This window comes from Perissodus microlepis, chromosome 19 (assembly GCF_051167445.1).
Source record: "Perissodus microlepis isolate ML-2025 ecotype Zambia chromosome 19, ASM5116744v1, whole genome shotgun sequence".
In the NCBI taxonomy this organism is placed as follows: domain Eukaryota; kingdom Metazoa; phylum Chordata; class Actinopteri; order Cichliformes; family Cichlidae; genus Perissodus; species Perissodus microlepis.
This window is the reverse complement of record NC_140479.1, coordinates 10,331,556-10,403,644: the sequence shown is the minus strand read 5'-3', so window position 1 is coordinate 10,403,644 and position 72,089 is coordinate 10,331,556. Positions and strand designations below refer to the sequence as shown.

At 41.9% G+C, this 72,089-nt stretch overlaps 2 protein-coding genes across 2 annotated transcripts; both read right to left on the bottom strand.

Annotated features, from left to right (window-relative positions):
- Positions 1 to 32,146: 32,146 nt before the first annotated feature.
- bsdc1 (BSD domain containing 1) lies at positions 32,147 to 43,352 on the bottom strand. Its single transcript, XM_084915132.1, has 11 exons — positions 43,290 to 43,352; positions 42,712 to 42,766; positions 40,087 to 40,203; positions 39,807 to 39,974; positions 38,626 to 38,680; positions 37,723 to 37,838; positions 37,567 to 37,635; positions 34,576 to 34,660; positions 34,025 to 34,492; positions 33,759 to 33,862; positions 32,147 to 33,669 (listed from the first exon to the last, which is right to left on the bottom strand). The coding sequence occupies exons 1-11, from the start codon at positions 43,298 to 43,300 to the stop codon at positions 33,640 to 33,642; spliced, it is 1,278 nt and encodes a 425-aa protein (XP_084771258.1). The 5' UTR covers positions 43,301 to 43,352; the 3' UTR covers positions 32,147 to 33,639.
- Positions 43,353 to 50,138: 6,786 nt separating this feature from the next.
- olig4 (oligodendrocyte transcription factor 4) lies at positions 50,139 to 51,109 on the bottom strand. The gene has a single exon (XM_084915347.1). The coding sequence runs from the start codon at positions 50,913 to 50,915 to the stop codon at positions 50,139 to 50,141; it is 777 nt and encodes a 258-aa protein (XP_084771473.1). The 5' UTR covers positions 50,916 to 51,109.
- Positions 51,110 to 72,089: the final 20,980 nt, after the last annotated feature.

Genomic DNA, 72,089 nt, shown 5'->3' with positions numbered 1-72,089 from the left:
TTTTGTCTGCTGGACACGCTTTTTATCCCATCTCTCTTTAATCTGCTTGATAAGTGATGATGCACTGGCTCTGGTTTCATTTGCAGAACACCTTTAAGCTAGGGTATAGGCACTGAAAGCCAGAATGGAGTTAAACAACTGCACATTGTCATGGAAGATACGTGAAAGGTTCGTTTTACCATGCAGAGGTTGTGATGAACCTCGTTTTTGACAGTTGTAGTCATCTCTGGCTTTGCATGTTTCTCTTATTTGTACAGCAGCTTCTAATCTTACCGCAAAATAAAAAGTAGCTTTGGGGGCTAAAAAAGAGAAGCCCATTCAGAAATGCCTTAAAACTGCATTCTATTTAATGGCCACCAGGGCTGATACCTGTGGTTACAAAAAGATTTGCAATCCTATAGAAGTCAATGGAGAAATGGCCGTGTTATAAATTATGGTCTCAGTCACTCCTTTAAAGTCATAGTGAAAAAAAGTTGCAATTAGCTCACTGGCTAACAACTTGTGATTGCTGATGCTTCTAAGTGCTTTATTGTCACCATCTAGCAGTAAAGCAGGGATTATATTTCTGCGTTTGTGACTCCAGTATGGTCCACGCGGATGTCTCCTCGCCCATTTTTTTTGTGACCACGTGGAATCATTGGTGGAGAATTTACATCACAACACACCAGCTACACGTGTTCCAAGCCAGTGGACTTGAAGAGCGCAAGAACAGCAGAACAGTCATTGGGTCTTACGCTGTCCATGTTCGCAATGAGTATAACCCACGCTTCAGATGTGCAGCTGACGATAAAAGATGGAAGAGCATGTAATTAGACACAGGTTTTAAAAACTGATTATGTTTAGCCGTTGTCTTCCTTGCAGTGTTTATTTCAAACAAACATGTAAACAATATACAGGTACATTTAGTAAAGAAAATGAGAGTGAAAAAAATTTTCGGTTGTGAACAAGTCAACCCTCTGCTACGGTCGCTGGGTTTTTTGTTTTTGAAGTTTGGCTTTGAAGTTCGGATCCTTGTTTTGTCTTTATTTTGTGGTTGTTTTAGGTTATTATCATTCTTGCCTCTTCAGTGTGAGTTTTTTTTTGGTTATTTCTGTCCTCATTTGCTGTTTTTCTTACTAATAGATTGTCCTTACTTAGAGTTTTGTCTTGATTATGTTCAGCTGTGTCTTCTTCTCTTCCTGTGTCCAACCTCTGAACAAGTTTTGGAGGCTGGACACAGGTTGTTTCTCTTAAACATGAGTAACATGGTTAACTGTCACAAATCAGATGTATTTTATTCTGTTCTTTGGCCTGTCTTCACTGACTAGTGTTTTAGAAATGGTCTGCGTTTTTGTTTACGTTGTTGTGGCCTAGCTTAGCGCTGTCACAGGAGAATAGAGGATCCCAATGCAGACAAAACACAGTGTGGAAACAAACTTAATATTTACTCAAAGCGAGCTGTTTATTAAAGGCTGGTTTTAATTTTATAAAACAAGGGGCAAAGGTAAAACTAAACACTAACCTAAACTGGTTGAACTAAGGCTAAACACAAAAACGAAAACCCTGAATGTGAACATGAACACCTGAACGGTGAAGACTTGGCATAAGTACATGAAAATCCTGGACAACATAGCATGAGCATAGCAGATGATTGGACAAGGAATGAATGAAAACACAGACTAAAAGCACACAGGAGGTGATCAGGGGAAGTGGAAACACATGGGGAAACAGCTGATTAGAATGAACATAATGACCCGACAGGGGAAGTGAAACTAAACACAATGAACATGGGACACCAGACCTCTTCAAAATAAAACACGAAACAACGGGACACATGACTTGAGCAGGACAGGTTAAGACACGCAGACTCAACATGACGAACCGACAAGGGAGACTTAATTATAGGTGGTGATAACACAAAGAAGTATAACTGAGAAACGTAGGAGCTTAAGATGACTAAATAAACTTAAACATAAACATGAAACTATATTATAATTCAAAGCGCTGGGTCAAACGGCCCAGGATTGTGACAAGCACCGCTTATCGCTAGTGTCGTAAAACCTCCTTTCCATGGATGTCTGAAGACTCTGCATCATTGTAACAGCTCACTGTTTGTTTCCTTTTGGGAACTTTGCACCCAGAGAAGGCTAAAGCGTACTCACTGTTTACTAAAAGGGGAGAAAAATAATAATAATTAAAAAGCTGTTAAGGGAAATTCAATCCCAGCTCAGTGACTCACTGCTATATTTATTTCTAATATCAAAATTATTGCTGGTTATGTGCAGAGAGACATGGCTAACAAATTCTGCACCCTCGCAGTTGAGAGTTAATATTAGTCTCTATTTATATGTACTTGCACAGTGAATTCAGAGATGTTTCTTTGGAGATTTATTGCTGTTAAATTTAAGCACTCTTTACTCAAAATGTGATGGAATAAAAATTAAAATGTATACATTAAAATGTATGAGGTCCTATAGGTTTGATTTTAACAGGGCAGGATTAATGAGTTTGTCAGGCACACAGCCAGAAAAGGACAAAATAAACCACCTCCACTCACGCATGCATGTCCCTGCTGATGCTTAGAAATAAACCACACAGACCACCTTAAAACTGAGCTTTCAGTGTTTGTCCACCTTCTTCACCAAGGTGTGGCTGCCCCCCGTTTGCTCTGACTCCACCAACTCCACCTCATCCCCTAACCACAGCAAGCCACCTCACAGTGCATCAGCCGTCGCCATGGCCACTGATAAACCTCTGTCAGTGTTGCCATGGTTACCATGCTGGGTAGTTAAGCCCGCCGCTACACGTATGACTGCCATGAGAGAGAGATAGAGGGAAGAGCCATAGACGGCACCAAACAACAAAATGGCGGCAAGATTAAACAGACGATTCTGGGCTAAGCCACATTCATCAGGCCAGACAACAAAGGATGCTAGGAAAGCACAAACACACACATGGCTGGCCTCTCTCCATGTCTCCCTTTCCTTTTTTTCACTTGCTCTCCAGCTTTGTCACACATGCACATATGTGCATGCATGCATAAACATACAAACCTCAGGCACACACACACACACACACACACACACACACACACACACACACAACAGCAGCAGTTAATCCCGTTCCAGTAACCAGAGAGAACTGGTTCAGAGTCAGTAATCTCCAAAAAGCCTGGTTTTTGGAAGCTGCATGACATCCGGCTCCAAGTAGAACAATCCAGACAGCCAGCTCGTTCGCCATCGCTGCCCTGTTTTTATTCGATTTGTTCAAAAAGAACGAGATTAATTTTACAGTAACGCCAACACTTTCTGATGGCAGTACTGAAAAATGCACTTTTACTACATTGGTAGTTTCTCCTGTCTAACTTCTTACAGCTGGTGTACCGGGCCCAGGCCTTATCCATTAGAAAAACGTCACCAGTGGAGACTTTTAGGAGAGATATGCACCACTCAAGGAATTCTGAATTTAAAATCTGTGGTTGAAATATAACTACAGCTTTTTGTAAAAACTTTAGATTTGATGGGTAATTCTGTACATGCAGTTTTTATGTGCTGGTGACCAGTGGAAACCATTTAAGGTTATTTTGATAATGCATGAAAAAAATACCCCAAAAGGTTTTTTTCTGATTGATCAAAGTGGCAACACTTGCTTCTAGATGAACTGTGCAATCACTACATGACTCGAAATAGATGTAGCATTTTTTGTGCTCTACAGTTATTTAATAGAGCCCCTGTTTAGTGAATATACTTGCTGTTTTTTGCCAGTTTTCAAGTTCTCCTAAATGTCTCTTATCCTTCGAGCCCATTTTGGCCTCACACTTTAATTTTTAATTTGGAGGTTTTTCAGCTGCATGTGCCGAACAGTAGTCTAGAGTTTAACAAGTCAGTTCTGATTTAAAATGCCCTTTGAGATTGAAATCCTCATTTTGGAAACTGCGAGTCGACAGAAATGAATTAAGTGCGTGTTGTGTATGTATTCTAACATTTAAACTGACCCCAAATCATTCCCTTATTAAACTCCTCGTCTCTATTTTTTCTCTATCATGAACCAGTAGCGCCACCCCCACCACCACAGAGGTGGTGGAGGCCTCGTCCCCTCATCACCATAGTCTGGCTCGCTCCATAGACCGAATCATTCTGTCTACCCCCTGCACCACAGTTTCCACGGAAACCGTATGTGTGTGTGTGAGTGTGTATGTGTGAGTGTGTGTGTTGCTGCTGGGGGATTGGTTGCTGGGGGCTAGATGCTTTCCAATCAAACCTGTTACTGGGGTGTGCCGACCCCCCTCTATGAAAAACACAGAGACAGAGAGAGTGGAGGAGGGATGGTGCCGCCTGTTGGGGCAGACTGTTATCATGATACAGTGATGTTTGGACGGCGTAGCACACAGCATGCAGGCAGACATCACATCACCTTTACTTATATTGAATATGGATACTTGGCTTTCTGTGCGTGTCTGTGTGTTTGTGTTTGTTTTGGCCACACCAGCGTGCAGCATCGAACCAGCTTGGATATTGTGACACCATTCAGGACAAAACACAGTTACAGCATCATATTTAAGGGTGTATGAGTATACCAAAATGTAAGACTCCCATGCAGATGAAACCATCACGTTTTTTCCGAGGTTTTGGTTTTGTCTTCTCATGTTTCACGTTTCTTCTCTTGTTTTGTTTGCTTGGTTTTGTCAGTGTACCAAACCCTGATTTTACAGTGAACTCTCACCCGATCTCCCAAGTTGTGGATTTGAGTCCACACGAATGGTGCAAACCAATTTAAAGTTCTGCTTGTGCAGGTTAAAATAACCTAGCTCAAATTCATTTCTTACTTTCCTTTCCTTTTTCCTATTTGCTCATGTTCTGCTTTTTTTAGGGATCTGCTGTGAGCCCCCTTTCCTTAGTAAAACCTTGTTGAGCCTCCAGTCATCTGTCTTCATCCCCTCAGTTGGATAAGTGGTTAAGAAAACAGATACTATAGAACTGCAGATTAACCTTCAATTCAGTGTGAAGTCTCATATTTGTTGCAGATGTTGCTGAGGCGCTAACGTCTTCCAGGTTGCATGAGAGTTTGAGCTGATTTGAAATTCAGTTGAGTTGTACTTCCACTGTTTATAAGGACTGCTTTCGGCAGTGTGTCTTGTAGCTGCTTTGATTAAACCACCAGGTGTGTTATTGTTTTGCACTGTATTTATGGTTCTCACTTAGTGCTGAAATGTTTGTTCATTTGCAGTCGGCTCTCATGTCACGTTCTTCTGTCATAAACGTATTTTTTCAATTCCACACAAATTGAAAAGATACGTTTTCATCTTTTTAGATTAATTAGGCACAGTACCAATTTATTTTCTACTTTATTTTAACCAGCAAGTTCCACTGAGACCAAATGCAGACCTGCCTAAGGTAGCAGCAAACAATATTAAAAATGCTAAATATTGTAAAATACTAGATCTATAACACGGGGACCCTCAAGAAAAACATCCACACGCCTCCTTCACCACATTCCTTATGGTGCTTTTAATTTTAATAATACGTATAAGCACACTTAGGTCTTTCAGGACGGTAAACCCATGTCCAGCTCCATCAGATCCACCAAAACACTTAAAAGCAATGATCTGGAAGATCATAGCTGGTAATTATTGGGATAGAAAAGGGTAGGAAGGTAAACTGGAAGTTTATCCAGTAACATTTTACAGATGAAAACATCACAGGTGTTTTCTGCAAGTGGTAAAACTCTGTGAAACTGAGGAGGTGAGGATGACCGAGCAAAAAGTTGTGTTGTGTTGTGTTATTGGTGCTGTATAGTTTAACAGCCCAACTGTGTCTCAGGATGATGAAGATTCTCTCTGAGCCAGAAGGACTGTGCTGCACTGCGACTCGGTTCTCTACCTGTCCCTGCTGTCACAGACACACAGAACTGCGACAGAGTGACGGACGGACCCTGCAGGACGCCATGCTTCACGGGCCAGCTGGAGACAAGCTGCTCCAAACTGTGCAGGTTGAAGTATTGTGTTTTTCTAGTTTGGCTGCAGGTGGAGGAGAGAAGTCATGCTGGGAAAACTACTGCACCTGAACAAACCCAATGAGTGCTTTGTGCTGATTTGACAGCCATGTCATTCCTAACTGTAACTCATTATTTAGTCTGACAAGCACGTCACTGTAACCAGTCATTAACCAGCTGAATAAAAACAGTGATTTAAGCCGAGATGTTATTTGTATAGACTAAACCACAAACTGAGTTATGTACTGGGCTTGTTCAAGATTCTGCATTAGTGTGGTTGCATTTTAATTAGAAATTTTTCAGTGAAGGCGAATATTGAAGGCTGGAGGTTACTTTACTGAATATTTTTAAGACAACTTTACTGAAAACTGAAAAGAAGTAATAACTTTACACCAACTCCAGGGCTCAAGGGCCGCTGTCCTGCAGGTTTTAGATGTGTCCTTGATCCAACACAGCTGATTCAAATGGCTAAATTACCTCCTCAACATGTGTTGAAGTTCTCCAGAGGCCTGGTAATGAACTAATCATTTGATTCAGGTGTGCTGACCCAGGGTGATATCTTAAACCTGCAGGACACAAGTAACACTAATATAGGTGGGACAGGTAATCACAAACAAAGAAGAAAGTAAAAAAAAAAAAAAAGACAAAGAAAAGCAAAGGAAATCGCAAACAATTCAGAAATCAAGGATGCAATTGAGACCATGACGCATACCTTGAGTAGAAGTAACCATTTTCTCTTTATTTTAGATGAAATGCTAACCAAGTATGTTGGATAATATAAAAGACTATTTTAACCTGATAACAACCTGTTAACCTGGATTAGTTAATCCACATCCCTGGTGGGATCCAGGATCTCATGCACCCTGACAAAAGGTGCTTCGTTCCCAAAAGTCAGATCAGATATTAAACAAATCCACAGCAACCATTTGGTGTCAGGCTTTCAGCTTTCTGCACTCTCTAAACAAGCAGCACCTTCCTCTAATCCAAACAGACTATTTCCAGAAGTCAGAACGCTCCTGAAATTATTTCCTGATGTGTTCTGCATGTGAGACCGGACAACGGCAAACTCATTATCCTGATGTTTTCTGGAGTTCTGTTCCAAATTATTTTTTTTTTTCCACATTTTGGGTTTAATGGCACATTTTTCTCATTGTATAATAAGATAAACTTGGGGAAAAACAAAAAGGCTTCCAACCAGATGAAAGTAACTGATCCCAGCATGCGTTTTGTCTTTTCATATTAGCCTGCTTGATCCATACTCACTGTTGCCATCAGATTTAGTAAATTGGTGAATTAATTGCTAACTAATTAGTTTGGTGCTGTCATCATGAGGTCTTTCCAATCCATTTGAGACTGTAGAGTCTTTAATTTTCTGATCACCAGAGTGTCTTTAAGACTAAGAGGTCTGAATTGAGTTGCTCTGGTCTAACTGTGCTCCTGTGGTCCAACTACAAAGACTGTCTGTCTGAATCTATCGATGTGGGTGCCTGTCTCGTTTCTCGTGTCCCTCTTTCTTCTTTATCTGATCCACCTTTTCTTACTATACTAGGAGTTCTGCAGCCATCAATCTCTGCCGCTCTCTGTTTCTGTCTTTGTCCCTCATTCTCTTCTTTGTCTCTCAAGTGCTGTCTCTCCCAGGCCTGCTGCCTTTAGATACCCTATATCTTCTCTTAATCTACTTCTGAATTACAGCATAGCCAGCATCCCAGAGGAGTGCTTTAGACTGCTTGCAGAGGAGAATGGGATAAAGAGAGAAACTGAGAGAATGAGTATCAGATAAAGGGAGGAGATGCCATTTGCAACAAAAGATTTCTTAATGGGATGATTTATGTCGTACAGGAGAACAAAAAGACTATTGATTCTCCAGTTCAGTGGAGGAAAGCACACGGAATTATTAAACGACCCAAGAGCGAGAGAAGAAGAACGACAGAGGCGGGTAAATGAAATAACAGAACCGACTTTCCATTTATTCCCTTTAGAGGAGCAGCCATTGTCAAACTGATGGATGCATGATATGCAACATATGACTAACAGAGATGACGCACTGTAGGTAATTGCATTGTTTTTAGGCATGCAGTTTGTTCGCGCCGTCATAATGAGACACCCAGCGCCATCTCTCACTATCCTGACATTCAGGAAAATTCTGTTGCTAGGAGCCACCGCAGGAGGAAGGTGGGAGGTACGTGTCGTAGTGATGGTCTGACGTATCTCTGTAGCACCAAGACTTGCTATCACAGCCTAAAACATGTCTATATTTATAATACTCACCCTGGCACTCCTCTGAGTGATGATAGAATCAACAACTACTCACTGGATCGTCGTAGTAAAAACTGAGTCCAGCCCGTCCAGCAGCTACTTACAGCCCAGCAGTAGCGCTTGAAAAGCTTTAACAGCGAAATCTTTTTGCAGTCTCAGTGTAATGCATACAGTATACGTCTCAGAGTGGACTTTTCCCTCCAGCCCTGGGGTCAGGTGTAAAATATTCACTATGTGTGAGTCACAGTGTGTTAAACAGACACAACACTTGTTGTAGCAGGGCGCCCACGCAGATGACTGCAGCTATGGATAGCCTCAAATATTCGGCAAAGTGAGAGCGGCGATAACTACAGCAGGTTTGTCACAGTGGAAGTGGCAGCACTGATCGGCGTCAATCAAAAATGTCCCAGCGTGGCAGCAGAAGTGATCGCTGCAACCCTCAGAGAGTTGCAAAGTGTCACTATTGCTTTTCATTGTGTACTGCTGTGCCACCAAACAGATCTGATCCGGGGTGTTAACAGCACCCATCACGCTCTGCCTCACCTTTGCTTCTAAGTTGTGTCTTCTATGATTGGTCATTGTGCACAATGACCAGCTGGGCCATATGGCCCTGTGCTCTGGGCCAGGGAGTCAAGGAACAGCAAATGAATTCTACGTACTGAAGGATTAAACTGCTCAGGCTCCAAAGCCAGCGAAACTGTGTCGCTGTGTGACAGTTTCACAGGCGCACACAGCTGTCTCTGCACTACAAACACATGGACACTTCAGATACTGTGCGTACTGTACACGCAACCAAATGCACAAATCGTTATTAAGGAAATAATAGATTATTGTCATCTCATTGTGTTTAAAATGGTTTTGAATTTGCCACAAATAAAAACACGATTTAAACTGCTACCAATAAGTTTACAGTTACTCTGTCAAGTATGTTGATCAACTGCTGCTAAACAAAAGTGTCTCTATTAGCAACGGAAACCAGTGAATTCAGTTTTTGGCTGCAGGTTCTGGAGAAGACGAGACAAAAACCTGTTTGTACACAATATACGTGACTTACGTCATCAGAGCAGCTTCATCCTCAGGCAGTGTACACAGCAAGAGTGAAACCAGAGGTGTCTGTAAACAAAAAGGGAGGCCATGAGTGTTCACAAGAGGATCCAGTAATTGCCCTGGCTGCGGGCTTCACAATCACTCTTCTGATGGAATTAGGAGATCAAATAATGGGTTTAATATACACCAGGGACACACATTCACACTGTCAGACTGTCTGTTGATGTAAATATGATATAATAATTTAAATATTATCGAGGAGAACCAATATAGGAAAGCGACTATGCAAACAGACTCTTCAGCAGGGCTACTTAGAAAGATACACAGTTCAACAGATTTATTGACAACAGAGGTTTTTTGCACAGGGATGAATGTAAACAAACTGAACTCTTGCAGGAGACGTCCAAGCTCAGAGGTCAATGTTTCCGAAAAGAGAGGTTGAGTGTAATGGTTGGATGACAAAGAAGCAATTTCCAAAAAAAAAGTCTCAATGATGTGGGATAGTTTACTTGGAGCAGGAGGTGATGGAGCTTAGATCACTGGTTTGTTCTCCAAAAGAAGTCTGAAAGTTAAAGGAGGATGGGCAGACAGGCAGGGCGAAGTGGTACATCTCCTTGAAAGAATCCTCAGCAGGAGTGTACTAACGCAATAAAGATTGAGAAGAAGCAAATGTCTAGCAGAAAGGTGCTAGAACATGCACAGGAGCATAGTGATAAGTACATGGCATTACAGTGAGTGGCCAAGAGCAAGCCTGATTACCACGCTGAGATAGAAAACAATCTGGCAGAGACGTGATGTTAAATACCAGCTGTGGATGAGACCAAAGAGTCACAGGTGCCCAAGAAGAAAGAATTCAGGCTCCTCCGGCTCCCCAACCCATCTTAGACGAAATAATATAAACAATATAAATACAATTCAGTTTAATTTAACAGAAATCTGAACAACTTAAACCAGATCGTACTACAACAAGGTCAGATGTCACTGTTTTTAACACAACTTGAGGTATGGCAAGAAGTTAATCCCCTAAATCTCATCCCATACTGGCAGCTTTCATAATATAATATAGAGCACAGGAATAATTTCTCTTATATGTTGAACCCATTGGTGATATAACCCACCAATAATTCTATGAATAAAACCCAGATCTACAAATAAGTAATTTACATTTGAAAAGTTAAAAATTCTCACGAAGGAAAAATCATTTAAAGACTCTTTTGCCTGACAAAAAGACAAAAAAACAAACAGAAATTGAAGAATATTTTCTTTGATACACAACAGCAGTCAGTTATCCCGAGAAAAATAGCAGTCTGGCACAGAAGGCTTTCATTGTCAGTGTCAAACATGTTGAACACTCTGGTTTGTTGAAGGAATGTGTCATTTTGGCAGCAACGACTTAGTCACTGACACAAAAACTTCATTGACACAAATTTTTGTCTGAATTACAACACTTTGCAGGTTAAATGTGGTGTTTAGTGTATTCGAGGATCCATTCATCTACCCAAACTTCATCCCTGAATAGATCTTTGTGGCTCTCCTACTGCACTTCACTTCCTTTTACTCTCAAAATTATAGTGACAGGAAGATGTTGTCACAATGAAACTTAATAGGTGTAGTAAGCTGCTTACCATAACACCTTATATTGTCTTTTGCAATACATTTAGAAAGCAGCGAGATCCATCTTTTCCCTCTGTCCAAGAGGGACAGTGTGGATTATAAGGTCATAAACCTTTGATGTCCATTAAGAAAATAAGTCCTTTATAAGCCTCATGAATAGAGAGTAAGGTGAGATGGACTGCAAACCACTCTTGTGTGATTGGATTATGACCTTAAAGTGCCTCTTTCTGCTCATTTCCAGCTCAATGTTTGTATTCCTGGTCTCTTAGTAGAGTAACTTTGAATGATTAACAGTTCAGGATGCTCATTATCTACTTTATACTGTCCTTCATGCAACCATTGATCCACTGATGGAAATGGGTTGTTTTTACCTTCTGTCCCTTTGAAGGCCACCCTACCTGCCAATTTATTTTATTTATACCCACACGCCTCACCCGGAGTGTGAGGGTGGGGCAGCTGTGTTCACAGCTGGACATTTTAAGATGAAGATTTCTTAAACATATGTTGACCTCATCATTCAAATTTTTACATGTTGTAAAAATTTAATATTACACTACAATACTGTGCAAAGGTCTTAAGCCACCCTTAATATTCTTACTTGTAAACACAGTTTAAGGGGCAACAAGAAAATTTGTGCAATTCTGACATCCTTGAAAGTCAGTATTTGGCATTTACTATCTTTTCATAGTCTTCAGGAATGGTACTCCTGGCTCCTTTAAGGACAATCAAAGCTGTTTTTTGGATGTTGACTGCCTTCTGTTCCAATTTCTGTCAAAACAATCCCAGACTGCTTCAATAATACTGAGTTCTGGGTTGGGTGCATCAAAATCTGACACTTTTCTACGTTCATAATTTGATCAGTTTTGACAAGATCCCCAAAACCAGTGACTGAGATGCAGACCCGAACTCTCACAACTGGAGATAAATTATCTGAATTTCAGGAGCAGGACCACGCCTCCAAACACGCTTCTTCCGGGTGTTATCTGTATATGACCCCCCCAGGTTTTTCAAGCTGTTTCTCGGTTTCGTGCCCACCCTCCATCCATCAGTCCATCCGTCCATCCATCTTCTTCTGTTTATCCGGGGCCGGGTCGCTGGGGCAGCAGCCCAAGCAAAGAAGCCCAGACCTCCCTCTCACCCCTTGTCTGGGGGAACATCAAGGCGTTCCCAGGCCAGCCGAGAGATATAACCTCAACTTTTTTCAATTCTTTCACTTCTTCACTTCTCATTAGTACACGGGGATCTGCCAGTCCCCATCAAGGCTTTCCCCAAACCGCAGCTCAATTCCTGATTAAGTCATTCACCTTTGTCTAATAAAAACACTGCCAAACCTAAAAAGAGGATGTGGGCCCAGCTAGTGAAAGTCTCCACTGTGTTTTACAGATGACAATTGACACTTTGGATTCATCCATAAGGCCTGTTTCACTGATTTTCAGTCCAGTTCTTGCGTAATTTGGCATAAATCAGCCTTTCCCCCCTCGTTCCCTTGCTTAAGAATGGCTTCTTGGCAGCCAAACTTCCACTGAGACCATTTCTGATGATTCTTCAGTGAACAGTAGATGGATCAACTGTAGGGCCAGATCTATATTTCAGGTCCTGTCAGGTCTTTGCTAGATTTCTTTCCTATTTCTTGAGGACATGACTTTCAGATAGTGCTTATCTGCTGTAGATTTTTTTTTTTAAGGCCTGAAACATCTTCCTTTGTCCAATTTCCTGGACAACCACAGCGTGCACACCATCCCAAGATATAATCCAAGGTTTTGGCTGGTAGCTCATTGAGAATCAGCTTTTTGGTGATCATTTAACCAGTTTGTGTTTTTTCAGGCATGTTTTCATAACTTTAACAAAAGAAATTGAATAAATGATGTGTTTGTTAGAGGCTGCTGGTAACAAAGTGCCGAAAGATACAAGTCTGGATCCTTGGAAGCAAAACACGCAGCAAAGAGGGGTGCACAGCACAGTATGACAGAAAATAAGGAAAAGCATAACAGCATGAAAGCATAACAGATCCATTTAAATAGTATAATTTTTTACCATGTTTGAGAAGAAGAGTGTTTGCACTGCACTGGGCTTCGTTTCCACTGAACGTGAGGATGAGAGTAAATCTATAGGTGCAAGAATATCTAATATGGAATTAGTTCCTTTTCATCACAACCCCGCTGATACCAACGTCAAAGGACGCCAGCGTTTTACAATCCAATCAGGCCCGAGCAGCTCCAGTTTGTGTAATTTGATTGAGGGAAAAAGGGCAGCTCCAAATGGCTACCTCACAGCTGTTTGAGGCTTTAAAAACATAACACGGCTCATGTGAGTCCCTCGTTTCCAGTTCAGACAGTAATTCACAGCTTGAGCCCAACATCAGAGCCCGATCACAGGGGAAGCTCTCCAGAAGGTGCAGATGGTATTTCTTCTCCTCTGGCAGCCAGAACAGGTCAAAAATTTAATAACAAATTCTCAAAGATTTGGCCCCGGAGCACACACACCAGCCAATCAGTGTAATCCAAACCAGCAGACGGCTATAAGCAAGTGTTATTTGTTTCTCATTGCGTCGCATAATTACCCACCTCCTCCCCAAAGAGAGCTGGAGCCAAGGCAGCTGCGAATGGGAGGATGAGAGGTAAAGATAGAGATAGATAGATGGACAGATGTTCACTTTACATTCAGTGTTTAGAGATCAGGAACCGAGGGAGCTGGGGAAAAGGACGAGGAGGAATTACTCACGGTTGATAAAGCCATCCAAGTCACCTTACGCACTCCCCATCCCACCCATTCATCTCAACCATGTACAAGAGCCCACGAGCCAAGAGAGAGCCGGGGTGCGGTGGGCCTTTTGAGAATACACTAATACTAACAGGATGAGGCAGTTTGGCTTATCTCTCTGACACGTTTGTTTTTTCTGTGTCACTAAAACAGCCCTGAGTAAAATCATGTTAAATAAATACATTTAGTGTGGTGTGGGTGGATGAGCAGGGTCACTCTCATCATCTGGTTTGTAGAGCAAAAATCATGCATGCAGAGTGTTGCAGAGCCATGAATATGACTTGAGGATATCACTCAGTGCTGCTCCGCATTACTGGAAAACAAACTAAAGGTCAGTTGGAGCTAATCAGGCGCTGTATTCCTGCCATTTCGGTTCAGTAATGAGATCTTAGAGATTCCCTGCAGTTGAGGAGGAGGAGATAAAGAAGATGAAGAAGCACAGGGTCAAAGCAAGAAATACATGAACTGCTGGATAATTTCATTCAGGGAGAGGGTTATGAAGAAAGCATAAGCAGATAAATTTCTCATGCTTTTCATCACGGTGGATCTGGATGAACAGGTGGTGACCAAAGAAACCAAGAAAGACAGAAATTAAGTCAGTGGTTGTAATGCCAAAGATGGGATTACAGGGAATTTGGTCTTTACAGCTATCCCATCATTTTTTGGTACGGGTGTGAAAAAAAATTTTTTCACCCCGTCCCACATTCGATCCTGTGGCCTCGAGTGGCTCAAACCCCCAAACAGTTTTTCCCTGGATGTAAACACTTCCATATGTGTGTATGGAATGTTAAGGAGTGGACTTAATATGCAACCACAATTCTCTAAAGTGTGGACGTCCAACAAAACATCTGTGATGATTCATAATGCAAGTCCTCATCATGCATGCAGTGCTGTACACATGGGGTTGGATAGTTTGTAAGTGAGGAGATGAGGGGTGCAGTAAAAAAAGGGGGGGAGGGGGGGAGTACTGGAATGAAAAGTGTCTTGTCAACAAAAGTGAAATATCTGAGGCTTGGCGTGGGACCAGAGTTTGGGGTGGGGAGGTTTATTGTAATCCTCTGCTTTGGAACTCCAGAGCTCGCTCTTTACTCCGGACTGTGGAGTGGTCGAGGATGGGAGGCCCTGGGTACGAGGTTGTGGTGTTCAGAAAAGAACACTTTGATTTGACTGGGTGTGTTGTGGCTGCAGTGTAAAATGAGGAATGTGCTATGACAGAGGGCAGAGAAAGATTTATTTTATTTTACCAAGTGGATCATCATGGCCTTGCCATATTGGTCCATTTGATTGACCTTTATTATAATTATGAATTTATTTTATTTTCGGTTGCTACAAACGGGACAGACGTGACTGGGGGATAGGACAGGGAGAAAGAATGAAAGAAAGAGAGGGAGAGAAAGAAAACCAGAGGGGAGAAGAGACGGTGAGAAGGGGGGGAAGAAAGGAAAAAACAAACAAACAAACAAACAAAACACCTGGATCACCTGTATGGAGAAAAAAAACAGAAGAGAAAGCAAACAACAAAGAGCAACATAATAAAAACAGCACCATCACAATAAACTAGCTAGCAGTAGATAACAGTAGATACTAAATAATAAACGATATTGTGCAGCACGCAAGATAGACAGCGCACAATGTGCTTTGAGGCAGCAGCCAAGAAAGGTGTAGTCCGCGTCTGTGAACACCCGTGTGTACACCTGTGTGCATACCTGTGTGGATCAGCATGCTTGTATTCCAAAGGTTTCTCCATGTAACGATCTGCTAGGGAGTGTGGGGAGCCATAGCCCCGTCCACCAGGGTATGAAGCAGGTATGGAGGAGATCCAGGCCCCAGATATCCAGAGGCCCCAGAGTACAAGGACCCGAGGAGGACCACCAAAGGGGGGGGAACCGTGCCACCCTCCTGGGAAGAGCTGAGTAGAGCCCCAAAGGAGAGGTCACCCCGCAGCTACGGAGCAGAGGCCAGAGGGGGTCGCAGTGGCGTGCCCGCGGGCTCCGCCGGCAGCCAGCTGTGCCAGAGAGGACCGAGCTTCAGGCCCAGAGGCCAGAGGCCTGAGGGCATCCCACCCCCCGGAAGGAGCCCAGCCGGGCCACAGGCGCCCGGCCCCGCCAATCGGCCACCAGGAGTGAGCCGGTACATGCATGAGCGCCCAGCCCCAGACGACAAGGACCACCAACACACCAACGTCTGAGGGCATCAGCCACCGGCAGGGAGTGTGGTGAGGGGAGATAGGCCTTCGTACTTTAGAGGGCCTGAGATGTACCCAGAGAGGTACACCCTCTCTGTTTTGTGATATTATCCTATATCCTCGCATGCGATTGGTTTTGTTCAAAAAAGAATGACTTCATATAGGAAAAAAATAAATATCACATCTGCAGGACACCTTAAACTAGTTTTTAATTAAGCAGCAAAGCAGAACAAAGTTGGGCTGTATCAAGACACAAGGACTAAACCCCAATTCAACCAGACCCAGAACTGATCCGGAATTAAAACAGGACTACAGCAGTTCAAAATCAGGACTACTGAGGACTTAACCAAAACAGAACCAGAAACAAAACTAGATGATAGTAGCACTAAAAATCATCATAGACCTGCTCTACACTTATTTTTTAATTCTACCGAAGTCCACTATTTAGATTCAGAAAAGTTTATATAATTATTTAGCCTTCATAAGCCTGCATAACTTAATAAATATAGAATTTGAAAAGTAACAAATGGTATCTAAAAAGTTACACTAGGCACTAGATACATGTTCTGATGAGTTTTGGCAAACAACCATTTGACTAACATGTGTGTCTCACCTGCTCTTGTTCCATCTCTGTTCTGTCCTCATTCTCCATCTCCCTCTCTCTCCCCTTCTCTCTCCCTCTCTCTCCCTCTCTGTTCCTCTCTCTCCCTCTTTGTGCTGACAATCAAGCCAAACACCAACATCATCAAATATACAGTTGAAACCAGATATTTACATACTCTTCAGATAAAAACACAAACACTTTTTTTAATTGTAACATCAAATCAAACTTAAGCTCTCCTCTGTCTGCAGCAAACTCGCAGGCAGCAGCTTCTCCCCCCTCGCTCACATGGGTGCTGTGCTCAGTCGCCCAGTGCCTGAGCTCGGATCATACCAAAATTAGGGGGAATTTACGACGGTGCGCTCTGTGCTTTGTGTGTTGTTTTTGTTTTATACAGTTGTCAGTCAGGCATCTAACTAACAAATTACACTCCAAAAGACCCCATGCTTAAGCCCAGTAAGCCACCCCCCGCTCCGCTGATGGTTGACTCCAAATCTCCCGAACACTACGTCAATTTGAGAACGCAAGACCAAGACAGCGAGACCAAGACTGAGACCAAAGTCAGTCGAGGCCAAGACAAGACCAAGACCACGTAAAAGTCGAGACCAAGACCGGTCTCGAGACATCCAACTCTACTTTAAAGTGGGCTTTTTAAAAATAACTCAACTGTTTAAATTCTATTAAGGCTTAGATATTTTACAGAGTTAAAGGACTTACTTGTCTGCTAGTCTTAACCACTGCCAATCAAATGACTGAACTGGACCTCTTGACTGTGTTTGTGGTATGCTGGGTTTTGGAGCATTTATAAGAGCACTATTGAACAAAAAAAATATTATTTTTGTGGGATGTGTGATGGATTCTAGTTTTCTTAGTCTGTTACTTAGAACTAATGATCCTACTTCTTTGCAATAGACCTAATGATGCACCTGCTTGCTAACCAGGTCCTGCACCTGCTTGCTAACCAGGTCCTGCAGTACTGTAGTAATGCACAGAAAGTATGATGCCAGAATACAAAATATGTAGAAGTGATGGATATAAAGGCGCATGAATGTGGATTAATCTATTCTGCATGAGCTCCCTTGACTAGGACTCTTTATTAATATGCAGAATGACAGTGTAATGCTTTTGTCAGTGTTTCTTACTCGATGCCATGTGTTGGTTATTGGAACCAGACAAAAATAATCTGAGGGAGGAAAGCAGAGAAATTGGTGGATTTGATATTGATTTGGGTTTTTCTGGAGTCAGCAGTCATCAGAGGATTTTCCTCCTTAAAGCACTTCTCCACTGGCTCTCGTATTGAGCCTGCTGTTTGATGGGTGTGAATACAATTCCACTTCAGTTGTTTATCATTTATAAAACTCGCCAGTGAAACACTCATGCATCCACGAGGCAGGCTGAAGGAGTCGAAAAAGAATTATGCTGTTATTTAGCAAGTGATTGATGGGTTGGTCTGTGTTTTCATGTGTCAGTGTGTGATTCTGTAGTTTCGTATGTTGAGGAGAAGGAGAATTCACACATTTTTGGCTCCCTTCACTTTCCGTCTTTAACCCAAACTTCATCTTCTTCCATGAAATGTCACCACTTTGAGGATAGCATGAGCCTCTTTGAGGAAATACAATAAGTTGATGTGCACATCTGGAACCCAGGAATGCATCAAGTCTCTCCTTGCCCATGCCTCTAACGCAGCAGGAATCTAACGCCTAACTTATGACTTAGTCCATCTGCGATGTAATGTGATTTAATTTTAAGCTGCCAGAGGAAGGAAGTCGATCTCACTGCACACTCTTCACATACGGACACTTTGTTGGGACACGTTGGTGCCACAGAGTACCCATTTATTTGGTTTAACATTACAAATAGGCATATTCTAAACCTTTACAATATGGTCACTGCCTTGGTTGCATTGCACACCAGCCGTGGCATCACTACAGCCTCATCACTGCTTACAAATGGTGCTTGTAGGAGCGCCAGACTCCACCAGACTGGCAGAGTGCCGCCACTTGCAAATGTTTTCTCCAGAAAATCTTTTCAAGCTGTTCCAGCATCTCCATCTTTATATGCTGATAGTCTCTGAGATCCTATATCAATATATTATTAAAATGGCAGCAAACAGTGACACATTTCATCGGGCACACTTCACCTAGTGGCACGCACTAGGTTACAAAAATCAAAATGTTCATGACAAGCCACAATAACACGAAAGAACTGCATTTTAGTTTTATTTATAATGCCCAAGTTCACAACAGTCTTTACAGTATTCAGCTGGCTGAAGACCCTACAGTATCAGAGAGAAATGCCTGATGATCAGATAAGCAAGAACTCCTTCTTTACAGGAGGAGGCCTCTGGCAGACCCAGAATTCTGGGTGTGAGAAAGAAACACTTAGAAATAAGTCAATAGCTTTTAATAATAGTTTCTGTGATGAATGCAACTAGATTTTGTACATATGCTGCGGTCAGCTGACCTGTGCTATATGGCTGATTTCCCACTCCTCGACAGTGTAAAGCTGGTATAAAGGTGGAATTCACTGAGTCAATCTAATCAGCATCATCACATTAAATATAATGTGATATCTGCTACCCTTGAAGTAACCTCAAACTGACTATGAACACCACAGCTGCTGTGCACCAGTGCAGGATATTGCATTTGTCACAGTACTGTAAAAAACACTGAAATGAATGAGGTTTGTCACATGTCACCGAATAAACCTTACCTCTTGTCCACTCTCTTGCTTCTTTCTCCATCTGAGTTATCTCAAAAATATGCACAAATACACAGAAAAACTGTGTGTTTGCAGATATTTGTCAAGCTGTTTGAAATGTAGCATTTGAAATTAGCTGCCACTTACGCACTCATTTTCAGTGGCACTTGCTAGATGCTAAAATACTGCGACCGCAGCTAATAGACATCTTGATTTGATGTCTGAAGGCACGCAGTTACGTGAACTAATAACTCTCCTCAAATGTCTTACCTTAAAGTGACGAGCCTGTTTTAAAAAGTTAAGGAGTAGAAAGTGGAGTTGTAGATATTTGTGTTAAAATTTAGGGAGTAAAAGTAAAATTTGTCAGACTGATAAATACTGACGTAAAGTGCAGATAACAAAGTATTTGTATACTATATAAAAACAGTGGGTTCACAGCACATTCCAGCGAGCACATCAGACACGCTGGAGAGGTGTGCAGGTGGGTGGAGGAAGAGTGTGACAAAAAAAATGCAAAAAGAAAGGTCACATTTCACGCCTTCATCCATCATTTTTACGGTTGGGGTTGCAAACTTTGGGTTTTGCACGTTTTTGCAGTGTGGAGTGGGCGCGAGAGGCGGTAGAGGAGCCAGGCGAGCGTGTCAGTGGGGGAGTGTGCACTTTTAAGGTGAACTGGTCTGACGAAAGAGGAGCCCTCGGCCTTGCAGTGGCCCCCATCATCAATCTGGTGATGTCACCTGCAAGCGTCTGTGCCTGCAGTGCGTTGAAATGTAGTCTATTAAGTGACCCTGCAGTAAGGCCTTTGGGGAGAGAGGAGGGTGGTTATGGGTTGTCAGGCTGGAAGGATGATGCTTCTCAGCGCTCCTCGGTCTAAAGCACATTTATGTGTATATGTGTGTGTGTTTGTTGTAAGTGTATTAAAGCTCTACGCTAAGTTGCACTTTTTTAGAGACTCCACCCATGTTCAGCTGGAACCTGAAACCTCTCAGAACATGGCAGGACGAAAGGAGGGGAAAAGAAGAAAAATACTGAAGTAGACATTTAAAGCCCCAAAGTGCCAGAGGTATCATTACCTTTCCATTTCACTTGATGAAATCCATTTGGCTGGATTAGTTTCACACTCTCAATGGGACCCTGAGGTGAAGGGAGCCTCTGAACAGGATTAGTGAGCTGCAGAGGGCTGCAGATAGCGGGGTGATGAAGAAGAAGGAGAACCTCTGTGCACTGACTTTACCTTCCTCTACAACAGGGGTGGGCAACTCCAGGCCTCGAGGGCCGGTATCCCTGCAGGTTTTATATGTGTCCTTGAACCAACACAGCTGATTTAAATGGCCAAATTAGCTCCTCAACATGTAGTTGAAGTTCTCCAGAGGCCTGGTAACGAACTAATCATGTGATTCAGGTGTGTTGACCCAAGGTGAGATCTAAAACCTGCAGGACACCGGCCCTCGAGGCCTGGAATTGCCCACTCCTGCTCTACAACAAAGAGGCGCCACTTGTTTCAGTACTGGACTGGAGATGATTTATCTGAATTTCACGAGTGAGACCACACCTTCATACATGCCCCTTCCGGTTCTCTATCTATGTATGACCCCACCGGCTTTAAAGGCTGTTCGTTCTTGTTTTCATGCCCCAGCCTCTTTCCCCCTTTTCAGTTCATTCACTTCTCATTAGTTTAAGGGGATCTTTCCCCTCTGAGGCTTTCCTGAAACCGCTGCCTCAAATCGTGCTCAAGCCATCTGCCTTTACATGCTAGAAATGCGTCAAAACTAAAATGAGGATGCTCTCCCAGCGAGTGCAATGGAGACATGGCTTCATGCTTGGCAAGTGGCATACATTTGTGTACAGTGTGAGAAAGAGTATCTGCAGTGAGAGTCAGCCAAGTTGCCACTCTGAATGAGAATGACGGACAGTGATTGGAGCTGCCAAATTAGAGGGGATATTAAATCTAGGAAGCAAAAACCACTCGATAATGAGATTTTGTAGCAGCGTGTGACAGCGCAAGTATACGGCATATGCATATGTTTGTGCATAAGTATGAATGAGTGTTTGAGTGTTTGTGTTCACACCTGTGGGCTCTGTCATCTTTGCTCCTAATTATCTGCAGTATAAATCAACAGCGGGAGCGTTGCCATAGCAGCCAGACGTAGGCCGGGTGCCGATGATGGCAGTGGGAGACTGCCAGAGCTATTTCATTAACCTTTAAAGGACTTGGTATTTATTTTCGTAGCAGCACTATGAATATAAATTTGTCATTCCAAAAAGGGAAATGACCAGGTAATAAAACGTCTGAGGATCTGTCTCACTTCCTCCTTCTCTCTCTCTCACTCGTATCTCTTTCTTCTCCTCTTTCCTTCACTGCCAGTTCCAAGCCAGATATTCTCTATGAAAGGCAACGCTGGGGCAGTGAGTCTACTACTATAGCCCAGACTGAATTATGGCATATTACTATTGAATGGATTTTCAAAAATTCTGTACATTCATTTGTGGTATCCGCAGTAAATTTTGTACAGACTTAGTAAAAATATTTTAGCAACTACAGGCTGGGTAATGAGGAAAATTTCGTACAGATATTGATTGTATAAGATCGATGAGAAGCAATATTGATGAGAGAATAAATCCTCTGGACATAAACACTCTGGTGATTTCCATCTGCTGCCACATTTTTGTGAAATTTCTAACACACATCTATTTACTACTTTGATTAGTACAAAACAGTTATGCAGAAACACGCTGACACAGTATTAATCTGAATGTCAGGGACTTCTCTAGAAACGCAGTGAGCTTTCTGATAAAACTGTCAGTCTGTTGTTTAAACACACTTTAATATCGCACAAGACTTTTAATGCTTTGGCTTCTCGTGACATACCTGCAAAATGAAATACATTCTTCAAAAGCGTGTTTAATCTCCACTGACCTCCATGATAAAATATCCAAACTGAGACAAGCTGCCAGCCTCATACTGTTATGGTTCCACTGGCTTCCTGTGCTGGCTCCTTTTTTCTGTGCTCGCTTTCTCCCTCTTTCTTCACCTCCCCTCTAATGTGAGTGAGTGAGCAGTGCTGGGGGGGCGTGGCATCCTTCCACTGCCTGCTGTCGGTTGACTGGCACACCTGTTTCCCATCACTCATCAGACCTCCTTGTATTTAAGGATTGGGTCTACTGCCACTCATCTGCATGTCTCAGACTCCAACTTTCAGTATACTGCACAGCTGTAACAAACAGCTGTGCAGTAACGGTCTAGACTCAGTGCTCAAGTTTTCTCTGTTTCCAAGTCAGTGTTTCCAATACTTGCCTGCCATGTTTGCTGTCTTACATCCTGTTCACTACCTCCCCCAGTTTTACTTTACCTGGATCAGAACACCGGAGTAACTATTCCCCTGCTTGCTTGACCCCTTATCAAAAGTCTTTCCTACATAATTATTTGGATGAATCCACAGTTCTGGTACAAATATGATGACTTATATACAGTCATGTGAAAAAAGTCAGTTTTCCAAGGTTTCTAGTCAGTATTGTGAAAAAAATGCACTTTAATAACTGATCATCAGCAAGTATGAGTATCAAAACCTGATATGATAGCAGAAGCGTTGTCAGCTTGCTGTTCTTAAGCATTCAGGTGTGTGCTAATATAATGCCACAAAATTCCCAGGAGTGGACATTCCAGCAAATTCACCCCAAGGTCAGGCCATACAATGCTCCGGAATGGAAATTAGTTTATGCAACAGAACAATGATCCCAAGCACAGCAACAAATCTATAACAGCATGGCTGAAAAAGAAAAGACTCAGTGTGCAGCAATGGCCCATTTAAATGCTGTGGTGGAATCTAAGAGAGCTGTGCATAAACAAATGCCCAGAAACTTCACTGAACTGGGGCCCACAATTCCTTGACAACTATTCGAGAGACTGATAAAGTCATACAGAAAACAATTATTTCAAGTTACTGCTGCTGTAGGTGGTTCTGTAGACTATTGAATTATGGGGTGTACCTGGTGTTTTTTACAGGACTGCACAGAGTCTTCCTTTTCCACATGACTGTACATAATTTAAATGGTAAAGAAAACCAAAGTATACTTGAAAAAAAGGCGTTGATACTTTTCTCCTGACATGCAGACATCAGTTGTTAGTTATATGTACCAGCAGTCAGAGCTGCCTATGAAATCTTTATAGTGGATTCCTTTGGACTGAACATCTGCAGCTGTGGATCGAGGCCAGTCAGCAACCGCTACACCCTGTGCTGGAAAGAAAAAGGGGAATAGTCACAGAAAACACAGGCAGGGAGACAGCAGCCCTGTAAAACACACCTGAAATTTATAACTAAATGTGCAGATGTGAAAATGTATTATCAGAAAATATATAACACAAGCTGTAACCTATTTTCTGTGCCCTTTGCAGTGTTCTGTTATGCCTGTATTAAATTGCATGTATTAATTTGCAGTAGTGCCTCAGGGCCAACGAGGGCAACAGAGAAGGGTCCCTTTGTGTGCTGGGATCGTGGATGGTTTGGCGGCAATTGGCTGGTTAAAAGGAGCATTCTCCAGATGCCTCAGCAGTAATAGAGGCCTCTGTAAGCAGTGGTAATTCAATTGTGCCACATGATTTCTTGGTGAGTAATCTATAAATGGGCACTCAGAGAAAACAGCTTGGCATCCAGACCTAAAGAGCCAGAGGTAATGTAGTGGGGAGAGGGACCGGATGAAGGGGTGTGAAAGAAGAGTAAAAATGCGATGTACAGCAAGATAAAAGTCCAGAAAAATATGCAAAGCAGAACAAAAACATCATTCATGCCCGGGGAAGAAACCACAATAATAATAATAATAATAATAACAAAAAAACTTAGAGCATAAAACTTTTCCATTGTTTTTGTAATGTGATGCATAGCATTAGCTTTGCAAATCAGAGCGGTCTCACTCACTCACTCACCAGGCATAAGACATTAAAAAGGATGCGTGCACTCACACTGCTTTGCATTGCATTTGCATTGCTCTGACCCCGATCGTGTGTCGAGCCGTAGGGCTCCGACTGTGAGGGTTATGGTTGTGTGGATCTGGATTGTTCCAAGCAAAGTGAAGAAAGCTCGTTCTCAGGCAGCCAAAAAGCCTCCCACAACCCTCTTTCTCCAGGCACATTCAGAGTTTGACGAGGTTGTTCATTCATACAGCAAAGAGGAAAAACACAAACGTCGATTGTGGAATTCTTTGCAAGTGAGCTATGGTGATGGCTCTTTGGACTTCCTGCAAGGGGTCTCATAACTGGGACTGTAATACTGATTATGGAACAGGATTCTTTTTCCTACTAATTGAGGCTGGCATATCTAACAATGACAGTATATAACAACTATGGCAACACCAACAGGATTGCAGACTACAGGAGGATGGGTGGTGCTAATTTGCACCCAGTGTTAAACAAAAAGGTGCGACTCCAAATGGACCAGGGGAGAGGAAAGAAAGGCACAGTTTCTATAGTAACCATTTTCAGGCAAAGTGGTTGTCTTTGCTCGCTCTCAGTTGTCTCTTGATTTGTTTTCTTTTTTTCTCTCTCTCAGCGTCCATTTCTGGGGGAAATTAACCACCAACGACTTTAGCAAATAAACAGCACAAAGGTGGACTGCATTTATTAGAATTTAAAAACAGGAGACAAGAGGTTAAGGTGTGAATTTACACACACACACACACACACACACACACGTACACACACTACACGTACACACACACACACACACACACACTACACGTACACACACACACACACACACACACTACACGTACACACACACACACACACACACACTACACGTACACACACGTACACACACACACACGATGACACACAAAAGTACTGAAAGACTGAAGTGGAGACATGAATAAAAGTGTTTTAATAGCACCATCATGGACGTGGTACAACTAAATCTAGACATGCAGCAGCACAACTATTCCTGCCCTATATTTCATATTTAATCTGCTGTGCTGGCGGATTTCTTGGCCCAGTGCACTGTGTAATCTTGTCGAAGGGCAGATGGCACTCTCACAGTGTCTGTCAGATCCCCTGGACTGGGATTGGGACAGAGGAGGAGGAAGAGGGTCCTCCAGGGGCCGCAGCACTAGGATCAGCAGGTTTGGCGGGCCAGCAGCAGCTTCGGCAGCATGCAAACCAACAGTTTCTCCTCCTTTTTTAAAAAAAAATTCCTTTTCAAGGCTAAGCCCAGACCTAGAAATGACTTTTGCCACAGGACTTGACATTGGACACAACAGCAGGCTAGGATTAGGATTATCCAAGGATGCTATATAACGGGCTTGTCGTGTTCCTTCTTACTTTACACACAAAAAGCGCATACCTCTGAGATTGTCTCTATTTCTACACATCTCTGCTATTTCCCAAGTGTTAAACTTGCATTTGGTAGCTGTTCACAGGACCTCTCAGTAGGAAATCTAAAGTTCAAGTCAGTACAAGTGAAAGGCTGAAAACCTAAATAAAGAGCTCAGAGAGACAGAAAGCATGCATGGCTTAGGCACATCTGACATGGAAGACTGTGAGTCCAATAAAATGGATAAGGAACCAAACCATATTGTAAAAGCATCTTTTGTTTTTGCCTTTTTCAAGGCAAAGAAATTGAAAGTGTTAAATTTACATTATAACATTTTTTTACAATATCAAACATAGCAAGAATTTCCTGTGCATAAATGTTTGTTTGGACCCCTCGAAACGTCTCAGGGGTTTTAACCTGAAAGACAAAATCTGAGTAAAGACAGAAGTGGTCAAATCGACAGCAACATCCATTCTGACCAGCTCAGCAACACCACAAGGCCTGAAAGATCACAGAAGAGAACTAAGGTGCATGATGACAGATGTATTTCCATGGTTAAGCACATTCATTGTCAAGGTCCAACATCAAGAGATGTCTTCATACAGAGGTGACACAGACAAACGAGCCACAGCAGGCGAAACACAAGAGAAACTGATGACAGGCACAAAAGGGATAAGATGGAGTTGATCGGTTTGTTCTGCCTTATTCAGTTACCACACTGCACAAACATTAGTGCTGAGAAACATCACTGACAAATACACAAACTGCATAAAAACGAAAGTGCAAACTGCAGAAGAAACTGTGATCAGCATAAAGTTTCACCCACAAGCTCAGCCTACCCTCACGTTCGCTAAAACCTGATGAAATGAACAGGTTGGTGTAAATACTTATAATCTTTTTTTTAATCAAGTGTCACACCTCACAACCGAGAGCCAATGCAGTGTGTTTCTACAAACCAAACCTTTTAAACCTGCAGGAGGGTTTACAACAAGGTGCAAACCCGCGGTTACACACAAGAACGACCATAAAACATCTAACAGTCTGCTCGGCCATGAAAAACATCCTCTGGACAGAAACCAAACTTGTACCAAGAGAAGGAGCAGCTCATGATCCAGAGCATACCACATAAACTGTCAAACATCGCAGAGGCAATGTTATGGCATGTGCATGTATGGCTGCTAGTGGAACCGGGCCACTGGTGTTTATTGATGATGTGACTGCTGATAGAAGCAGAAGCATGAACTGTAAAGTGTTCGGGGCTGCTCGGATTCAACCAAATCCTGCAAAAATGATTGGCCAGCGCTTCAGAGTGCAAATGGAAAATGACCCAAAGCAATCTGCGAAAGGAACCCAAGAGTTTCTCGAGGCAGAGAAATGGGAAATTGTTCAATGGGCACCTGACCTGAACCCAACAGAGCAGCTTTTCAAAAACTGAAGGCAGAGGCCCACATACAAGACGCAACAAACAGGTGGCTGCACTGAAGGCCTGGCAGAGCATTTCCACGAGGAAACACAGCATTCGGTGATGTCCATGGTTATGGATATCAGACACTCATAATCGCAAAGGATTATTACCCGAGTATTAAAAAGAACTCTTATATTTAGGATTATTTTCGTTGGTCCAGTTACGTTTGAGTCTCTGAAAATGAAGGACTGTGTATAGAAATAGCTGTAATTCTGAAACAGTTAGATTGCAGCTGAAAGTTTGCACTTCCATCTTTATTGTTTGATTTAAAATTCACTGTACTGGCAAAATTAGAAAACCTGTTGATTATCCAAAAACTTACAGACTTACTGTAACTGTATGTTTCCTGGTTGTGACACTTCATATGTGCTCATATGAATAGACTGACTTACAGAACACAAAAAACCTGCTTAACCAACCGGTTTCAATGCGTCAAAAGGCATGTTGGTTGAATCTGCAAAGAGTAAAGGATAAAAAACATTAATATCACTGTTCTGTTTATTATAAGGGTGAAGTTTAGGACCAGCAGGAGTCCTTATGAGTCCTCAATTTGTCTTATCTCAAGAGAACACTGTGCACCAGCTTCCCTCCTGGTTTCAGCAATTTACAAGGCAGATTTATGTAACAGCCTAGCTAGCGCCGGTTTATATTCATAGAATAATGGAGACTTCCGTGAAGTTTTGACAGTCTAATTTGCATGGTGCAGACAGTCAAATTCGGCTGTGCCTCAACTCTCCTCCACCACAAAAACAATCTCACCTTCAATTACCAGACATCAGATGAGATGAGGGAGTGTGTGGTCCTGTGATTAGACCAGGGATGGTGGGAGGCAGGGAGGAAAGGAGAGAGACAGTGAGAGAAAGATGAATGGGTCCGTTGGTGTCCCGGAGCAGTGGAGAAGCCTGAGAATAAAACGGATGACTGAATGAATGGGACAGTAATGAAAAGAGGAGGAGGTGGTGGAGGGCAGAATGGAGGGGAAGGAACAGGACATTCAGAGTGGTTGGTCTGGTTGTTAAAAAGAATTGGAGAAGAGGATAAAATGAGCACAGTTGAGTCACAGGTGGAGACTTGTGGGCTATTGTGTCTGCCCGGCTCAGCGGGGAACAGATGGGTTTTAAAGGATTTTTAAAACTTTCATAAAAGTCTCACTCTGCTGTGAAATGACTCACACATTATACACTGTGCTCAGTAATCTGTTAAACAAAGAATGGTTTTTTTTTTAACTCACTGAGTAGATGACAGTGTAAGGAAAGACTCTGTGAACAGATTAGAGTGATAAGATATTACTGTGATCATTCAAGCAGGTTCACATGCCCACTCAAAGGGACACGCTAACCTCAGCTTACTTGTCACTGAGAGTTTACCTGAGGATGGAGAAGAAACAGGAGCGCTGTCAGGTCTGAGAAATAAATCCTCATCGAGTGAAGCAAGAAGTAGTTTGTCTACTGGGTTTTGGTAGATTTCACAAATTGGACATTTTCTTCTACCAAATAAAATATGCAATTTTATGTAGTAAAACAATAAAGCAGGCATGGACGTAAGAATCATTTGAGCTGTGAAAACATTCAGCAGAGAGTCAGTGGTTCTCCAAACACTTACTTTCCTTTCTGAGTCAGTCTGTCTCTATTTCTGCATCGTTTTATCATGAAAATGTCTTTATTTGAGGAAAACACACAGAAGGTAAATCAGGCTCCAGTTCAACATTTGCAGGAATATAGTGCAGCGAGGCCCACATTTAAATATTTATTCCCAACCTTGTTTGTAATCTGTGGCTTTCAGAGGCTGGATGATTGTTAACCTTAAAATTCCAAAGAGTTCATGCAGTTCCCCCAGTGTATTTCCCATCTTCCAGCCTTCAAGCCACACTGAGCTAACTCACTGCTGCCTGTAGCTCAGTTTTTGGCATACAGATATGAAGATATCTGCACCAAAACTAAGGAGCCGGTATCCTAAATATCAAACTAATATTGGAAATGAAAATCACCTTTAAAAGGTAAAGGTCTTTTAGAAACCTGAGTCATCTTGAACTGCAAGATTATGTATGCAGAGCTGTGCAGACTCCACATTTTAAAAAAAAAGAAAATCATATCCAAATTTGACGTATACTCAGGTTTCAAAGCTCCTGCTCACACAAAGTGTGCAGAATAAAACCTTTACAGTAAAACTGCTGTTAACATTCCCATACTGTGGCAGAGAGAGGGAGAGAAAGACAGCAGAGGATGTAAAGAATAGCCAGGGGGTTTCGACTAAACATTTGCTTTGGCAGGCCAGGAGAAGAGGGGCGGTGCGCTGCTGGTCCCCTGACATGCATCCAGAGGAGCCCCTCTGTCTTCACCATAAATCTGAATGGAGTGGGAGTTATCATACTTTCCCCCAACTGTCCCCTCCCGGACTAAACCCTGCATTCCTCCCAGACACCGCTTTGCACAAACAAAGTAGCCAGTTCCCACCGCTCAGCATTGGGAAAGGCGATGGTTTGTCATGGAAAAATCTAGAGGCATCTCAAGAGTCCTTTAGAAGCCTTTTTTTCTCCTTCTTCTTTTCCCCCCACAAGACTCAGGGATGGATCAGATCTTTGCATGGTGGCTGCATTTTCTCTGTTTTTGGAAGGGAGGAGACTAATGTATGTTAGACATGTAGTTCGCAGAGTTTCTTGTAAAAGGGAAGGTGAATCACACGTGCATCAAAGCTTATGTAACGCTAGTTTTGAACCATAATGGACGTAGAATTTAATCAAACCTTCAAAACACGCACATCCTGCATGACAGCACAAAGATGCAGGGGTGAACGGGTGTGAATCTGGAGGCCGGACGTTATAGAAAACCCTGGTAACACATTCCATACGGCCTCCTCCCTCAAAGGGAGTCTTTTGTGCTTACTGAAAGGCAGAGGGGGTTACAGGGTTTCTCCCTTTAGGGTGTCGAGAATAATACTCGCTCTCAAGACAATGACCTCACCCTGACTCTCTATGCATTTTTCTGCTGGAGACTCAAGGTCTACGTGCGGGACCCGGTTAGTGTCTATGTGGCCGTGGATGGGAGCGAGAGAAAGTCAAAGAGCCAGAAAGAGAAGCAGGAAGAGTTTGGTGAAGGATGGATTACCGGGGGGGGGGAGGCGTTGCAGAGATCCTCAGGAGGGGAATATTTCTTTCTCCACTCTGATTGCCTCCCCCCACCCCTCTCTCCCCCACCCACTATTAAAATGATCTTTACATGACACTGTTGAAAGGCGGCGTTAATGCAAAGCACACACGCATGCAACTCCAGGCGCAGGGAGCGGTGGGCTTCGACAGGAAATTCTTTTACAGCCTTTCTGCTGACTAAGGCCTCTGAGTGGGAACAGGGTACGAAAGAATGTGATGTATATGGACTCTGTGTTATTTGAGGTCCAGTTAGGGCAGCATATGCACAACCCATTACCACAGTGCTGTGAGTCTGCTGGTTTCAGCATAAAACCGCATCATTATTAATAATAATAATATAAAAGAAATAGGCAGGTAAACATGTTCAAGTCTTTTAGGTGACTCTGTCCTTGGGACCCAGCTGTAAGCACCACAAACACACCTCTAGGGTCATTCATGTATGGCCCCTCCTGCTATAAAGAGCTGAATGTGATTTGCCTAATCTTTCTTTATTATATCCATCAACACAGCCGCAGGAGACCAAGGTTCAAGGTTGTGTTTATCCATGCTTAAAATCTGAAAATCTGAAATGGAGATTCATCACCAGTCACCCACCATGACCACACCCACCATACAGACACAGGCAGACAGTAGCCATCTTTTCAGACAGCATCCATGTTGCAGAGGCAGCACGCTGTACAGGTGTCCCTCCACTGTGACCTACATTAGCCCAGCAGATGCCACCACAAGCACCCACCAAAGCGTTTTACTGACTGCCCCCTCGGGGCATCCGGGGAGGGGGAGGGTGTCAAATTAGGTGAGACTGTGTGTGTGAAAAATGCAAGAAGGAAAACTACTAATGCAACTGATGATAAAAACATCGGTGTGTGTCTGAAACGTGGCTGATCCGTGTGTGAGATGGATGCTGCAGCTGAAAGAAAAGGAGTGGCAGCTTGTGACTAAAACTGTCTAAATGGAGCAACAGCGCCATCTGCTGGCAGGGCTGGTCAGTGCAAACATATGCTCTTGCTGTAGCATATGCCAGAACTGAAGGTTTTCCAACCCTAAAGGCTAAATATGAAATAATTTACCAGCCACATTCAAATTTGTGATCATTTTTCACCCATGTTTTCCTCCAAATTTTAGACACCTTTGAGTTCACATTCAGTCATTTGTATTCTTACTTTCACATCATAGCAACGCTCTTCTGTAAAGTCCACAGATGGCTCTGTTATTCCTCAGAGTAAGAACATATCTGCAACTCTCAGGTGTTATTAGGAAGCTTTAATTATTTCTCCATACCTCTGTACGTCTTAATATTACGCATTTATTTAAATAACGGCCAAAGAACTTGGACCAAAAAAGATTAGAAAAAAGTACAGTGAAAGACGTCAAACCTATCTGCTAATGTGCTGGGATTTTCCCACGCAACCAACTCTGGGGTTGGTCTGAAAACAGAGAAAATATCAAGCGGTTGCCTTGTTGATGTCAAGAGGTCAGAGGCCTTGAGCTGATAGGAAGGTAACAGTAACTCAAACAACCACGCGTTACACCCAAGGTCTGCATACGAGTATCACTGGTTGCCAGTCCTGTAGCTCTGAGCAGGAAAGTGATGCTAAAATTCACAGACTCACCAAAACTGGACCAGAGATTAGAAAAATGTTGCGTGGTCTGATGAGTCTCAGTTTCTGCTGTGAATTTCAGATGGCAGAGTCACAATTTGGTGTAAACGTCCATCCTGCCTGCTATTAACAACTCAGGCTTCTGATGTTGGTTTAACGCTGTGGGGACTTTGGTGCGCTTGGTACCAAACATCATTTTAACACCACAGCCTGCCTCTACCAGCAAAGTGCACCTAATTATGTAGGCAGTGAATGTATGAACAGACGTACATTTAAACCTCTAGAAGTAGTTTCACAGCTTTTCGCATCATTTTTGATTTTTTCATCTTAAATCCAAATTTGTCCTGACAAAGACACTAATATAAGTACTTTTGTAGTAGCCAAGTTTTTACAAATTAAACTGCAAAATTCTAGTGGAAACTTAAAAGTATCTCCACATATTGTGCATTTCTAACGTTTTCTTGTCGTCCTGCAGTATGCCGTTAAGCAAGACACGGAGCTCGTTAGCCATGAATCCTTTAATGACAGAGATCACCTGGAAAATAAAGTGAAATAACTGACGTTAAACAAAAAGAAGTCGACAGCTCTGATTAGTTCAACGTGTGATTCTGAAGGGAACACGCAGCCGAGTTATGTACATGCAACACATCGTCAAAACCTGAAAAACAGCCAAAACGAAACTAAACATACAACTCAACAGTGACCATCTGCACAATGTTTTGCATAATGTTATTGCACAGACATGCAATCTAAAGCACATAATACAATAATTAAGCATTTCTTGTAGTATAAATATTACACCTCTAGGCTTATTTTTCCTCAATACGTTACAGATGATGGAAAAGGAAATTGGAAAAGCGTGGAGCGTGCTCACTTCACCCTTTCTTCTGCTTGACACACTGGCTGCTGAGCCATTTCGTTCTGACGCTGGACCAACGAAGACAAACAAAAAAAAAAGAAAAGAAAAAAGAAATCATAGGATTGTTGTTCTGACTGAACCTGCGAGCTTTCCTCAAATTCAAACCAAAGCATCTGGAATCACAATACCAGAACCGGTCTGAACTCTCTTTATTGGGTCAACTGTGACTGTTCTCTTAACAAACTCCCTTTACTCACATATGACAAACAGATAAACAACTTATGATTACTTGAAAATGACAGACACCAACACAAATTTTGTATATCTGAATCAATCACGCGACGAGTAGAGAGGGAATAACGACACGTCAGCTGGTTGTGTTTCAGATTGTGTCACAAAAACATTTGGATTACATCGTCACACTACTGAGTGTTTTACAAGGCCGTACACCAAGCGTCGGGAGTGAGTCCAAAATGAAAAGCAATCTGAAGGAAACGAAAAAAAGGCCAAAATGTTTTTTCCATTTTGAAGATTCACTTGCATAAAACAGATGAGAAAGAAAAGTGTCATCATTCATGATCACTCAAATAGGAAAAAAAAGAAAAAGTCACGTTTAAAGTATTTCATCTTAGAAAGGAGACAAGCAGCATTACAGTTTATGGCTATTTCGCAGCCAGCATTTAAGTCATCGCCTGGAAATACACTTGCAACATATACAAGATGAATTTTATGTGAAAAGACAAAGTAAAGACAAACAGCTCCTCCCCGGCTGCTGCAGTGAAACCCTTCACATTCCGACTCGCCCTCGAGCTTTAAGGTCAGAATGATTACAACCTGTCCTACGCTAGTGTCATACGCTCTCTAAAGTGAGAAGTTACTCCAAGAAATAGCCAAGAGTCATTTCCCTCGCTAGAGGCCTACAGCTGACAGAGCACTCTAATTCTTATTGCCTTGGTCTTCCAGTTGCGCTTTTCAACAGGTTTACCAATATGGTCCAAACCCGCCAGAAAAAAATCCCCCACTGACAATCATGACATGGTGACAGAGTGGACAAAGAGTTAAAACACATTAAGCATGGTTCGTCTGCAGAGAACTAGCTTTAATGGCGGGACGGGGTTCGTGTAGCCGAGGCACTCACTCCCAGTTCTCCCAGTCTTCATCCAGCTGGTGAGAGGAGGGGGGGAAAAAAGTGAGCAGAATGTACACAACATGAATTATTCATATATATCCCCCCATAAAAAAACTCCACAAACCTCTCCAGATGCTTCGATTTTAGAGAGAGCCATCTGGACCTCTTCTTCCGTCATGTCCAGGTCAAAGTCTTTCTCCCAGTCCTCGCTCACATCGGTGCTCGAGCCTGGAGATGGAGGAGAGAGACACAACAAGTTGGGACTTTATGACCTTGACTCTGCGGCTTCTTCTAAGCCTATTAAGTGGAAAACTCATAAACACATCCCTGAACCTAATCCTGTTTCGATTCAACTGGAACAGTAAGACCAACTGCCTCAGGTCATCGCACCTTTCTTGCCGTTCTTGGAGGGCGTAGACTTCCCGCTGTCAGAGTTGAGCTCAAAAACTCTCAGGTCCTGTGGTCCATCTTCTTTTGAGTTTTCCGGTTTTGAGGCCGGGGCTCGCGCTGACACCCCGTCTGCTGTGACCTCGGGCTGGGTAACGGCCTCCACTTGAGCTTCAGGAGGTAAGTCACTGTTTCCGGGCCTCTGCTCGTCTTGCGTCTTGTTTACAACATCCTCCAAGCTGGCCTCTGTCAGTTTCTCTGCCAGCTCTGTGGTTACGGGCTCTGGCCGCACTTCTACCTGAGTTGGCAGACTGACGCTGTCGCTGCTGACCGAGTAGGTGGTTTCACGCTCTTCGCTCGGAGACAGGACGGGACTCAGCACAGCGGCCCCTGTAGGAACTGTTAGGTTGCTGCTGTCCAACGGGGACGTGAGGTTGAGTTGAGATGACGACGTGGCACCAAGGAAGTCATCTGACAATAAACGCAGGAGCCAGTGTGAGTGAAAGTGTTTCAAAGCAAAGCTGGCAGATAACCATTAAATCTCCCGAACATACCCTCCTCTTCTTCCTCCCAGCCCAGCGTCTCTGTGTGCGCACTTTGCTCTGCTCTCTGCTTCAGCGCCAACCTCCTCGCCTCCTCCTAGATAACACAGAAAAACAAAAGCTTCTATAGTCTCAATATCTGTGAATCATAGACCCATTAAAAATTCAACAAGTCTTTATATGTCTGTCCCAAGCAGCATCCATCCATCCCGAAAAACAGAGCCAGTGCCAACTGCCACCATCTACAGCAGGGCCCTAGACTAACTTTTTGCCATGGGCATACCGGTACGCCTAACTTTAAAAAGTTAGGCGTACCGGCACAAAAGTTAGGCGCACACAAATTTTATAATAATTTATATAATATAATGTGTTTTTCTGGATACACTGTGCTTTTTCAGCATTCAAAGATTGACGACACCGTGTCAGAGCACTGGCTATGAATTTCAGAAGGATCAGGCCTTAACTTAACAGAAAAGTTAGCAATAGTTCTTTTCCTATTACAGCTACATCCACTTCTGTCGTGCCTAGGCTGCTCACTAGGGCTGGGTATCATCACTGATTTCTATAATCCATTCGATTCCGGTTTTCAAAGTCCCGATTCGATTCAGCTTAGCCTCAGACAGTCAGAAATATTATAATTCTGATCATTTATCAGTACTGACTTCATCAGAATTGTGAACATCACAGCAGATGCCTTTGTGTGAAAGTAACTGAGAATAAAACACAGAAAAACATGAAGGAGATTTTCCTGGTCTGGCTTTTTATAGCAGATAACCTTAAAAATATTCTACAATGTTCTGCATATAAAGTTTAAATTTCTTCAGTATTGAACAACAGAAAAAATAGGCTTTCTTGTCCGAGGTCATTTAAGTGAAAAAAGAAAAAGAAAAGAAAAAGACAGCAGCCGACAGCGCTGTAAACAACGGTAGACTGGTGGGTAATAAGCGAATGAATAATACAGAAAACAGAGATTGGAGACGGGAAACTGTTCTTGAAGTATAGAGAGAGATAGAGAGCTAGCTGTGCATGAAGTGTGATTTTAATAGTCGTGGAAGCAAAACAGCAAAATTCATGACGACATTGATCAAATGTGAAGCGCAGTTTGCTGCTTCTTTTGCTGCTGGCTCGGTGAATTTTGGTTGGAGAGAGACAAAACCTGCAGCTCAGAATCAGCGCAAAAAGACGTAATCACAGCGCGGACCGGACGCATCAGAATCGCTAAGCACCGACAGCGTGTCCGTCTACGGGCCGTCGGGCGAGAAAGCCGAGAAAGACAAAGTTGATTCTGATGCGTCGGTTCCGCTCTGTGTTTACGTCTTTGTGTGGAATCCCTGTACCTGCTCTCATTTACTGTTTGGTTGTTGTTGAAATGGTTTTGTGAGCTTTAATCTGAGATTCTGGCGTTTCTGGCAAAACACAGTTATATTTAAAAGTCGATTCAGGATTTAATGAATTGATATCGCTTTATTCAAGCTACTCACTATCTCTGATTGGTTTAGTCCACGATAGGGGCAAAATGTGTGTCTGTTGTTGACCACAGGGAAGGTTCCAGATTTTTTTTTTTTTTTCCCCCCCCGCTACCCGAACAGTTGGTCGCACAGGTGCAACCAAATATTTGTTTTTAGTCGCACCACTGAAAAATTTGGTCGCATTTGCGACCAAATTGGTCGCACTCTAGAGCCCTGTACAGTTCTTCTAATCGCCATCTGAGGCTCCAAATGTACATTGGCCCCCGAAGCGTCTCAGCTTTAAAGCATTAAAAAGCAGCATTTAGAGGCTGGCACAAAAAATGGTTTTGGGCCTCTTAAAAGTTCCCTTCATTAAAAAAAAAAAAAAAGAAAGAACAGAAAAGAAAAGAGGAAAGCCTCTTTGATCGACAGCTAACCCCTAACCCTTTTCAGATCTTTTTAATGGACGTATCCGATTAATCTTACGGCTGTGCAGTTCAGACCATACAAGAAGTTTGCGCTTCAGGTGCTATTTGCTAAGTTAAATTCTAGTAATTACTTAGCGCTAATTAGCCGATATATGTCTGATGTGACCATTCAGTTTATTAATGCAGCGTAGCTAACTGAGGTTGCTAGCATCAGCTGAGTTTGGGGTTGTTCAGATGAGCAGATCTCATGTTTCACCATGAGTGACATACCCCGAGGACATTCAATCACATGAACACAGCCAAGTACCAGTTCTTTAGTTTAACCTTAAACTCAACTTTAACCTAATAAACCTCAAACAGGACTTGTACTTAGTGTAAAACTGTGACCCAGCTTAAAGTTTGTATTGCTCTGATGATTTAAAACTCACACTGTCTCCAACATAATCAGACATGATTTAATTTTTAATGTACTGATTGTATTTGCCTTCCTTTTGCAAATGTCTTTAAAACAGTTTGGATGTGCAATTTTTGAGAAAACTGCAATCAACAATCTGCTCTAATGTTAGTGACTTTCATAAATAAATTATTGTGTTTTATACATAAAAGTACTCTTTACTGCCGCAGCCTTTATTTCCATAATAATGTGTTGAATAACAACTTTAATGGGAAGAGGAGAACGTCTTCTCCGTTTGGGGAGAAGACCATAATAGAAATGCACACGGGGTAATTAGGCGTTAAAAGCATAATTCCTATTTCACACTGAGAGCAACGTGCAGAAAGAATACAAAGAGGCACCAACGGGAGTGCTGCTGTTATTCAGTAAATCTTGTCTCCTGTGAGTTCGTGTCAGTGTGAAGAAATCATAATGACAAGAAAACACCACAAATATCCTCCCGCCCAAACACAGACCGTGTTACTGGATTAGCTTTCACATTTGGAAAAGAAAATTTCATTCAATAGTTCTTTGTGTACGTGGCTCATTTTAATGTCGCTGTTTGAGCACGTTGGTAAACCTCCTAGAAAAGTCCAAAAACTGGCCAGCAGGTGGCACCCAAGACAAAATATTTAAGTTGCATGAAAGATGTGTATATAGGAAAAAAGAAAATCATATGAAACGGCAGGTTTACCTGATCCAGCTGGAAGACTTTGTAGAAATATCTGTGCCAGAACTCAGAATGTGCTACGGCTGCTGGCACCTGCACAAAAGAGACAAAGTTCTTATCTTCTTTATTTATTCAAAAGGAGACGAGGAGCAAACGTTCGAAGAGAGCAACAAGTGATACCATTTTGGTATAAAGCGCTCGTATAGAGGGACTGTTGACCAAAAGCTCAGAGATTTCGCCTTTCTTATCTTCCAGGCTGAAGGTGGACAGCCAGCTCTCAAACTGTTCAGGGGGGCCTGACAAAGAAAAAACAACATTTCATTATTTAGATAATTTTAAGGAGGAGGACTCCAGTAAATCTGATCAAAAGATTGCAATATATGGCCTAAACATTTTATTGACCCCGCAAAAGGTAAATACAGGTCTCTCAGAGGTATAAGAGAAAACAAAAAACACATTCAGAGTAACCAAAACACTACATCAATACGTCTGCCAACAAATAAAACACACTCAGCAGCCAATTTGTTAGGCAAATCTGTTCAAATGCTTCTTACTACAAATATCTAATCAGCCAATGACGTGGATGGGGATCAAAGGGGATTTAAGTGACTTTAAATGTGGCATGTTTGTTGGTGCCAGATGGGCTGGTAGAAATATTTCAGAATACGCTGATCTGCTGGGATTTTCCAATCCAACCATCTCTAAAGTTCACGGAGAATGGCCCAAAAAAGGAGAAAATATCCAATAAGTGTAATTTCTCTGGGAGAGAACGTCCTGTTGATGCCAGGGGTCAGAGAAGAATGGTCAGACTGCTTTGAGATGATAATAACTCATTACAAAAAAATATCGACAGAACAGCATCTCAGGACCACGCTGATGTGATGGTATTATGTCAATATGGACCAAAGCGTCCGAGGAATGTTTACAGCACTTGTTTGAATCTATGCTCCAAAGAGTTCTGAAGGCTAAAGAGGCTCCAACCCAATAGCAAGGTGTACCTAATGAAGTGTCGACTGTAAATGTCTGCAACAGAACCAGTTGCAGACCTTCATAGATCAACCAGTTGATCATGATTTTTCTTACCATCTGGCTCGTTGCAGTATGTTGCTGGGTCAGCCTGCAAACTGTAGAGACGTGCCTGCAGGAAACAACAAACGCTGGATGGAGATCGTTTCGTTTCCACATGCACATCATGTGCTCACTTTTGCAGTTTGATAACACAACAGAGACTAAAACTGGAGACGGACTCTGTACTTGATAAACGCAACGTGAAGCATTTTCTTCAAAGATTTTCAGCAAAAAGGTTTTTGCTCTCTTCGTCTCACACAAAATTCCAGCTCCAGCTTTAACAAGTTAATTTACCAGGTCTATCTGTATCATGCAACCTTAGTCTGTCTATATTCACCACATATGTTTACTTCTATTTCCAAAACAGCCCTATGACAGTGGCCAAAACATTATCAGGAGCAAAGCTTGTTGAAAATGGGCAAAAGGCAGAGGAGAGGGTGGAGATGGTGGAGATGTAGATACATAGCAGGAATTGGAAAATGGCAAGAAAGAGGTCAATATTCAGAGGATTTGTTTGAGGCAGAGGATCTCTCCCCTCCACAATCCCTTGAAGGGAACATTATCATGATGGTGTTCCAATCAATTTACACCACTCTATGCAGCTGCAGTAATACTTGTGCCCGGAGCATTTAAGAACAGAGGCAATGCAACTGCAGGAGAGGATTTAGGGAGTCTCTCAGTGTTAATATAATTTAGTCTGAAGGAGAACAGCTCAGTCTGTTAGTGATCCTCCATCTGAGCTAGAGACCAAAATTAAAAATACTATGTTCAGTCTCAGCAAAAATGATAGTGTAAACTCAACTGGACCCACTGCTTGTGGAGCTGGGCCTCCATAAGGATAATTAACAGGTGAGTCAGGTCAGGATGTTGTCCAAAGTCTTTCCTCTCATGTATCATGTCCTGTTCTCATTGTTAGATCTTCAAAACCTGTTGTTTTATTCTCAGAGCTAATGTCACAAAAAAAGTTTCCTTTGACTGTACTGTGAGCATCAGATTTAGGAAACAATAATGAGGCCCTGTGAAGATTTCAACCAAAATCTCAACTGTTACCAAAACCATTAAACAGCCTTTGATGCCTAGACCTAAACGAGTGAGAAAAGGTGCAAACAGCGTGATGCATTCAGACCTCATGTGTGTTTAGCCATTTTTAACTAATGAATTAATGGGTGTGCTAATACAAACACTTTAATACTCACCTTTGAACTGTCATAAACTTCTGTGGTTCCTGCTGGTGTTGCCACCAGCGTGATTACATCACAGTCAATAGTTTTATCAGGAGGTGGAGCAAGCGTGTCTGATATTACGCCTAAGAAACTAGAGAGGCTCTTCTTCACTTTTTCTGTAGTCTCAGAGGAACCTTCCACCTAAAAAGCAGAATAAATACACAGTGGGATAAATACACAATCGATCTGCATGTAAGAAGGCATTTGGGAGATATTCATAAAAGACACGACGCAGTTAAAGCCTAACACTTACTGCAAGTTTGTTTCTGACGGCAGTGGCCGTAGCTGCAATTGAGCAGGCTGTATCATGCTGCACCACAGTGGAGAACTCAGTCAGGTCTCGCTTTATGAATTCTAAGGCTTCAGATGACTGTAAAGAAAAGGACAAAGATCAAAATCCAGATTCAACCTTATCATATCTCTCAGGAAATTGCTGCTTCAGCCTATCAAAGTCACAAGCGGCGATACACCAAGACGGTGGCAAAATTCTTAAAAATATGAGTTGGTCTTTTGTTTAATTACTCTAAAGAAATAATTTATTTGGAACCATTTCATCTTTTTGTATCTGAGTTGATCTAAACTGAGTGGTGGTACAATGCTACCGAGTATGAAATTTAAAATAAAAGATCATGTTTTTTCTTCAGCTTTTACAGCAAACATTTTTTATTAAGGAAAAAGGAGAAACTGTTGAAACTGTTGCAGTAAAGTGAGTTTTTAAACGTATACTGATATGACATTCAAATGCTGGCTGACACAACCCTGTTGCTTTATATAACTAATTTCTTCTATAAAACCGTGCCCCTGTCTTCATCTCTCCTCTCACATCCTGTCCAACAGGGAATGTTGACAACAGTTTGTTTTTTTTGTGAAGCACCATAATAAAAGTACTGCTGAGTGTCTCCTTGTCCACTTACAGTACAGGCGCTAGAAGGAGCCAAAATGGATGCTTACAGACTGAAAACATGTTACATCCATTAGTGGTTCTGAAACTGTGGAGCACATAACTACAACTCGTAAAGGTGTGAACAACATCCACTCATGACAGGAATGAATGTCAAGGGAATTGAACTGTTCATTTTCCAGGGTGGAACGATTGTACACCATACAGCTTTAATGACTTTAAATTTATTTTGGGGCTTTCTCTAATCCACACAGGGCCAAAAGTATCCATATAGGCTAAAAGATTTAAGTGACTGTTTGTATACATTTAAATAAATGGTGCAGAAGGTTCTATAATATCTTTAAACTTGACAAGTCCTATGCATGTTTAACTTCATTAGTCATCATTATTGTTTCTCTTTGCCTTCATAAGGAATGTTTGGCAGGTGTCACTGGAAAGGCCAATACTCAGAACAATGGGAAAGTCCAAAGAACTCAGTGAAGATCTAAGAAGAATTGTAGATTCACACAAATCAGGAAGATCTCTTGGAGACATTTCTAATCAACTGCAGACTCCAAGACCATCAGTTCAAACAACTGTACTTAAGTAAAAGTCATTCCTTTGTGTCCAGAAGACCCAAACTGTCACCTTCAGGTGAGTGAAAATTGATTAGCATATTCAAGAACAACCCAGAACCACCAAGGCTCAGATGCTCAAACCTGCCATGAACTGGGAACTGCTGGAACCTCAGTGTCACGGTCCATCGCGAAGCTAGTTTTACGTCGCCATAGACTGAGGTACCAAGAAAAGAGCCCCACCTCCAAAACCTACACATTCAAGCGTGTCAAAACAAAGACTGAGCTGTTCGGTCACAATGACAAGAGGTATGTTTGGAGAAGTAACAATGAGGTATTCAACCGGAACAGCCTGTCAAGCGTGGTGGTAGCATTGCAGATGGAATAATGAAGACTTAGAACTACTTCCAAATTCTCCAAATCAGCAGCTTGACGGTTGAAGCTTGGACACAACTGGTTGTTCGAACAGAAAAAATGATCCAAAAACACAACAAAACAGCCTAAAACAGCCTAACTTTGAGCTTCCAAAATTCCTCACCATGTTGAAAATTTGTGGACTGTGGTTAAAAGCCAGATCTACACCAAGAAACCAACCAATTTATACTAAATCCACCAAGAACAGTGGTTAAATATCCACCTGGAATTATCAGAAGCTTGTCTATGTGTGCCAAAAGCATCTGGTCAAGGTGTAACTTTCTAAGTGACATTTAACCAAATATTATTGGGGGTGGGGGGGGTATACTTTTGATCCCATGTGGATTAGAGAAAATCGCAAATAAATTCAAACTTGTGCATCCAACACTTGTTTGCTGTACAATCACTCCACCCTGGGAAAAAGAACAGTTTAAAGAAGTCGTTATAAGCCTAAAATTACCAAAATATTCATGATAAATGGATGGAAATTCTGACCACAACTGTCTATTCTGCTAAAAACTCAACTTTGAATCCTTTTTTATAACAAATAACTGATCATTAAATTGTGAGGCATGACTTTGAATGGGTTTCTGGGGGAGAATATGCCAGAGAAAGTGCGAAAGCAACAGGTTTACACAATTCTTCTGAAAATTGCAGTAGTGCTAAGAAACCACATGCTTTGCCCAAAATCTGTTTTAGAGCAGATGCTTGTGACATGCGTATTTCTCTGCCACACAGCTCCACATTTATACCACTGAGATTTATTTTGTGGATCAGCATCCAACCTCAAAACACTTTAAGACTGTGCCCGTTGAAGGCACTAGGAAAAACTGAGAAACAGCTGGCACTGTTACTCAGCAATGACTCTATGAAAATGTGTTGTCTGGTGTATTTTGGCTCTTCCTCTTTTTTAAAACCTCAAAGTATTTCATAACATTCCCGAGCATTAACATAAACAAAGGCTTACTAACTGTCATAATGTGGAAGTCTTTTGGTTTGAGATCATTACCTTTTCTTTGACGGCCTGGAAGCTCTGCTGCAGCCAGCCTCCCCACCAGCCTTCTCTGTGACCACGCACATAAATCCAGAAAGAGAAGAGGAAATATTAACAATCAGCACCAAAGATTTTCATTTGCAGTCTGTTCGTAATCGATCAAAGGATCTGAGTTTGAGATTCTCAAGGATTCCAGAAACACACTCAGCTTTGACAGATAACGAGTAAGCTAACGTCAGCTCTGCTAGATTAAATGTTCGAATAAGTCGCGAAGTGATTTTCAAAGCTAAATATGATCACTGAGTGTAAAAATGATGAGTCAACACAGCCCAGAGTTTCTCACTGCGTGATTTAAAAAGATAAACAGCAAAAGCTAACTAGCATATGCTAACGCTAGCCGGGCTGTGTTTTGGTAAACAAACGCACTTCCTGAAAAGATTCGGGGAGCTTTACACGCTAGAGTTAACGCAAAGTAAACACACTATATCTGGTTAGATACACGACACAATGCGACACAAAACACATGCATGACACTGTCGCTCTTTGTAAGATTAAAGTGTAAAAGTTAAAATAATTTGCGACTTCACTCTCACCCTTCAGCCATCTTCACACGATGACATCATCAGTATTTACTGAACTCTCACCCCGACAAGCGTGGCTTAAAAAAAAAAAAAAAAAAAAAAAAGTAGAAGAAAACACAGACTTTAATGACTTCTCATCTACAGCATACCAATGTCCACATCACATTCTCAATTAAATAAACCCATTAAAAACCAATGTTTGGTTTTATAAACAACTGTGTCCTGTCTACGGTGGCTGCAGAGGACCAAACATTTCGGGAGCGCGTATGATAAGTTTCTCTTCGCAGGTATTTCGGCGTACCAGCATTAATAAGGTAAAAACAATAGCACAGAATCAAATCACAAGTTGAAAGAAACTGTTTAACGTAAATTACCGTTACTATAAATGTTTTAAGCCGTGTTTTTACAGTAAAAAGCATCGTGAAATGTTAATTAAACAAAATTATTATTTTCAAAAGTGGAAAGTGCTAATATTGTTGCCAGCACCACGTTTGAAAAAAAAAAAAAACAGGATTAGCACTCAAGAGTTTGGGATTTGAGTAATACAGTTATGTTTCATAAAGTTTGCTGCATTTTTTTAATTAGATTGTTTTTATTTGCTTCTATGATGTAGTGAAGAACAATCATAACAATTTCTTAAGTAACTCCTGAAATTCTTTGTGGCATCTTGGATAGCATAGTCTGGGCCAAACCCTGATTCATTGAAATCCATTCTTGCCTCATCATTTGATATCACTTCATCACATTTTGTGGGCTACTGTCATTGCTCTGGGTGTTTCCCAGCTTTTTGTGTTTAAGTTAATTTCCTGATTATTGGTTATTAATTGTTTTGTTCTCTTGATGTTATTTGTTGTTCTGGTTTCTAGTTTAAGTCACTATCTTCCTTGTGTCCCATGTGTCATATTCTTTCAGTCTGTCTCTCAGTGTCTAGTCCGCGTCTTTGTGAATCGTGTCTTGTTTCCTGTTTTATTTTGATATTCCCAGTCCTACATGCAGTGAGTCTCATTTTGCTTCCCCTTGTCTCGTTATGTATAATTTACCCCAGCTGTGTCTCCCTCCTGTTTCTCATTCCCTGATTGCTCCTGTGTGTATATAAGCCCTGTGTTTTCTTTTGCTTGTTACTGGTCCATCTGTGTTCCTCCATGCTCTGTTACTTCCCTGTATCACGCCGCGTTATTGCCCTGAGTTTCTCTCTTTGTGTCCTCCTGGGGATTCAGGTTTCAGTTTTGTTTTATTAGTTTTTCCAGTTTAGAGTCTTTTTTAGTTCTCTTTCTTGCTGCCCTCACTCTTGTTTCTATGTCACTCTCCATAATAAAGCTCACTCAGATCAGCAGTGCCTGCGTATTGGGTCCTTATCTTACGTCCACACGGCCTGCCACTGCAGCCGTGACAGCTTCTGCTTGTACACCTGCCTTTCTTTTTTGACGAAACTAAAAACATACTGAAAGATCAACTTCTTTCAGTTTGGTGACAATTTATGCATTATTATAATAATAATAATAATAATAATAATACATTTTATTTAAAAATAGCGCCTTTCAAAGCACCCAAGGACACTGTACAACAGATAAAAACACAGAACTGGAAATATACACAATAATAAGAATAACAGATAAAAGTTAAGAGCATACAGAGGTTTAAACATAAGCAATTTTAAACAGATGAGTTTTGAGGGTGGACTTAAAAAGAGGGAATGAACTAATATTTCTGAGGTCAGGGGGTAAGGAATTCCAAAGTCGAGGGGCAGAGCAACTAAAAGCCCTGCCCCCCATTGTAATCAGACGAGCAGAAGGAACAGAGAGAGAAAGAGAAGATGAAGATCTGAGGCACCGGGATGGGAAGTTCATCTGTACTAAATCGGAGAGGTATGGTGGAGAGAGAGAATGAATAGCCTTAAATGTATAGAGGGTTATTTTAAAATGGATGCGAAATTTAATTTATGAAACATGGTGGATCACCGTGGCACAGGGCAAAAGTAATAATTCGTGACAAGTACATTTTGAAACCATGGCCAGAAAACTCCCCTAATCTTAATCTGAATGGGAATCTATGCTCAGTCCTTTAAATGCAGGTGGGCAAGCAGAAGCCAACAAACTGTGATCAGCCAAGGCTCTTTTACCATGGGCCCACAATGCTTTGTATTGATGAAATATGCACTTTCCATGGATGGCAGCTTACTCAAACCTGTATGTAATGTTCAACATTAATGTGAACAAATGCACCAAAACACCATCATGGATGCTGCTTTTAAACAGTCTTCAAGATTTATTATTCATGATGTACATTCCTGATTTCTGCAATTTAAGTTTGCTAAGAACACAGGACAGATTTCCACTTAATTCATCTTCACTGAGCTTTGGCTTGGACAAGTCTGATTTGTTTCTGGATCTTTTTTTTTTTTTTGGCCTTTTTAATATTTTTCCAGACATGGTAAAGTGTTGATGTGCTTTTTTGGATGCTGCAAAAACTTGTATGTTCTTATTGGTGTTCCTGAGTCTGTCCTTAGTTCACCACCCAAAAGCCAACGCCATTCAGTAGTGGTTTTTGCCTTGCCCCTTACATGCAGGCAAGAGTGCTTAGCTTTCCTCACCTTTACTTCTGGAAATCTCTGCTTTTCTTGGATGATATTTCTTTTTAATAATAGCCTAATATCCTACTGACTAGTTTAAAGATGTTCCACCAGTTATTTTCCTAAGTATTACACAACCTTTCCATTTTAAATTTTCAGATTAAGGGAGGGTTTAATTGACCTACAAATAATTTTTTATTGACAGTTACACAGTCTCATCACTCATTTTTGGAAACAATATTCTTGCTGTTGTGACCAAAAGCAGCCAACCAATCTTACAGCATAGTTTGGAGAAGTGCATCAGAGAGACAATGAGAAACTATAACCCAGATCTTTCATGGAGGAAAGTAATAATTTAAAAATATGCTGATTTTTCTCTTTTAATTAACACTAATTTAATCAATAAGCTGTTTATGAAACCCATCAAATCCAGACCGGTGCGTTCCTTCTTCAGACATTATGTTGACTAATCAGCATTAAGCAGTTCCAGCCTGAGTCCCCCCATCAATCTCCCTCCTCTGTACATCTGTGTGCATACATGTGAGCGTATGTGCACACCATACTGCATATGTGTGTTGACCCCCAGCAGCTGTGCTTTCCCCTCATCAGTATTCTGAGTGAAAAGGGGTGGTGGTGGGGAGCTGGGCTTTACTAAGCATAAAATGTAAAAAGAACAGGCATCAAGCTTCTGGAAGTGTGCTCTCCCTTAATTGAAGTTCTCTTTTATCTAGAGTCTGCACAATGTGTGCGTATGTCCTCCAATACAAGTCCCCCGTCCGGCCCCTCATTCCTCTTAATTGGGTCTTTCAGTCCCCTAATTAACTCTGTCAGTGCAGGTTGGCCTGAGCCAAGTTGGGATAAGCACTCCACTATTGATCAGTATCTGAAGCGGTTAACTTATCCATCTGTCTACATTTCATCTACAAAAGGTCATGGTGTAATAACATCAGTGCATCCTTTGTGCTGTTAAAAAATATTTCTGTCTTTTGACTTTTTTGACTCCAGCATATGTCTTTGCCAGATTATAAACTGTGTTTATAATCAAAATGTATATTCAGTTCAAGGCTTCCAAAATAGCTTCATGGCTAATATTATATAATAAAATCCAGGCACGAGAGTAACTAAATACAGTGACTCGTGTATTGTTCTTAAAAAGTTAATGACGTTTTTAAGTCAATTTTTATTGCTCTGCCTCTGCATTCATCAGATACATTTAAATATTCTGTATTTTACATATAAAATAAGGATCTTCTTATAGTAGATGTGAAAAAAATCACTTTATGATCACATTTTATGCCTATAAATGAATCTTTTAAAAAAGTACAAATAAAAAGAAAAGCCGGGTACTGACTGATTCTGTTTTTATTCGCCTGTTTTCAGCGCAGTGAGTTTTCAGGGATTTACCTGCTTTGTTCATCTTAAGTGACATGTGCTGTATTTTTAACATTTTCAGTGCAGAGCAGAGTTTAAGGCTTCAATTATTGCTTGAAACATCCATTTAAACATTCATTTGGATCAACTACACCAAATAAAATGCATTAACTGGTGTAACAGTCTACAGCTACATCAAAGGAAGATGTAATATTTTTGTGTGTTTATCTGTTATATATTTAACAGCTTCAAAATACAAATTAATATCAGTTAGAAGTCATTTAAGTGATGCCACTGAACTGAGAGGAAAAAGTGAAGAGAAATCATTTTATCTTTCTTTCAAAATAGATGATTATAATTTTTTCTTATCGGCAGTAATTATGAGTGTTGTTTTGCAAAGTATATTATACAGTTTTGCATCCCTGGAGCAAATGACTTTCTATATCTTAACTTTTTATATTTCAGAGTCTACAAAAAGACAGCTGAAGTCAAATTAGTTGGGGTTGCCAGACTAACGGGGCTCTAATTAAACATTTAAAGGCTGTTGCTCTCAGCACCGTGCCTCGGTTAATTGTTGCTGTAACAGTAATGAAATTAGTGTTCTTGGGCTTGTCCAGAGTGCATGAAAACAATGTTTTTAACCTGGTAGAATAAATAAATGCATGTCAAATACTTTTCTGCCAGTACCTTTTGCTTTCAGCCTCCTAAAATCGTGTCTTTTGGACATATTTGATGCAATATTTTAAGATATCTTTAAAGTTGCTTGGAATAAACCATGTCTTGGGCGATGCACATAAATCACCAAATGTATGTAAAATGAGAATTAATCTTATATTCTCAGATGTATTCTCAGAGGCATTCAGCAGAGCAGCTACTTTTGTTTAGGCGATATTTTAAATGCATAACTTTCACTCACTGTTGAGTATTATAAGTGCAGAAAATGGACACATAAAGGATTTGAATACTTGTTCCACCCTTGCTAATATAGACCAGCGTGTGTAATTTTCAGAGTTAATTGTGCACAACATTGTGACTGAAACCAGTGCTGCCACTGCTGGTTAGCGTATGCTAAAGAGCACTGTGGTGACAGCAGCGGCTGACCATAATGGTGCACAGAGGACATGTCCATATTGTATGATTTAAGAGGTATATCCATTACACATCGCAGTCATCACACCCACACTTGCGCGCACTCTGCAGACCGCTGATGCCGTACTGTGGGTTAACACCATCTGGTGCCAATCAGGAAACACCAGCTTTGCACAAGTCACTGTCTCTAATTATCTACCTAGAGCAAAGGGAGGCCGATCCCCACTAATCTCTACAATGTGTTCTGCTTCCCATTCCCACCTGTGTCCCAATAAAGGGGGGTCTTGTGGGAGGACCGGGGGTCTCTGTGTCAAGGGACTGGGGACCAGGTGACGCTGCAGCGCCAGTCCCCACGACAGAAGCTTCATCGCTTGGTTTGGCTGGCAGCTGCTTCCCCCCACTGAGACATCCCACAGCTGACAATCCCCCAGTACTGACAGGGGCTCTTTACAGTGTCAATAGCCTCATATATTAGAGCTAACCGCCTTTGTGGTGAGCGAGGGTGTCAGGCCTTTTGGCCCGACAGCGCTTGTTACCATGATGAAATGTAGATTGAATGGAGGGGGTCTGTGTCCCAGGCACGAGAGCTCGGACTCCCCCGGCCTTTGTGTCCCACGCATGGCTATTGTTCGAACCTATTCAGCACTTTCAAGAGCAGAAGGAGGGGTAAAAGTGAGAGGTGGGTGAGAATGATTTACATCTCTTCATCTCTCCCCTGGTCTCCAACTCATCTGTCAACCGTGGGAGGATAAGCATGTATTTTACACGCCTGATTTGCTGCTAAGTGAAGGCTAGTCCTTGTTGAGCTGTTTGATTAAATCATGTTCATGGCAGTGTGCGTGTGTAAAGTGAACGTATGCTTGTTCAGTTTTTTATTTTTAGAAGAAAGCTGGAACTTGATTTGATGTCTTAATATGTGCTGATAGAAATATTCATCCCGTATGAATTAAAAGGACCTGTTTTTTTTTTTGGGGGGGGGGGGTGTTTTTAATACAGATGCCATTATGTCCTTTGCTTAAAATCTGCCCTTTGTGTTCCTATATCCATGTTCTTATGAGACAGTGACAAATGGCTGGCCTAGAGCTGAGGACATGGCTATGTCCCTTGCCTGCGTCAGACAAAAGTGACGCGCCTTCCCGGCGCCTGTGTCGTCCTTTCATCTCCTACACCCTGTTGAGGTGAAGATGGATGGTCCCCAGGCTCAAGAACACCACATTCAGCTTCTGTTCTGGTGTATTGTCTCGCCCTTCTGTCCCTTTTTAGCTCTTCAGAGGTTAGGCTGTCTGAAACTGGTTAGCAACAAATGACAACCTTTTTTCCTGAATGTCAGCTTTAGCACTTCTAAGTTTGTCCTTTAAAGCACCAATAAATGCCCTTGTAGTATTGCTGTGATATTACTGTGTATTTGTACATGTCCAGAACGTTTCCAAAATAGTGACGCTGAGAAAGAAGAGACATTTTTCACAAACTAAAAATCAACTGCACATTTAAAAGAAGACGCCCAGAAGTAGTTATTATCAAAACAACATTTTAATTTAGGAAAATAGCATTTGTGCCAATCAGACACAACAGTTTCATCACCACTTATTTCACATAAGCTACTCTGATAAAAAAAAAAAAAAATCCTCAGAACATTTAGAATACTTCTGTAAAAAAAAGAAGAAAAGAAAAAGAGGCAATTAATAAAAAATAGCAGCAGTTTGTATCCCAAAAGATAGCTATATGTGTATATACAGTATGTACAAGGTTTTGCCCCAGCCATCATTTTATAATTTTTTTTTCCATCAGTCTCCTGTTTGTGGTCCGGACAGTCTATTTTAAGAGAGACCTGCTCACTTGCTCATAGACAGGCTGTGTAATGTGGAGGTAGTGGTGGGCAGAGGCTGGCAGAGTGAGCAAGGGCACGGCATGCCGGGGAAGTGTCTGTAGGAGCTGCTCAGGTGGAGAGGGTCCTTCAGGAGGCTCTGGACTGGAGCGTGAAAGCCCAGGAAGCCGGCTGATGGAGGGGAGTGTGGAGCTGGGGCTGAGGAGGCAGAAGATGAGTGATGCTGAAGAGCTGAAGGTGTGCTGCCCACCAGAGAGTGAAGGGACTGGACCAGAGGATGCAGAGGGAGGTGGGCGGTCGTGGCCGCAGGGGTAATGGTGGGATGGGGAGCTGTGCGGCTCTGGACGGCGGCATTGCCACCATAAACGTCCCCAACCAGTTTCTTCATCTCCTCCAAAGAGCTGGAAAGCATGAGGATGTAATTGCGAGCCAAGAGCAAGGTGGAAATCTTTGACAGCTTGCGGACCGAGGGTCCATGTGCGTATGGCATGACCTCTCTGAGGCCATCCATCGCCTGGTTCAGATCATGCATCCTCTTCCTTTCTCGACTGTTAACTTTCAGCCTCTGATCTTGCATCTCTTCCTTGCTGAGCTCAGATCTGGATTTGCTCTTACCGCCCACGCTGCAGCAGTCCGTCCTGCCTTGGCCGGCCTCGCTGTCTGCTCTGTTCTCGTGGCAGTACTTCTGAAACATCTTATTGGAGAAGAAGCTCCCTGCAGAGTCATCCACCACCAGGTCTGGAGACGAGGAGCGACTGCAGGTGGAGCCAGCATCGGAATCCATTTCCGCTGAGGGAGAAAATTCAGGAACAAAAACAAGGATCCAAAAAAAAACCCCAAAACTCTTAAACTGTGACAGCTTGAGCTTAGGGCCTGAACTCTAGGTTTCCAAACTCTCTCAGTTCCCTGCAGTTTTTGTACAGCCTCACTTTTCCCTGAGTTTGTGCTGTTCGGCCTGATGCTCAGCCTCTCCCCAGGAGTGAGTGTGTCTAAACTGTCACCCCATGGGCCTGCTGGGGTGTATTTATACCACCGACACAACAAAGGAACAATACACCGCATAATGAGACACTTGGCCCCAGCCAATTGCAGAAGGGACACACTTTTACCCCCCTCTCTTAACAACTCCTTCCTGCGTCCCCCAGTCCACCTCCCCACAACCACATTAATTCTCCCACTTGCTGATGAACCCCCCTGCACGTTAACCAAACAGAGGTATGATCCCATGTTGTGTAAGGCTGAGTTAACCAGAGCTGTGTTAAAACTTTAATTAAAGACTGGCAGTATTTGCATATTTTTTTTATGTTTCAGCACAGATTTTAAAGGAATCCTGGAACAGGGGACAGGTAATCTAATAATAATAGAAAAAATCCAAGAAAAAAGATGAATAAACATAAATTTATGACTTTATTATCTCAAATTTTAAAATTCTTCTCGTATTAATCTACCTCTATAATCTGCAAAAGTTTCTTCCTCAGCTGTAAAAACATGTTTACTTTACTTGAAAGTTCTCTACATGGATGTTAAAGTGAAAGTGAGCAGGCCACCGTTTTTATTGCCCCCTTCCATAACACCAGATAGATGATGCCTTTAAGGCCTTATTTACATATGGTATCCATGAGATACTTTGGAGGAAGGTATGAGGCACCGTATGAGGCTCTTAAACATGTAAAGGGCAGCATTAATGGCAGACTAGATACAATTCAACCAGAAGCTCAAAACAAAAGGGGTCAGATAAATTTGACTTGGTTTCCCAAACAGTCTGTGAAATCACATCACTATCACTGGAAGGGGGTCTTTCAGTCCAGGGGGAGGTAGTTAAAAAGATACTAAATGAGTGGGCGCAGCATTGTCTCCCTATAATTCAACCATAAAGCTACTGGCACTTATTGTTCTTTGTTTTTTTACTTTATCTTGCTAGCTATCAGGAACACAAGGAAAACTTTCTTCCTCGTTTAAATTTATGGCATTAAAATTCCTTCCAGGCTTCGCATCCAACATATATCTGCTGCTTTAATGTTGTGGCGCTGTGACCAAGCCGAGTTCTCCACGTGGTGTTCAGAGGCTGGCTTTCACCACGCAGCTCAGGAATTTCCTGCCTTCCTTGTGCCAAGCAAAGCACCAAGTGAAGCAGTGCTGGAGGGCCGGGACTTTGAGAACATAACGCTTTTCTAAGGATGGCAAAAACAGCAGTTTTGTGAATTGATTCGTTGCATTGATTCTTGCCTGGAGCACAACAACTGAAAAGCCATCATAGAAAAGTATATTCTGTTCATTTCACAGGCATCAGGTCTGGATTTTTGTGTTCATCTGGTTGCTCAGCTAAGAAAATATTTGCCTTTCTCTGTGTTGTAAGCAGCGAGATGAATCTTTTGATGAATCTAAATCTTTTACTCGCTGTAGTATGAACCTACTGCAACATTTATGACATATCTCATGCTCTTTGCTTTTAAATCTGTTTTTGTTGTTGCTTAATGCTCTCATGTTGAGTCTTTTGATATCCTGCTAATGCCACTGCTGATGCATATGCGTGCAAAGTTAGACTGATCTCACCGGTCCTCTGATTATCTGATGAGATGACAGACCAAAGTATGGTTTAATAAATATTTCAGCAGTCAGCAAGAGAGTGTGCGAGAGTCCCATTGAATTGTTCCAACCATTAAATTGTCTTTTCAAAGCAGTGCAAAATCACATCTCTTCTTTTACAAGAATATTTGTAAGTCAAACTAATTACAGAGTCAACCACATTGTCCTCATCAAAAACTTCTAACTGTTCTCAGATAACTAATATGAGGGCAGTTAAAATCAAGTTGAGGTTCTCAGAAGAGTTTTTAATAATAGAAATATATTTGAATTCCAAGTCAAGTCAAGTTGCTTTATTGTCATTCCAACCATGTGCAGTGGTACAGTACACAGTGAAACGAGACAATGTGCAAGACCGTGATACATATAGCATATAACAGACCAGCAACACAGGACTACATAAAGTGCAATATGCAAAAATTGCACAAAAAAAAGCAAAACTAAGACACCAGACAGAAAAGTGCAACAATGACAGCGGGTTGTGCAAGAGACTGAGCATTGTGCAAAAAACTAACTTGGTGTATGAAGGACTGTGTGTGTGTGTGTGTGTGTGTGTGTGTGTGTGTGTGTGTGTGTGTGTGTGTGTGTGTGTGCGTGCGTGCGTGCGTGCGTGCGTGCGTGCGTGCGTGCGTGCGTAAGATTATTTTTGCATTAGTGGGATTTTTGTATGAGTAGAAAAAAGGCCCATGTAAAGGGCTGCAGCACAGCACTGCACCATCAGTATTTGATTTATTAAAGCTACATTTCCAATGTTTAATACGACTAAATACGCACATTTTTGTGATCATGCAGCGATGCTAAGATGACCTTGTACTTTCATTTAACCTGGTTTTTCTCGTATGTTCCTCGGTGAGGGATTAGTGAGGAGGTCGTGTTCGTGTTCAAACAGATTTTTTTTTTTGCTTTGTTTTGTGGGTGAATTGCTGCAGCATTTCAACCACAAAAAACAGTTTTCTTGATTTTTGTCTATTATTAATAATCTTAAAATTGGCCTCCCTCCGGCAGTGAACTTAACTGTGTTTGCTGCTTTTTGTGTTGGTGAGGTTTTATGGAAGGTGACTGCAAAGTGGTTTATTTAATTTTCTATACTTTATTCTACTTATTATAGTGGATTTTTTTTCCCCAGAGTTGTGCATGACTCATATGCATCATTTAAAGTACCCCCCATTTGAGAATAGACCACACAAAAATGTTTGAAAGGTTTAAGCCCATCAGGCTTGAGGTAATCAGGTTAGAAATTCAGAATGTCTCTCTCTGACGATGCGGTTCTTCTGATCATCTTCCTTTATCTGATAAAGTCAGGTCCCTTATAGTAAACGGACAACGGGGAATCAGTCATTTCCAGGGAAGTGTGCTTATTAGCTTCTAATAATCTGTGCCTAAATTCTCCTCCTTCCTACAGGGGCACACTGAGGAAATACAGACACTGTTTGTGCCTCACAACTTCACTTGAGCTTGAATCTAAAGAACCACTAATTTCAAAATATGTGCAGATTTTGGTAAATCTATTGCTGGTCTCCGTGTCAGTGGGCTTGTGATCCCTTACACTCACAAACCCACACAAAGTTAGAACCAAGAATCAAGAGGGCTCTCGAGACCCCCCCCCCCCCCAAACCACAACTCCGTCGGGGGGCCCTGCAGGGTGCTTTGGCTCGGCCACCATTCAGTGATATTATAATTGGGGAACTTTGAGAGCCAGCATGGGCCAGATATTTGGAGCATATGGATTTTCCCATCGTTAGGCTTGGAGCCAACATGGCTGCTGGACTCTCCTTTGCTAATTGGGTCAGTTCCTAATTAACTGAGTTGAACACAATGCTCCAGATTTCATTCTTTTTTTTTTTCCAGTCTTTCAGGCCCTTCAATGGCTGGTTCTGTGCCACAGTTTTCATTGTGTTTTACACACAAGGAAAGGAGAAAGGGATTTATAGTGGGTCATCAATAGTCTTAATAAATTATCTATAAATACAGGAAAATGTGCCAAGCTACTTATTAACCATACATGAAGTTAGATTAGCAAGAATGTCACTTATATGAAACGAATGAGGAATAGCACATCAGTGGAATAGAGCTGAAACCAGGAGCTGTGTATTAGTAAAAGTACAGAATGTATATCGGGATCATTGACAGGAACTTTATCCAAGTAACGAGTGTAATCAGTCCTCCTTTTACTCCATTATTTTATGCATGAGCCCAATAAATCCCATTCTTGGCCTCAATCTTATTCTTATTCATGTGTTTACAGAGGCAACGGGCCACACAGAGAGACTTAAGGATCTCTGCATTTTACAAATGAAAGCGTAGCCACCCTTCATGTGTCCACATAATCCTTCAATTTTTAACCCTGCACTAGAGTGTTTGACTTTCTTCTCTGGGTGCCACCTTTCAGGGCCCTTTATCCAATTCTGAGCTCTGCGACAGACTTTTTTTAGGCTTTAGAGACCCCCTCACTGCTGCCCTTTCTGGTGCACTCCAGTGAAAGTGCTCAGGTGACCAGAAAATGAGGGCATTATCACAGGCATATGCTTGTAGTGACAGAGGATCAGGCAAGATTAGGGCCTATCACGGCTCAATAAAGCGCTAAGCTGGAGAGCAAACCTGCGCTGTGTACCATAAGGCTTCCTTCACTCTCTGCTGGTCATTGTTCAACAGGATCAGTGGCTCGATCTTCTGTACACACACACACACACACACACACACACACACACACACACACACACACTGGGGTTTAATCTGCCGCTTGAGAGCCTGTAGAGGACATACAGCTGCCTTTAGTTTCCACCGTTTGTCTCAGTGTTGCTTCCACATCAGGACTCTGAGATCACAGCGGGGCGAGTGTTCAGCAGAAGCTGATACGAGGAATCGGGTTGTTTTGATTCATCTGTGGATCTAAACATTTCCCTGTCAGTACCGGTGTCTGTGCAGAGAGATATAAAGTTGTTTCATGAAGTAACTGAACAGGCAGACAAGTGTTTCTGAGAACGGGGAGTGCTGCCCTTTGTTATCTCTCACCGCTGGGACAAACTGCTTGGTGATTTATTCATTTACACTGCCTGAAACAATTGCATTATCTCGGCCGCAACACAAAGACACAAAGGCACTATGAAAATCCCCTAGGATGTTTATGAGTCACTAAAGAGTCCAATAACTTTCTCCTTCATCTTTAAGCGGCCATGAAGGATTGCATGCTGAGGAGGGCTGCAGGGCGAGAGGAGTGAGGATGGGGATTCGGACTTAGGGAGAGGTGCTGATTAGGAGCAGGATGAAAGGAGTGCAGGCCCTCTCCTCTGGAGCTGAATGGAGCTCGGTCAGCAGGCTGTCCCATACACCGACCTGCTCCATGCTGCTAGAACGTCATAAATTACCCCACTATTACCCTGGGGGGACACCGAGGGAGGACAGACAGGCGAGAGGGGGAGAGAGTGAAAGGGGACAGAGCAGAACCGGTTGCTGAGCAGACCATCGTCAGGAGTTGTAGGCATCGGGTCCAGATGTTGGCCTTCAGGTTGCTGGGACTCAAATGATGGGGACCTCCTTTGACTTTTCAGAGTAGAAACCACAAATTATTCCTTTAAATAAAAAAAGCTGTTGTTTTTTTTTAGTTAACAGGAATTTGATGGCTCACAGTAGTTTTATTTTTACATTTTAGGTTATATTGCTGCCTTTATTGCTCTATTCTACTAATGTACCTGTATATTTGTGTTTAACATGATCCTAGGGTTCCTCTTGGTGCTTCATTCTGCACAGCGATATTTTGGTAGGTGACGTCTGGTGAAAGAGGAAAATAGTGAAACACATTAAAAATGCTCATAACAGTATTTGTGGAGCATGTTGATAAACCGAGCAATGAAAGGAGAGACTTTTAAATTAAATTTGTGGTGTGTCGAGCACCTCAAGGCGCATGCCATCTGGTTCCGTTCTCTTTCAGAGAAGGCTGAATTTCTGTATTGATGTTGATATCTCCAAAACTGTGAAACTTGCAGTCGGGGTGTAAACACACTAAAGGAACTGCCCTGTGCAAGAGCACTTTTGATCACAAAATTTCTGTTGGTCTGTTTGGTTTCCTATGATCACTGCATGCTGTGTGTTATTAGTTTATTTCATTTTGGGATTATAGAGTTATGAATCACCCACTCTGCTTGTAATTTTGAATATTCAGTTTCTGTTATATTCAGCCTATTTTTGCTGTATTCCCATCTTACCCAGTGACTCTTTCCTCCTGTTTGTCCTGAAATTTCATGCTGAATTTGGAAAAACTGTGCAGCCCTCGACTCGGGGAATCAGCTGTTAAATCTTAAGCAGCCGGTCTCACTGAATTAATTTAAGGTGATTTTTGGTTGCATTTTTTGTATTTTACACTTTATCTGATATACATAGTATACTTGTTCTGTGTATTTGTACTAATCTGTGCAGCTAGTAGTGATTGGACTGTTGTCTGTCTTGGCCTAAAAACTCTTGCAAACAACATTTTATTCATTTTAAGAGTCATGAATAAAAAATAAAGTAATTGCACTGGGTTTAATGTTTTGTCTCTTCTTCATTACTAAGGCTGACAGGTCTCAGGATTCGCAGTGAGGGACTTGGACATGTGTCATTAGGATTTTCTGCAACCGTTTACATTCTATGTAATATGTGAATGTAAATATTTATGATAAATATGCCGATGTTTCAGGTCTCTGCTGCAGAAATCAGGTCAAACATGTATTTCTTTATTTAATAATACATTTTAGTACCTGGCCAGGTGGTGCGGCCAATATAGGTGAGGCTTAATAGGCAGAAGGTATTCTTTAAGAGGGGGTGACAGCTTTCTGCAAGTCTTCCTTTTTGCACCCATTTTCACTTCTTATACATACATACATACATACATACATAAAACTTTCTGGTTCCCAAAAAAATGGTCCTTTACAAGGTAACTAAACAACAGATTTAACAAATAAATAAATAAACTTTTTATTGTTTAAAGCAGAAGGCACCTTACGTTCCCTCTGCTTTAAAGGGTTGATCCAAAAATTATATTTATTAATTCAAATTATGATTTAAAGTGTCTCAGAAAACTTTTCTGCAGCAAGCCCCACAAGTGAAACTGAACCTGGGTAGCTTAATTATGTTTTTTCCTTTCTGTTCCTCTAAGCTTTGATAACCGTGTCACGGCTCAAAAGGACATAAAATTAAGTAAACATGAAAATTGGCTTCAAGTTGTCCGAATGAGCTTAAAACATTTAAATACATTCCAATCAGTCAAAAAAGTCACACGCATGCTTACAAGCCTATACAGATGCTCACAAAGTGTATCTGTTTGCCATTGTGTTGGTCACACTTTCGAGCAGTTGGCCGCTCACTGATGCATGGGGGTGGCTTTGTGTCAGCGGTCTGCGCCCCCCTTCCTGTCCTGTCTCCTCCATCCCCCTCATCTCTGCGTTATCCATCTTGATAAAACTGGGGACCTGCTTTCCCAATAATCTCCCTCCCCGAAGCCCAGGCACGACTCCTGCCTTTCATCAGCACCATTGTTTCAGTGCGTTACCGCCGCTTGTGCTCCCTCACCACGGTAACACACTCACGCACCCCCTCTTCATCGCCATCCCATCTGTGGATAGGCCTGCCATGTGTCTATTCATAAGGCTGCCGGCGGCAACGCCACTGTATGCGGAGAGTACATGATGCCGTCCTTTTGTGTGGGTCTCAGTCCTCAGCTACTTACCGCTGACCTCAGGGTCACTGCACACAATAACCTGAGTGTTGGTGGCCACTGGCTATCCTCATTGGCCAGTGATTGACGAGCCAATCAATGGGGTGTGAGTGTGCGTTGTGTGTCTGCGCGTGCACATGTGTGTAGTTGCTATACAGCCTCTGTAGGTCAGCTGAATGAAGCGTGTCTGTTTTGTAAGTATTGCTCTGTTGAAGGCATCAGACTAGTTAGTGACACACAATTGACTTCTTTTGGCCTTTAGCTTGATGTGGTGACATGAATAACTGCAATTTAACTCAATGAGCACACGCCTCGTCTGGACATTAAAAACTGTGAGCCCAGTGGAGTTGTGCTGCTATAACGTTAAACATCCTTGGGTCAAGGTTTATGTGTAGAAATTGTATCTTAGACCGCTTAATATTCTGGCATATGCTCCCAAGCTATCATTTTGATCTCATCAGTCACTCTTTTTACCCCCTGCCTCTTCCCTCCTTTCATGGCACACACACACATTCCCTCCAGAACTCACTCAAGGGGCTCAGGTGGGCGATTAGGAGCAGACATTAAACCTCAATTCACATATGGCTGGTTGTGAATGCTGATGAGATCTGCTGCCGTTTCCAAAGTGGCTGAAACATGGACAGTTTCCACTCCACTGTCTGATGTGTAACTGTGTCCTGGAAAAACACACGCTGACTGGCAGACACATGATATGAAGGACTTGCGCTGCTTGGCGATGATGATCTGTGCTCTGCTGATTAAAAACCAGGCCGTGACCCTGCAGTTTATGGACCTCCTGTTGTTTAACCAGTAGCGGGATGAAAAGGGGTGGCGTTGTTGACCTGTCTCGATGATCTGAGAACCGTGTCGTGCTGCTGTCGCTGAATAGAGATGTTTCATATTCTGGCGTGGATGTCATTGTCCTCGTGAAATCATGTAAATGGGTCTCAACGTTTTTTTTCATCTATTGAAGACACAGCAGGTTTTCTTTGATAAGGACTGAACAGGAGTCAGTATTAAATGAGATGCCATGAGACCTTATTACTTTACTGCCCATCGTGAGCTATAAGATCAGGAATCTAAATAACAACATGGCTGATGAATAAACAGAGAATTGAATGAGAGGCATACAGTGAAAGTAGACACTGGATGGTGAGAGACTGATTACACCCCATGATTTAATAGTTTATAGAATCACCTTTAGCAGTAAAGTAAAAGTAAAGTAAAGTAAACGGTGGAGGAATCGTGTTTTGGTGCCTCATCGAGGTTTGTGCTCTTTAATTTCTGCACAGCTCACTTAAAGTCCTGCCACAGCATTCAAATCAGGTCGAGCTCTGGACTTTGCTTTTTTATGCTTTAATATACAGAGCAGTACAATGTTAACTCAATGACTGCAAGGTGCTCAGGTCCTGAGTCTAAATCATCAGCCCTCCACCACCATGCTGACAGCTGTGTGCCGATGTGCTGTGTTTAGTTTTATTCACGTGGCAAACGATGACCAAACACCTCCTCATGGTCTTATCTGTCCAAATGACATTTTTCCTGTGGTTTGTCCAAATGACATTTTGCAGCCTAAGCCATGCTGCCATGTTCTTTTTAGAGAGAGCAGGCTTCCTTCTGCCAATCCTTTTAAATAAGCCATACTTGTTCAGTCTTTTTCTATTTTTTGCAGTTTGTCTGAGCAATGCACAATCTGACTTTGAGGTCCATTAGCTGGGATGCATTGTGTTAACACTCACCTGAATGCTCCAGACCAGCAAACTGCCAAAACCTCTGCTTTTATAGAGCTGCTCGGGCTGATGGCTCAAGTTCATTTATTGCAAGCAGCAAATGGCTGCTAATTACTTTTTGAATTCCTCTGGAAACATGCGTCTACATGTTTTGGCTTATTTTTAGGATGTTTTCTCATGTGGACAGTGGACACAAATGCAGACTTTAAGATGGAGTGGCATTTTTTTTTTAAACTAACCTTTATTTAGTGAAGGTTGAATCCAACATCAGACAAAAATAAAGTTCTTAAAGAAAGCAGGGAACAGACCGTGTGACACAAAAAGGAAAAAAAAAAACAGTGAGCAGTTTGGCTTAACTTCACTTTTTTTTATATATCAGTGCAACATGTCGGTGTACTATACCAGTTCCTCACAGAAAAGACACCTTGCAGCTTTAGGGCCCTATATTTATTTGAAAGGGAAAGTACACTCTCTGATTTCTCCCTCACCGCTAACAGCAACACGTCTGTTTCTCAGCTGTCACGCCAGCTCGCTGTCATATGGCCGCGTCGCCTCTCAGCAGCATGAGGGTGAGTGTAGGTTTACAGCATCTTTGTTATTGATATCATTCTTTGTCTCGCTTTTCCTGTCTCAGAGAGGAACAGGCCTCTAAGTTTGGCCCTGCTGAGGGCAGCATTAAATATCAATACATGTTTACGAGGGCCCGTAAATACTCGATACAGAGAAGAAGCGGTTAAAGAGGGAGAACCCAGAACAGCATTTCTCCCACGTGGATGAAAATGGGGAACAGGGGTGGAGAAGGAAAGAAGAAGAAATGGAAATGAGACATGAATGTAAAGGAATGTAAAAAGAGCCCTACAGGGTGTCAGATAGCTACCCACCTGCTGCAGCAGCTGCTGGCTGTTCCTGTCAGCTCTCGCCATGTTCAGTTTCATAATCTTTTATGCAGTCTTTGATTTTTAGCAGTCATTAATTAATTATTTTATTTATGTTTACCAAGAAAGAGCACTGAGGAGTACAAAGTAGCCTTTTAAGTCTTCACTCTGCACCACTTTCCTAGTAATCTATTATTCATGATGTGTTAATTTCTAAAAAGATTTAAGGATTAGAGCGCTTGAATTGCTGTAGACTTAAAGGCAGAGTACGTAGCAAGCAAACAAAAGGTCCCATAAAAGTACAGCTCTAGTGACTGCGTGGCAGTATATTTGAAGGACAGTGGGCAGGAGGGGGTGCGCCCAAGCTCCAGCCTTTAAAAGATTAACCCTGAGCCCACAAAGGTGCAGGGGGCTGTGGGGCCAGGCAGGGCATGAGTGGGCTGCTCACTGGTTAAATATTGGCCCTCTTGGATCCCCAATCATTGTCTAGTTTGGAGCTTTACCCAAGCCCCTGTTAGCAGTGCAGACACATATCTTGGCAGCCGGAGTGAGCCGATACAAAGGCCGTCGGTGCCCAAAAGGCAGAAATGGAGATGTATGGGTCCGGGGTGGGGTACTCGCCACGTGGGGCCCGTGGTCGTAAAGCCCAAAGCAGGACAGATTGGACAGCGGAGCCCCCCTCGATCCTCCTCTTTCTGTGTGTTTCTGTGATGTGACAGTGATAAACGGGACACGCAGCCTTCCAGAACAACAAACAGACACTGCCTCATTTCCCCAATGTGGGCGAGGGCAGGCATAAAGGAGGTGCCATCCCATTAGAGCCTGGACTCAATGCTGCTGAGGCTGAGGCAGTGAGGAGGGGTTTTACTAGTGCACCGGACCACTCGACCACGGGCCTCCAGCTGAGAGGAGACAGCTCTGCTTTTTTGTTTTCTCAGAAAAGTGTCATAAAAAACTCGCCTTAATTGGTGCTCTATAAAATTTGCATCTCCAAGCTGATTAGATTTCCTCTCTCCTCAGTCACTATTGTGCCTCTGAGTGACCCCATCCTTGCCATTCACTTTTAGTCCTTTTCACAATTTTATTGGGCATCGAAGAAAAAGGAAACCCTTGTAAGTTTGTGCCCTTTGCCCTCCACTTCTCCCCTGCCTTTTGAGTTGACCGAGTCCCTTTTGAAACAGCTGCCTTCTGCTCGGCCGCCGAAAAGTAAACTCGTAGTTATACATTAAATTTTGTTAAACTGACCGGGAAGAATGGAACCGGTGTCAGTTTGTAACTATGTATCATTTTTGGTTCAAACTGCAGGTTTTTTGCCCTCTTAGAGCCAAAGTGAGTGACTGAAAAAGCCTCTGAATAGATTAACCACACTTCCTGAATGTAGCACCATTGTGTCTTGCAAAATTTAGAGTGCAAAAAAGTTTCCCCTTCAGCAAAAACCCTGTTTATAGACATGTCAGAGCAGCACAGACTGAAATATAATCCCATTAGCTTTGAATGGCAAGTCTATTACTCTGTTGCATAATGTGTCTGGCTCGGCATGGATAATCGCCATCTCAGTGGAAATGGCGGCGAGATAAAGGGATTTGGGATGCTTTGACGTCTTTATAGATGGAGTAATACGGCTGCTGGGATCATCAGCTTGCCCAGAAAAAGTTCGGGCTATCTTCATTTTTCCATCTAAAATATCATCTTGTGCGAGTGATTCTTGACAAAAGAGCATCGCTGTGGGCCCTAATCACTTTACGTCATTTTATTGGTTGAATACGCATTGTTTGTTGGGTTTGAAAAAAGGGCTACATTTTAAATTGCTAAACAGCAAGCAGTGCCCTTCTTATTAAAGCTTTAAAGATGTACTGAAATAAGCTTGTAGCCACAGGAAGATTAGGATAGATTATTTAATGCGTGCACACTCACAGCAAAGTGGACTTATTTCTGCCATAACTATTATCCAGTTAAGTGCTTTAAAGGGGAATTAATAGTAGTTTAGTTAGTTTTCCCCCCATTTTCTTTTAACCAAGGTCGGATATCCAAGCCAATATATAACCTGAGCAGTGGGTGGGGCACATGAAATAGTTAAAGGGTTACAATCTTATATGCATATCACGGAGAAAGTGCGGGTTAGAGAGTGGGAACGTATCCAGACATTGTGATGCAAAGGGCACAGGGGGGTTAAACCAGGTTCTACTCGGCCCCCTGACCCGACACCTCTTTGATGCTGCAGCCCTCAGGACGTGGGCCCCTGAGGGGGCTCAGCGTGGCGCAGCCCTGGGACCGGGCCGCTGCCACTGAGCCAGCGGGGTCCGGGGACAAGCTTTTGTCCCCAAAGAAAATGTACGTGGCTTTGGGTGGGGCTGGGGGAAAGGTCACATACTGGGAACACGGGGAGAGAGAGGTGAGATCAAAACAAACAGACTGGGGAAACGCATCAGATCACTTTCTCAGCCGCTGGGTGGATGATACACGAACATTAACCTGCCAAAGGAGTTTGCTAGTTTATCATTAAATCTGCCTGCGTGAGACTGCAGTACTGGCACCAGCTGACATACTTAATAACATTTCTTTTTAAAGGTGGAAACACATAAAAAGGAGAAATCACCTCCTGAAGAATATTATGTTTAATACAATATTCACTGAACTGCATCTGCAGCTCAGAGTCACTCGCTTCATCATCTCCTTCAGCACAATTCAGTGCAAATCCTGCACTGAGTAAATATCACACGCTCAACACTTGAAATTGATCAGAACCATTCAGATCAATACTGGCAGCTGCGTGGAAGTGGTTACTCACAGGAGGAGAGTTCTGGGAAAAGAAAGAAACTGCCAGACCTCCATCTTATTTAGTTACTTAAACAGAAAAGCAAGAAAAAAGGAAGATTTTTATTTGTCAGGAAATCTCCTAAAAAAATTATACATGGTAGATCTTTTATAACTTGTAGGATTTTTTTGTGAGCTGATCATTTCAGCCCCTCAGTAGAAACACTGGTCTGTTAATGAACTGGTAAACTGTTGTTTCTGAGATGTTACAGCCTGCAACAGCACCACTTTCTCTTTGCTGCACAAAGATTTCAAAAGTAAAGTTGTAAAGTAAGAAGGAAGACTGCATTTTTTTTCCTCTCATTTAAACAATAAAGTAAATAAGTCATCAGGAGCATGTTATCTTGTTGGAAGCAGCCCTCAGAACATAGGCACCCTGTGGGAACGATGCTCAGGTGGCACAAGGAGCCCAAAGTGTGCCGGGAAAATCCCCCGCACCATTTCACTGCCAACAGTTTAAACCATTGTTACCAGGCAGGTTAGTTTCATTAGTTTCATGCTTTCATGAATCATGACGCCAAATTCTGACATCTGAACATCACCCCTCATCAGATTTTGGGGTGCCTGTGTGAATTATAACTTCAGTTTCTTACTCTTACCTCACATGAGTGCCACTCAGTGTGGTCTTCTGCTGCTGCAGCCCATTTTCTTCAAGGCTCAGAGATGCTCTTCTGCAGACCTTGGTAGTAACGTGGTTATCTGAGTATCTGCTGCATCCCCTCAGCTCAAAGCAGTCTGGATATTTTCTCCTTTTCACATGATTCTCTGTAAACCAAAGAGATGGTTGTGCGGGAAAAATCACAACCTTCCATTTAAAAGTTACTTTAGGCAACTCCTGTTATGACAAATGTCTGCTGTTCCATTTCTCCAGTCTTTTCCAACCAAAGCTACCCTATTTGATATTACAGTGAATTAGAATGCACCTTACTAACCAAACCAGCTTCCAGCAGTCCTCTGGTCTGCATTTTACTCATGCACAAAGCAAAATAGCTGTAGTCCACAACCCAATGTGAGCGGTCACAGGGGTTTTATTTACAGTCTGTGGTTGAGGTGGACATAGAAATAGTTTATAGTCACGTTTAGTAGGTGATAATCAAATGTGTCCATGACCCATCTTTCAAAGAACATATCTAAACGTTTGGTGCTTTGCTGTATTTGGTTGGGATATCTTTACAATGAGTTTCACAGTTAGAAGTAAAAGTCACATTAAAAATAAGAACTAACATGCAAAACAAAAGAAATTATGAAACAATAATTTTTTTTTGACCAAAACCAGTTAATTAATACATTTTTCAGTTGTTGGAATTTAATTGCTGAGTACTTTCATAATTCTTTAAGTCGTTTTCCACATAATGAGGATAAATATGTAATTCCATGTAATAATTCCTTGTAATTTAAATAATTAACATTTATGGTTTTGTTTGTTGAATAGTTTCGGTTAAAACTGTCAAGGGCATTTTATCATGTCTGCACAATAGCACAGATAAATAATAAAACAATAATCATACACTCTAATATTCCTTCAAGCTTGTACCACACTTGGATTTTCAGCCCTTACAGTGGTTATTCTGAATCTCCTGTTACATCTCTTTTGCATTTTGAATCAGCACTTTTTTTACCAACAGACACAGAGCACAGAATTTATTGGAAGCACACATCACCTATATTCTGGGCCTTCTAGCTTGAGCGGGCACTTCCACTGTGAATGCTGATCTCTGCATCCTGGCTGCTACACTGCTGCCTGCAGCAGGAAATTAGCATTTAGTTTGGCCATAAATTTTACGGTCATTGCTGTGTTTTGAGAACTCATAAATCTTTAACTTCATAATTAAAGATTTACAGCTTCTAAGAAAACAAAACTTTAATACATTTGAAGATATTTGTATCGGTTTGGGCAACTATTTCATTTGCTTGCAGATAAAGTCCTCAAGAAGTTTCTGATTGCTGTGATCAGTTGCAGGAGAGGAATCAGTTGACAGATAAATGAAAAAGCTACAGCCGGTATATTCTGTAATCCTTTAATAAATCAGCACACTGTGATTGTGCGATAAAGAAATCTCTGCTTTGGATGATTTTCATCCCCCCTAATCTTTCTAATTATCATCACTGTCAGTATACTTATCTCAACTTTAAAGGAACAAACTCAACATAAGCTGTTAAATTTTTAATCTGATTCAGATTCTCTGTACACTAGAACTGTGCCTGTTTGGCACATTTCAGAGGCAGCGAGCGCCTTCAGGGGCAGAATTTTAAGGAATTTATGCGCCCTCTAGTGTTAATACTCAAACTGCTTGAAGCACCCTTAAGTGCTCCATACTGACATTTCATCATATGGGGCTTAAATAAGACAAGGCTCAAATATAAAGGTGTTATATCATAATGCAATGCAATATTCTTTTTCTTCATTGTACAAACAGGCCATTTTATAATAATAATAATAACACTCAATTTAAGGTTTATCAGATTCATGATTTGAACACACACTCATGCGCACTCTCCCATCTCAGACGTCTCAGTGCTCCGCTGAAGGCTAAGGCAGTCATGTAGGATAGATTGAGTGCATTCACGTCACTCATTTCCACTCGCGCCATGAATATTGCAGTGGTGGAGACAGCTGATGAGGCACATTTGGTTGTCAAGCTGAGAGGCAGGCACATGGTTGCATAAGAGCGCTGTGGATGAGGATGTCTGACAAGCCTGCCTTTGAAGAAAGTACTCTATCCCCATCGGCAGCTTCACCCACTGCTCGAGTTAATTGACGTCCTCAGGGGGACCTGAATTCATCACCTTGGCAGAGCCCTGCTATAAAGATGATCTGCAGGTATAATGGTAAACTAATCTGAAAATAATAATAATAATAATAATAATAATAATAAAAATAAAGAACTGAATTTTGTTTTTCTATTTTGCTCTTTATTCTGATCTTTTCTCCTATTTTCTCTGCCTTTCTCTTTTTTTCCTGCCTGTCAGCTCTGTTATCTCTAAATTGTACATGTGCTCATGTAAATAATAATAGAAATGAATAAAGAAAGAACATTAAAGAAAAAACACTTATATATAAGGAGCTACAGAGAGTTTATACGGCTCCTTGTGGAAAAGCAAAGACAGTTGGTACAACAGTGGTTGCATTCAGATGGACAAAAGAGACTAAAAATAAAAAACAACTGAATGGACCTCTGTAAGTTTCAGTAAAACGTTATTGTTAAACACGTGAAGCTGTATAAAATGATAAAAACATAATGGATTGATGTGTGATGATGCAAGGATGGATGAAAATGTTCAAAACCACTGATTTATGGGGAGATAAAAGTTAACATTGTTGAGATACTGGCTCTTCCTTTAATTTCTGTTTTTGCATTTACATGTCACCGTCTTTTTTCTGATATTTCTACAGCTAATATATGTGCCTTTTCTATATTTAATAGGATTGGTGTGCCCCGAGAAGTGGTCCTGACCGAGGCCGACATGTGCCTCCTTAATCATTTATGAGAGTTAATGCAGAGAGTGAGCGGGAGCAGCAAAAGCTGCTCCCCCAGGAGACCTGCGGGCACAAAGAAATTACAAATCAGCCGTACTATAAACCACGCTGCCAGCAGGGACGAGCGTGCCTGCCTGCTTCCTCTTGTGTGTGCATTAAAGAAACGCTGTTAAACCTTGATAGGCTGAACCTCCTGTTTGTGCGCTAACAGGCCCACAGCGGGCTTTCCAGGTGCTAATGACTTGCATTTCTGATTACAGAACACCGGCTGAAAGTTCTCTGTAAACAACCCGACTTCCCCTCGGAGTTGTTTTTTATTCCACGTCTCTCAGTGTTACTTTTATTTATGTAAGACGAGTTAAAACAGCAAATAAGTTTCAAGAAGTCCTTCAACATCATTCAGCCAAGTTCATTTTTCTTCCATATCAGATCACAGTCACACATCCATAACATCCACCTTCACAGTGAGAGTACAACCCTGACAAAACCTGAGCCGCTCTTCCTGGTGAGAGCAGTAGTGGATAATAGGCTCACACTCATAATTAGGTGGTAAATTGTCATATTATCACCCACCATTTTCCTAAAAATCCTTAACTTTGGGGAAAGCAGAGGAAGCCCCTTATTCTCCTTTCCCACCTCACATACCTCGCCTCCTCCTCTCGCTCTCTGAGAAGTAATTCAATGCTGCTGCCAGTTTATTCTGCGAATAAAAGAGACGAGGAGGACAGGAAGAGCTCGAGGGGGCTCATGATTGTGTTAACTTTGTCCTTCCTTTTTATTTTTTAAGCATCTTTTGTGCTAAATTATAAAAGTCCGGAGCAATTGAGGACATCGTGATCACAGCTGCGGGTGCTGCCAAACAACAAATCCACATTACTCTTGACCTTCAACGGCCAAAATGGAACTCATCTCAGAAACCCTTAAAAGATCCTTAAAATTACACCGAATAAAACGGACAGACAAGGACAGAGGATGTAAAACGCTCTAGTATCAGTCATCACTCCCTGACCTTAGCCTGAGTCTGTCTGGGGCTGTCTGAACACAGCCTGACAGAAAAGGTAAGTTACTGATTAATGATATTTCTCAGCCTCAGTGGAATATTCATCTGTGTACAATCTTGTGCTTCCATCAGCACTCTCGCCCTGGCTCAGCAATGTCCCCATGACTTTGCAGAACCCTTCCAGACTTCAGGATCATCTATTTTATGGTGCGTTTTGGCTGAGCAAACATTACACACAATTTCATTGACCTCAAGGAAGAAGGACCAGAGGGAGGTGGAGATATTTTACTGGAGCAGCCGTAGCTTGTGTGCGTTTTTTGTGCATTTGTTTTGCACATGTGCATGCCCGGTTTACATGCACACTCATTCCAGGCTTTTGCACTGCAATAAAACACACGGCTCCTGTGAAATGTCTCCCCTGTATTATCCACAGTTACTGCCAGGGGGAGCTGTGGCTCTCCAATCCACGACAGTATGAGCAGCATGTGGTACTGTGAGCAGATCAAGCATCAGCATCAACCCTACAGAGTTACATCCTTTTCTGTGTACTTTACATTCAAGGAACAATCAAGTATTTGATTACAGCATGGATAATTCTCATTTCTTACTGCGTTAATTGGTAGGATGACAGAGACGTGCATGGAGAGCGAGAGAGAGGAAGCTTCCAAATCAAGTATGTCTCTGTGGGAGAGTTAAATGCCTGAAAAACACCCAGTGGTGCAGCAAAGCCACGGGGCGTCCCTAGAGACCGTTTAATCTGCAGTGTGTGCAGAAGGAAGTTGTCAACATACCTATGAGAACTAAAGAAATAGAAAGTGTTTCACAAATTCATCAGATCATCTGTCAGAAAGTTGTTAAAAACTAATATATATATATATACACGTGTGTGTGTGTGTGTGTGTGTTTATTTGTAAGACAAATAACAAGCTGGATATGTGTTTTTATACCCACATTTGGGCCGGCACACTGGACTTCTCTGAGTAGTCAGAAATGAATCAGGCATAACATTCAACCACGTCTTTATCAAGAAAAAAACACGATGTGCTTTAATTTTTTCTGTTTTTCTGTAAAGCAGTACATTTGAATATTTATGGACAACAAAATGATATTTTAGCATTAAAAATATAATTTAAAAAAACATGCACATATTGATGGATTAACAATTACAGAAACAGAAAAAATCATCTTGGAGATTTATTTAGAGCAGCTGTGGCATAAACCTTACACTAGATCGCATGGGTCGTACTATAAAACCTTTGTAGTTTTACAAAACGATTATGAAAGAAAAAAGAAATGGGAAAATGCTACAAGGTATAATTAATTCCTTGGGGAAATTAAATTTGGGGAAAATTACCAAATAAAAGAGACAACAGATTTTGCATTTTATTTATTTATTTAATTTTTTCCCTCTTTTTTCTTTCTTTCTTCTTTTTTTTTCACTGCAGTATTTTCTGTACACTAACACAGGGTTGGATATGTTACCATAAAGACTTTTTCCAAATCATCTCCACTCACTAATTAACATATGTTTTTTAGACGTCTGCATGTGTAAAGGAGATAAGTCCAGCTTTGATTGACAGCGATGTCATCTGCATGGTGGAGGCTTTTATAGCCAGACGTCTTCTGTATGGACAGCTTGTGCACAGCAAAAGACACCAGGGCTGGCTAAAGAAACGCTCCAAAGACTCGGTCAACGCCGACGTCCACTGGTGCATTATCCATCCAAAGCAGCTAGAGAAGTATCCCAGGGATAGACCATGCTGGGAGCTGCAGTTCAACAAGCTACCACCCACTGTGAGAAGAACCTGTGCCAAACACGCCACAGTGCAGCACAGGCAGCAACACGATCACAACCACTGACTTCCAATGGTCTTACTCTTCCAGACTACGTGCTGCGAGACTGAAGCTGCAGAGCCACGTCACAGCTCACAGACAAACCATATGAATGAATAATATTGCATGGTTTTATAGGAGTCAACAGTTTTTCTACACACCCAGTGGATTTCATCAATAATGAATGAGGATATATTTTGCTCCCTTTCTATAATTTCTTCTACTTCCTGGTTGTTATTTCAGATCCTCCACTTCCTGCTCTTTTTTGTTTCCCATCAGTGTCGTTTCTTGCTTAAGGGGCTTCACCATGAAAACATTTATACTGGATCTAATAGCATAGCAAGTCATCAAAGATGGCCAGTACCAGAGCTAGCCATGAGGGTCCCTTTGCCCCTCAGGGATGAGTTTGCCACTTGTAATAAGTTTGCCACAGTTACTGTAGTCTAAGATAGGTCTCAGAGAGATTGTGTGTAAGATGAAGCTGCCTTGATTCTTTTTCTTCTTCTTTTACACCAGCAGACCAAAAATGCACAAAAACACAATGAACCAGAAACATGTGATCCTGTGCAGCTAAGAAATCGTCCTACTACTGTGTGTATTTAGTACCAGAGCATTTTTGTATCACAAATCGAAAGTTCCAGCATCTTTGCCCTTCCTGTGCGCATGACCCTGACCTTTGACTCTGCTGCCTGATGAGCAGTTCACTGAAACCTTTGCTGCAAACACACTTTGGATTTCTGAATTTGCACCTGACATCAGCACATGTAGTCCATGACCACAGGTGGTTGTTACAAAGGGCAGGTGTTCCTACAGTTTCATGACTAAGAACATCCAACATATTGAAATATGAGTAGGGAAGTACTGCTTGGGATATTAGCTCAGTTACCCATTTACCCCAGATTCCTGTCTTTGTGTAATGAGTCTGTTTTCGACAGTTTGGGGTTACAGGCTTAAAAGGATTTGCAGTCCCCAAAGTAGAAACAATTCATATGAATGAGCGTAGATAAAATTATTTATAACCATATGACACTAAAAGAAAAGTCTTATAGTTATGGGAAGAAGATAAATAAGGCCCCCTGTACACAACTTTTCCACTTTTATACAAGTTTAATGTGTCACATGGTGAGCTTTACAGGAGCTGGCAGGCAGATCAGATCTGTGTGTTTATATTTAGACAGCAACAGAGTGAATAAGCTTATTTCCCAAAATGTAAAATGAATTTAAAACTATACTCTCATACAGCAGAAGGTCAGATGTATTGCACAGCTGTTGTGTTAGATCACATTACTTGTAGGCAGTAGAAGATTTTCTAGCCTGCACAGCTTTTGGTCAAAGCAGTGTATACGTTTATTAAAGTTTCTGTGGCTCTGAAGCGCAGCACAGATATCTCTTTGAGGATTAAACAGATTCAGCTCCCTTGGCGTGAGCTGCTTTCAGTGCCTGCAGTGGCTCTTGGCATTGTTCTGTATGTTCCCCAGCTTTACACGGGGCCGCTCACGCCTCATAAAAATCCTCCTCACGCTCTCGTAATGTAACCAGCCCACTACGCTGTAGCTCTGTTTTTATGAGCCCGTTAATAAGAGGGCTTTTACGCCTTCCCTGCACCAGCTCTTCACATTCACTGAAAGACAACAAAGAGCAGATTTTGGAGGGTAAATTGAATCACGGTTTAATGGAAGTATTTTTATTTAAGGTTGAAAACAGCAGGGCAGGAGCTGAGGGAATCAAGAGAGGGTTTGTAGATTGTCCAAAGATTAATGTATTCAAAGCCTGTTTAACATTTCATGTATCACAGATATCTAGTCAAAAATTCAATTTCATATATTTGTAAAAGCATTCTTCCGACAACAGGCATGCATGGCATTCCTGATTACAGATGTCCACAGTTATGTTGGAGATATCGGCAATGTGAGTTGTGCCTTGTTTCAATTCCACTTCCAGATATCTACAATTATT

Bases quoted from the DNA above. Each gene is read 5' to 3' on its own strand.
- bsdc1 (XM_084915132.1), bottom strand. The intron at 40,204-42,711 runs GTAATGATCTCA...TTTTCTTTACAG, and splicing joins TCCAGGCCGTCAAAGAAAAG to TCATCTGAAGCCTTAGAATT. The intron at 34,661-37,566 runs GTAAACCTGCCG...TGTGTTATCTAG, and splicing joins AAGTCTTCCAGCTGGATCAG to GAGGAGGCGAGGAGGTTGGC.
- olig4 (XM_084915347.1), bottom strand. From the start codon at position 50,915: ATGGATTCCGATGCTGGCTCCACCTGCAGTCGCTCCTCGTCTCCAGAC.